This window comes from Diplotaxodon limnothrissa, linkage group LG20 (genome assembly GCF_057381915.1).
Source record: "Diplotaxodon limnothrissa isolate DT_005_m linkage group LG20, D_limnothrissa_male_GT1.1, whole genome shotgun sequence".
In the NCBI taxonomy this organism is placed as follows: domain Eukaryota; kingdom Metazoa; phylum Chordata; class Actinopteri; order Cichliformes; family Cichlidae; genus Diplotaxodon; species Diplotaxodon limnothrissa.
Window position 1 is genome coordinate 3,166,924 of NC_140615.1, and position 65,670 is coordinate 3,232,593.

The 65,670-nt window shown below is 41.9% G+C and overlaps 4 protein-coding genes across 4 annotated transcripts; 2 read left to right on the forward strand and 2 right to left on the reverse strand.

Moving 5' to 3' along the window:
- Positions 1-6,262: 6,262 nt before the first annotated feature.
- On the forward strand, positions 6,263-9,278 carry nfe2 (nuclear factor, erythroid 2). Its single transcript, XM_085344936.1, has 3 exons — positions 6,263-6,310; positions 6,430-6,567; positions 7,998-9,278. Exons 1-3 carry the CDS (start codon positions 6,263-6,265, stop codon positions 9,276-9,278), a joined length of 1,467 nt encoding a protein of 488 aa, XP_085201062.1.
- Positions 9,279-9,479: 201 nt separating this feature from the next.
- hnrnpa1b (heterogeneous nuclear ribonucleoprotein A1b) lies at positions 9,480-13,040 on the reverse strand. Its single transcript, XM_085343925.1, has 11 exons — positions 12,954-13,040; positions 12,312-12,428; positions 12,056-12,202; positions 11,767-11,977; positions 11,524-11,676; positions 11,396-11,449; positions 11,194-11,310; positions 10,976-11,110; positions 10,828-10,895; positions 9,632-10,654; positions 9,480-9,540 (listed from the first exon to the last, which is right to left on the reverse strand). Exons 1-9 carry the CDS (start codon positions 12,966-12,968, stop codon positions 10,840-10,842), a joined length of 1,005 nt encoding a protein of 334 aa, XP_085200051.1. The 5' UTR covers positions 12,969-13,040; the 3' UTR covers positions 9,480-9,540; positions 9,632-10,654; positions 10,828-10,839.
- Positions 13,041-13,678: 638 nt separating this feature from the next.
- cbx5 (chromobox homolog 5 (HP1 alpha homolog, Drosophila)) lies at positions 13,679-17,648 on the forward strand. Its single transcript, XM_085343926.1, has 5 exons — positions 13,679-13,783; positions 14,315-14,491; positions 14,844-15,069; positions 15,283-15,383; positions 15,971-17,648. Exons 2-5 carry the CDS (start codon positions 14,361-14,363, stop codon positions 16,110-16,112), a joined length of 600 nt encoding a protein of 199 aa, XP_085200052.1. The 5' UTR covers positions 13,679-13,783; positions 14,315-14,360; the 3' UTR covers positions 16,113-17,648.
- A 36,286-nt stretch (positions 17,649-53,934) lies between these two features.
- hoxc1a (homeobox C1a) lies at positions 53,935-58,421 on the reverse strand. Its single transcript, XM_085344938.1, has 2 exons — positions 57,905-58,421; positions 53,935-54,317 (listed from the first exon to the last, which is right to left on the reverse strand). Exons 1-2 carry the CDS (start codon positions 58,419-58,421, stop codon positions 53,947-53,949), a joined length of 888 nt encoding a protein of 295 aa, XP_085201064.1. The 3' UTR covers positions 53,935-53,946.
- Between the last annotated feature and the right edge of the window lie 7,249 nt (positions 58,422-65,670).

Sequence of the window (65,670 nt, forward strand, 5' to 3'; positions counted from 1 at the left end):
ATACTGCCTTGAACTAGCTCATACTAAAAGGTTAAATATCGCCTGATATTGTCATGCCATCTCATCTGCAAAGTTAAACTTATTTTTATTCTTTTGTGTTTGAAAAGCATCACAGTGGTGACGATGACTGGCAAAGCTGACTGATGTCTGAAAGTTGAATGATGAATCAACACATACAATGAATAAACAGAAACAAAATACCTACTGTATATAATGACTGTAAGTTTTCTGGATGGCATATGGTACTGATTCAGTTTACCTAAAAAAGAACTGGATTGATTATTACAAAAAGTAAGTGGTATTAAACATATACACCACTACTCTGTCATGAAAACATCCTAAATAATAAAGTCTGCACCGGAAAAGCATGATGTGAGGAAACTGATCGCTAATAATCTCTCTTCAGGAGCTTTTTTCGAGTTTCATCAAGTATTTACCTTATTTTTTTAAATTATCAGCAGTGTTTTTTTACGTAAAAGATTAAAACTAGAAAATAATAACATTGCATTATATAAAAGTGAAGTATTTTAATAGTATGGGCTGTTTCCCTCTCGCCACAACATGCCAGCAACCACAGCAGTTAGCAGTTCCCTTCCTATGAATCAAGTGCTCCTTTTATCGGTGTAAAACAGAGCTTCCGCCAACCAACATCCTCCTTTCCCTGCCCCCCCCCCAATATGTGTTCATTATCAACCAGACTTGACTTTCATTCTGAAGAGCACATTGACCGAAAGAATACACAACCTGTTTCCAGAGGAATGTGATGCACTGCCTAAATAAAAAGAAAATTGCAACCAATTTAAACATTATAATGAGTCGAATATTAGAAGTTAAAAATGAAAAATGCTCTTATGCTTATTTTTTAAAAACAGATGGAATATCTCACAACTCACACAGATTGGTAATAAGTAAGCAACATAGAAGATGCTCCCAGAGAGTCTGAGTGTTTAAGATGAAAACTGGAGATGGATTCAACACTCTGTGGAGGCTCAGTAGGCATTTGCTTCAACAGTTTGAGAATTTCTTTTGTTTAAGAATTTGTATATCTCATCTTCTACCATGGTAGAGATCATATAAAAGAATCAGAAAACTCAGAGAAAGGCCAATATTAAAAATGACATTCTGCAGTGGATATCACTGGATGTGCTTGGAGAGACTTTTGAAAAAACATTTCCAGTAAAGTCAGCTTGTTGTGCATCCAAAAAATGGAAGTTAACATACTACCATTCAAAAAAATAAATAAATTTAAAAAAAAATCCAGAAACAGCAATGTGCACCATTTTCTTTCTGCTTGTTATCAGCACACAGTTCAAATAGATATATGCAGGTTTTGGAGAAACATATACGGCCAGTGCAGCTCCGTTTTTCAGGTACATCTTGTTTATTTCAGCAAGACAATGCCAAATCACATTCAGCAACTATTACAAAAGCATGGCTCCATAGTAAAAGAGTACAGTTGCTAAACTGGCCTGCTTGTCCATACATGGCACATAAAATACTTACTGTATTATTAAACAAAGAATAACACAAAGGAGGCTCCAAGCAATTGAGCAAATGGAATCATATATGAAGTAAGAATAGAAAAGCAATTCATCCCCTCCGTTCCCAAGAGCTTGAAGAATCTCTTGAAGAGACCCGGTGATGCAACACCCCGTCGAGATATTTTTGGAAAAGCGTTGCTTTGTATTCTTCAGCAGTAACATTTCTCGGGTTTAGTACTTGAAACTATGTCGTTTTTGTAACGTTTTCAGTCAAATATAGATGTGTACAAAAACTGCAACACATTGCATTCGCTGTTAGTTCACACTGTACAGGGCATGTCAACTTTTTTTTTGAGAAACACGCACAAAAATAAAAGAGGCTCTCAATAAATAATCAGGCAACGCAATACTGCTGTTGCAAAACATTATCTTTATCTGAACATCTTGAGATAAGCACAGGCACTATTGAGACATTCAGAAGAATGATGCTGCATGTTCAGGTTCCTCATTTTCTCGTTCTTATGTCTGGTAATGTGTGACAATCGTGACAAACAGAGCTACTGATGCTGTGTGAACGACAGACCATTGCGCTTCCAGTTAATTTCCAAAACGATTATTAATCTTTCAACTTTCATGCACATTTTTTCATTCTGTCTGCCACATCGGTATCAGCGATACCTGTGTAACAACATCCTATAACATGGGTTGCATTTTCAGTCAGATACCGATCTGCATATTCCCACTAACGGCTGCACACATTACCTGATACATGTCACCCCTTTTGTAATTTTTAGCTTTTTAGTTTTTTCTCAATCAATATAAAAAAAGAAAAAACTTAAACTGCCCTCTCTATTTTTTTCCCTTCCCAGAAACTGCCTCCAAAAATATTCCCCTTTTGATACCACAACCCATTGCACACATCCATTTTTTTTTTTTTTTTTTTTTTGGTCATGAGGCGGTTTTTCCCACTCATGTTTGCTAAAGCTTTCTGAATACTACAAAAAAACCAGAGATACCACAAATCCTTAATTTTTAATGAACATTTTAACGACCACATAAAGAACAGCAGACAAATCATTTCAGATTAGCGTCAATACAAAACGTAACACACATGAAGCAAATCTAAGCCTGAGCGACTCAACTGTGGGCAGTTCCCAGCCAGCACCTCTGGCCTGTTTTTTAAGCACAGTTGTTTGGAGAACTGAGCTACACAATAAGTAAACTCTGACAGCCATGAAAGGTTCAGGCAAGCTGGAAAGCAGAGATGTCAAAGACTAATTGAAGCAAACAAACACAAACAGGGAATGTGGGCGTTGACCTGGGAACTGTGTCCAGATTCAAAACCACTGTGGTTGCAGTAATAACAGGGTGCTCTTTGGCATGCTGTGGCAGTGGTTGAGTCAGGGGCTGGGTGCTAGGAACTTGGGTTGGGAAGTCCCTTCTTTGATTCCTGGTAGACATTCACCTTTCTTGACTTAGTCAGCCACCTAGTTTTTCCATCTTAGAACAATGAGAAAACACTGTGATTTATGTCTCAGTGGGATGTGATATTATATTGGGCCATACAAAACCATCCATGTTCCCAAAGCTTGTGAATGTACAGCTGAATAAAATTTGTAACTGTAGCCCATCAGTGTATATTTAATGTTACATTAATTAACTCAAATGTAGTTATCATCACATTTACAACTTTTCTCTGGATGTTTGTGCAGATGTGTAAAATTTTCATTTTCATTTAAAATGTTTTGTACGATGATAGATAGACGTGCGTGTGCATGCGTGCATGCGTGTGTGTGTGTGTGTGTGTGTGTTTTCCCGCTTTCTGTTTAACAAGTTAATTCAGCGACTACAGTTCGAGGAAAGAAATGACTGTGACATCGGTTTTCAGATTCACATTTCTGAGAAATTCTGCGAGCAGTTCTCCAAGCATGTGTTTACTTCTGCTTGCTTTAACAAATACTTGAATCCTATACAAAGTATTAACATATGCGTCTGACACAGAAGCTGAAATAACAGCTTCAAGTGATTTGGTGCCATCGATGAACGAGTGAATCTAACCATTGTGTTGTACACAATGTACGCGGCAAGGGGTCTGCAACAGAGGAAGAAAGATGCCAAATATTTAATATGGCCCAGATTGGTTCCAAAATCATCATTGTCACTGTGAGGCTGCCAGTGCTGTACACACACTACAACACAATAAATATGAATTACTCTACAACACGATAAATATGCATCTCTATCATCGGGAATTGTGTGAAAAGTTTTGCACAATGGGGCAGTTTCTCTATAACACACAGCCTTTGTGAATTCACTGTTCACAGTGCTGCAGATCAGGGCAATGAGGGGATTTTTTGTTAAGGATTGTAATGGTCACTTGCTATGTAAGACACGCTCCCCTCCATTCTCCCCCGGCTCCTCTCTCTCCCTTGGCGGTTGCTCTGCCAGATAGAGGAACAATGTAGTCTTTCTTACCTGTTGGAGGGTGTGCATTCCATCTCTGCTAAACTAAGTCTCAATCCTGCCTTCAAGCCCACCCCTGCTTTAACAGGGCCCTCACTGCAATGCCGGCTCTGACTCCAGGTGCTCCACATCACACTCCTCATACCTTTCCTTTGGGAGGATTTGAAAGGACATTGTTCTTGTACGGTTTGGCCGGGACAGAGATAATCATACGGCTAGTTTTTCTCTCACATTTAGTTGTTTAATCGGATCCTTTTATGTGTATTGTCATTACACAATTAGAATCAGAATTGCTTACATTGTTTAGATATATATTTGTAAACATCTACCTACTCCACTGTGGACTGACAGAATGATTGCCGTGTTATGTGCCAGACTGTTGGTTTGTGGTTTGTCATGTGGGCAAAAGGGAAATTTGGAGGTTGGGGTGCAAGTGTGCTATTAAGGATACAAGAGTGCAAAAAATTGTGGTGTGGGTGCTTTACAGGAAGATTGCGTTTGTCTGCACTGAGCCATCCCATTTATGCCGGTGGCTGTATGTGTAGCTGAACAGAAAGAGAGACTCACAGTTGAATAAGAGATAGAGCGGGAGGCCTCATGTGTTTTACTTCTTGTGATCTGTTAAAAGTGAGTAACACCGCGACAGCAGCACTCAGTACTTTTCTTGCCTGTAATTCCAGGATTCTTCTTCACATCTGATTTTTTTAAACTCATCACCAGCTGAAGTCGCAGAGAATGTTGCTCAGGTAAGTTCATTCATATCTTCCTTTTGTTGATTTTTTAGACTTTGCTTTTTTAAAGCTTTTTCAAAGCGACGTTTGGAGGCTGTAATTTTCCTACTTATATTTTTTGCGATTTATAAAAAGCCTAACATAAAAAAGTGCTATGAGTGTATTGCATTAATGGTAAAACTAACATTCATTGAAGCAATAAAGAATACATTTACAGTAAAATAAAGGTTTTTCTTTATTAGATTTTATGTTTTTGACATTTTAGATAATATTTTTGCTTTTCATTTAGTTCTTAATCTTGAATTTAAACTCCTTCTGTACATGAAGGAGCCTTAAGCAACTCACCACCAACAGAGGACTGGATAAAGCAGAATACGATACTTATAATTCCATGTTGCAGGACATTTACGCAATTGCAAACAGACTTACTCAGACTCTCCAAACATTTTTTTTTTTTGCATGTTAAATGCATGTGGTTTGATTTTGAAGGTCAGAAACATTATATTAGATGTTTCATTCAAATAAAAAAAGGAAAATGAAGAAAAGTCCAGCAGATGAAGAAAACTATGAGATTATATCACATTTGGACTATCTAAGTAAAATTATTTAATGCAGGGAATTGCAGATCCTTTGAAGGCTATATCTAAAAGAAATAAACTGTGATCTGCGGAACCTCAGACACAGCCTAACTTTTTTCATTTTAAATTATTTAATTTTAATTAGTAGTATAATTTCCTGACCACTTTCTATAAGGATGTGAGGATGACAAATGGATCTCATGTCATTCTTTAATTGATGAAAAAACTGCTGCTTGCTCAAAAATACTTATTTTTATTCATAAAAATGACCTTTCAACCGCATGGATGAAATAAGATGATTATCATCATTTTCGCCCACAAAAAAAGCCTTAAGTCATCAACCACAATGTCAAGGAATATTCCCACTATAATTTCAGTATTTGTGTTTTAAACAGGGTCAGCACAGATACAGATTGTTATATAAAAAGTCTCAGTCAACAGATAGAGACTATAGTGGTCTAACAGAAGTGATGTCCCATTCAGAACCCTAACTGGGTTTTGAATGACTGAGCAAACAGCTATGAAACATAAAAAATGACCACAATGCTGTCTATCCTAATTAAAAGAGTTGAGAGAACCATTACTGGAAGCATGTTAGCCCTGCACCAACATTTCCAAAGCTGCCACTAGGCCCCCGTTACTCTTATAGAGCACGCTGTTTTCCCGCAGATTGTCTTATCAGCAGTAGGCATAGCTGCACCCTGAGACAGCTGATGGGAGGAGTCATCTCAACTGAACTGAACCTTTTATGTAGCCCAACAGAACCTTTACAACACCCCAACAGTCGTCTGTTTAGCACATATGTGTAATGTGCTAAAGACTCATCAGGAATTTGTGTTTGAAGGAGTGGTGTGACTAAACGGTTCGCCTGTACACACGAGTCAATGGAGTAAATGCGTTGTTTGTAATTTTTTCTGAATTTCCTTCTTTTTCAGTGTAATATTTCTTTCATGACATGCTCTTGTCTTTCTCTGCCAGGTTGAATTTTTGCAACAAAAGCGTCTCCTGAATGTGTTCCACAGCCAACTATGTTCTCCCTCTGAGGAGACCCTGTGAGGTAGGTCTGTCTACAAGGCATGAAAACACAAACCTCAACATGTAAAATAGATAGGTCCATATAAACATAATTTTTTTTAAATCCACAAAACAAATCAGAAATTCTTATTTTTCTAAAAGGTAGCAGCCACATCAGGCAAGTTGTGTGGGGGAGTGCCCATGCCAACTAATTTCCCTGGAGTGAGATCTCATGGAGCTCCTCAAGACACAGAGATGGATGTGGCTTGGCAGGAGCTGATGGCCATCACAGAGCTGCAGGTAACTATAGCACCAAATACACTGGGAGCACTGCAAAAAACAATGCTAAATTTTACTTTACCCATTGCGGATGTAGATTTCATCATCACAACTCTTTATGTTACATTATCATAGAGTTTCGGGTTTAATTTTAATAAATCAGTCACTGAATAAATAAATAAATGAGAACATGATATAACAGAAACTCTCACATTATTTTGCTTTGATTATCTTCTCTTATTAATTGGTTGTTTAAAGTGAAAAGAACCTGATGAGATATCTGAACTCAAGAAAAGACCAAAATAGCTGAACAGTCAGGTTCACTTATTTGTTAAGCTGTAGCTGATACAAGCTCAAGCTGTAACCTTTAACAGTATGGGCTATTAAGTGTCTACAAGCAGATAGCTACAAAGATGTCAGAGGAAGTCAAGCCCACAGCTGTGTTTAGGGATTTACAGTAGCTGTGAAAGGTAGAGCAATAAAAAAGAAAGTGAAAACTTTCCGCTAGAACGCCTCTTCTATTGAGTACAAAATTCCCGTATGACTCTGAAGAGAGTGCAAGCTTAGCTGTTGCAGGAGTGGTGGTGCAGCATTACACTTACAGTGTTTAAAAAAGGGCCTTGGCAGAGTCATCAGGAAGGAAGCATTACCTGCAACCTCATCACAATGTCTCAACTCAGTGTCTATAATGTACAGAGCAACATCTGGAAAAGCCAGAGTTGTTCTTAAAACAAGTGCTGTGGAAAGATGAATTCAAATTGAGCTCGTTGGCCACAGTCGCCAAAGGTATATTTGGAGAAAGTGCTGCTTCAATGAAAAAAATCCTCTGCCAGCTGTTTAGCTCTGAGGAAGGAAAATATATTTTGTTGAGGCTGTGTTGTAGTCAGTGGCATAGCAAGCAATATAAGGATCCCACTGCAACTCCGTGGGTTAAGAAAATAAATAATAACCCTCTCACTACAGGAACAAGTGTGCGTCTTTTCTCATTGTAACACACGGACGTTATTCTCTGTGTCTAGTTGAAAGTAGGACTAATGTGATTCATAGATGACAGAATATCTTTGTTTGAACAAATTTCATGTGACACTTGTTGAAAAACTAATATACATCCAGGTGAGATGGGCAACAATGGTCTATTTGAGTGATGGCAGGATAGGAGGATTGTGAAAGGGGGCATGCTGTGTATTGCTAGTGGCCGCCTGTACTGCACAATAGCCGTTCTGTTTCCAGGTGGAACCTGATCACATCTTTAAGAGCCCTTCATATTCTATGGGTGGTAGGTTGAAGTGGGGGCAAACTTTCTTGTATAGCAAACCAGATAAACTTTAAAAAAACAGACAATGATTGTCTCATGGGGTCTTATTTAAATTTAATTGGTTTTAGTCATTTCACTGTTGTGAGTGTGACATATCTTTGAACCTGTCAGTCATGAGTGGGTGTTTGTCTTACAGGAGTTCGAAGTCCCTACTGAAAACCCCTATGAGACAACACAGTACCAAACCATGGAGCCCATGGCTTCTGTGGGAGAGTATGGGATGGCTCAGCCCCACTCGGAGCCCCCTGCTGCTTGTGAGCTGAGAACCGCTGAGGCTTACAATGGATTTTATTCCGAAGAGGTGCCTACCTGTCATCGTCTAGGCACCTCCACAGAAACAATGTATGGAAACTCTGAACCTCAGCTCAATCAGAGAATACTCCCGATCTCCTCTCACCCACAGCAATCTTTTGTGCCCCTTAGGGAGCAAACAAATATGTCAGGTGTCAATCAAGGGCACAGGAGAACCAATGCGTGTCTCACTCAGGGACTACGTGGGCACATGCAGTGGACTGTACATGGACAAAATGCACACACTCGCTCCGGTGATGACCTGGAGTCCGACTCTGGTCTGTCACTGGGTTCCAGTCCACCTTTGGCCTCTCCAGATAATCCTGTTGGTGGCGCACCAGGTTACCAAAGCGTAGACACAGGAATGGCATATAGTGATGGCGAACCAGACAGCATGACTGAGCACACAAGAAGATCCCACCTCCATTACGCAGCGGATTACCAGAATCATACTCACTCATATTTACACTCAGGTGCACATCCATCTTATTTTTCAGCCCAACCCATTTTATCTCAGCCACAGCCAAGTACTCCAACTCCTCGATCAATGAAACACCAGGGTTCAGCTGCAGCCTTGAGTGACCTATACAATGATTCTGCAATGTCCAGCAGAGGAAGCTCACACCTTAACATGTACATAAAACCCCAAGGAAGCATCTCTACCCCTCCCCTGAGCAGAGATGAGCGGCGGGCCTTAGCTTTGAAGATCCCCTTCCCCATGGATAAGATTATCAATCTACCTGTCGATGACTTCAATGAGCTCCTGACACAGTATACTCTGACAGATGCTCAACTAGCACTGGTCAGGGACATTAGACGAAGGGGGAAGAACAAGGTCGCAGCTCAGAACTGCAGGAAGAGGAAGCTTGAAAGCATAATTCACCTTGAAAGAGAACTGAATCAGCTCCAGGCCCAAAGGGAACACCTGGCACAAGAAAGGCTCGAGTTCCAGCGCAGCTTGGCATTCGTTAAATGTCGTCTTACAGATCTTTACACCCAAGTATTTTCTCATTTGCGAGATGAAGATGGACAACCATACTCGATAGATGAATATTCTTTACAGCAGACACCAGATGGTAAAATTTATCTGGTACCTCACACAATGCAGAAGAGAGAGCCATGCTGAAGAATTGGGTAGTTTCCTTACTCTGGAGAACATTCGACCCGATTGTACAGACTTTGATCGAGTCACACAGGAAGTTGTCATAAGAATGACGTTAAGCTTCACATAAATGTATTAATGGACACTGTTCATGTTCTTTTAATGAATGAAACCAGAGATTTGTTTTTATACAAACACTTTATTAAAAAAAAAGGTTAAAAAAAATAAAATCTGCACAGCAGCCTTCTTAAAATATTTTGAGCACCAGCATGAATTTTCAGCCAACCTGTGGGGAGAAGAGAAAACTACATTAATTCAAATGTATTATTTAAAAAAAAAAAAAAAATAGATGTGTCTAGAAGTAGTAATGTTAGTACCTGGCAAAAACCATTGTCACAGAAATGAGGCCAGGTTTTGGGGTCCATGTCTCGTTACCTTACCTACCTACAAAATAGAAATACTGTAAGTAAAACAATACCCCAAAAATACAAAATATTTGCTCATTTCATAGCATGCAATATGTTTGGGCCTCAATGCACAATTGGAGGCCAAATTAAGTCAAATAGTAGAATGGTCATAAAACTTGATTAAATTATTACTGGGCTACATATCTCACTACCAGCTACATGACAAAATGCAAGATATACCATCAGTAGTTGAGAAGTCTGGTCTTACCTACAAACAGCACTTAAGCCTTTTGGTAGCTGCTGCCTGCTAGACTCAGGCCTCTGTTCTCACTCTCCCCTGCTTCAATGATCCTGGCGATGGTTTTGCTACTTCTCTCCCTCAGCTTGCTTCCATGGCTAGCCTCATAGACTTTGCATGTAAGCTAGCATTCTCCAGGTGATCTTTGCAGAAATCAGGGCAGAGCTTGTACCAAAGTGATGGGCTTTTTCTGATGATGGCATTTGCGCACCATTTCTTTGCCCGCCCTTTAACCAGTATTGCATATGCACTGACCTGAGCCAGCATGTAGGAGACACTGATATTGACTTTCCCCGGCCACCTTGTGATGTATATGGCTGAACCCATTTTCACCTAATAGTAAACCCTCCCTTTCCCAAAACCACTGAAAAGGCTAACGAGACTGTTAAAAAAACTGAAAGGTGTTTATTTCAGCTTGATTTGATGCAGTTACAAATAAAAACCAGACTTGAAGATCTACACAAAACCTCATTGGAATGCTTGCTTTCCATTAACACAATTGACGAAAAAAGAAAAACATAAGACAAAATGTTTAAATGAAGGCCCTCCATGATTTATCTACTGTACATCTCTTCTTGCAGCAGCTGTAACCTGCCACAACTCATAGGCTGAGCAGATTTAGGAGGTAAACCTGCAGTTGCCCTGTCACTTCGCTTGCTCTCCTCTCCTTGCTCTCCTCTCCTAAGTACTCAGTCCTGTTGAACAATACGGAACAACATTGTTAACTGTGCACTGACTTTGTGACCTGACATCCAGAGTGAATTTGTTTAAAGGTTATCTGCACTCAATGATTCCCTGCTCACCACAAGCTGTTGTTTTACATTAAAAAAAAAAGAGAGACTCTTAAGGCATGCTCTCAAGCTCTTACCACTTTGTCATTTTAAAATCGTCCTGGACGTCCACCATAGCCGCTGTTGTTTGAGCCTCCGTATCCACCTGGAAGCAAAAAAAACAAAGTCAAAACAAGAGGTCAGCATACATAAAAGCATCTACTTGTGAAGTCTGGGAACTCATACCAAAGTTCCTGCCGCCGCCGCCGCCACCACCAAAGTTGCCCTTCATGGGGCCAAAGTTAGAGGCCTGGGGGTCGTAGTGGCCCATGTTGTTGTAGTTATTGCCGCCACCGCCGCCTCCACCACCACCACAATTGCCTGTGATTACAGAGTTTGTAGGATTGGTCAACCTCAAGCAAGTTACAATTCTAGTAAAAGGCAGTGTAATGGCATTATCTTACCATAACCATTGCTGTCATAACCGTTTCCTCCATATCCACCACCCTGGTTGTAGCCCTGATTGTAACCACGGTTACCTCCATTATAGCCACCAGGACCACCAGGTCCACCTCCATAGCCTAAAAATATAAGACAGCCTTAAAATACACTGTGGAATTTAAGAAATGCAAAGAAAATAGGAAGACACGACAAAACCATGCTCACCACCATCACCCCCGTTGCAATTGTAAGGACCATCTCCATATCGCCCCCTGCCACCTAAATAAGATAATCATATGGTTTGCTATCGCACAGTATAACAATCACTCCACTATCAACAAAATAAGCCGTACCTTGATTGAAGCCCCGGTCGTAATCATAGGGCCTGCCACCAGTGTTGCGACCTCCTCTCATTCCCATACCCATTCCTGCACTCTGCATTTCCTGCTTTGTGAGGGCCTTCCTCACCTCACAGTTGTGAGAGTTGATAGTGTGGTATTTCTGGACTGTGGAGAGAATTTTTTGTAAACAAGCTAGCCAACAATCAAAAGTCTGACAAAACAGTCTGGGGGAAAAAAGTCAACTTCTGCACTTACTGACAATCCGATCAACTGAATCGTGGTCGTCAAACGTAACAAAGGCAAAGCCCCTCTTCTTCCCAGTGTTGCGGTCAGTCATGATATCAATGACCTCTATTTTGCCAAACTGCTGGAAATAATCCCTCAGGTGTGACTCCTCTGTGTCTTCTTTGATGCCTCCAACAAAGATCTTTTTCACAGTTATGTGGGCTCCTGGTCGGTTTGAGTCCTGGAATCAAAGACATTTGTTATTGTTATGCGCCTTTTGAATGCAAGAACAATTGCACCTCATCCAGTTGTTACACACCTCCCTGGAAACAGCTCGTTTCGGTTCTACCACTCTTCCATCGACCTTATGGGGACGGGCTGACATGGCAGCATCAACTTCCTGCACTGATGAATATGTTACAAAGCCAAAACCCCTGGATCTCTTGCTGTTGGGGTCCCTCATGACCTGAAAGACAAATGCTTTTGGATTAGCCAGTAACCAACGTGCTCTACATTATTGCAAAACCATGACCACTGAAACATCATGACTACATCTTTAATGAAACCCGACTTACCACGCAGTCTGTAAGAGTCCCCCATTGCTCAAAATGAGCACGCAGGCTTTCGTCTGTCGTCTCGAAGCTCAAGCCTCCGATGAACAGCTTGCGGAGCTGCTCTGGCTCACGTGGGACCTATACAATAGACAAAGCAATGCAATAACATCTGATTAGCTTCTCCAATGTCGGCTTTAATGTAATACAACCATAACTTTAATGTGATAGTAGTATTAATTAATGCTGTTCACCGTCTACATACATCCTTCCCTGCTCCCCTTATTTATATTCAGGGCGTGTGGAGGAGGGACACACCGCCGCCATTAACGTTAGCAAAGCCGCTGAAAGACCAGCGAATAGGGCAAATATTTTAAGTACTTATTTGTCAGAGTAAGCCGTGATTTAAATGAGTGTTGCATTTAAGCGTGATTTCCCATCGTAAATGTTGATTCAAAGTCCTAAATTTCCACTGCAGCTCACCCGCAGGAACAAAAGGCCACGAGGCCTGGCTGCTATAAAATGGCGGCGTTTCAATACAGCTACGACCCAAACCGGAGACTGTACTACGAATCAAAAGCATGCCGCAACTTCATATTTCCTACCTTCTCTAACATAAAACAACGCATGCAATAACAGAGCAGTAGTCCCGAGCCCAGTACTCACACTCTCTCTCGACATGTTGCAGATTTAGCCTTGAAGACGTGTTGTGTAACTTGCGAAGAGCCGAGATCTGCGTCAGACGAGCGTAGCCTGCTATTCAACAGTACAATAAATAGCAACGGTACCGCCCCTGTCGCACGGCAATTGGGCAGCTATTCCCGCTGCAGTTTGTCGTCCGCAGTGATTCAATTTTGATTGGGCCATATAGAATCAATCATTACCAACATCCAATCACCTGGTGTACAATGATGACAATGAAAAAATGGATTACGGTTGTTGTATGTGAAAAGGAAAATTTGAAGAAGGTATCGAGTCTGTCGTGTATAACGGCTTTAAGTCAGTAAGCATACAGTGGGCACAGCTCGCTAAGTTATGTTCCTGGAAAACACAAGGAAGATGGTCAGTTTTTTAGATTAAACATCATACGAACCGTAAATGATTCCTTTTTTTGATTTGTGGGCGGAAGCACAGCAGCCTTGTACAGCAATAGCCCTACCTCCCACATTAACATACACACCTTCTTATCAAAGAAAAATATTTTCTATACAGAGTGCACACGTATTAAGATAAAAAAAAAAATCCAAATTGTTACAGAATAAACTTAAAAACACGATAGAAGCACATTCAACCACTTTATATGAAGATCATCAGCTGACTGAGGGGCGGGTCAGTTATTGTGCGCTTTAACGCGCGCTTTTTTGCGCACAGCACCTTTGTGTGTATGTGTGTGTGTGTTGTGCTAGCTGCTAAAGTAGCTGAAAGGTTGGCCTCGCCGCTCCTCCACAAAGACAGGGTTTGACGGGTACAGATCGACGGTTGGGACCTCCAGAAGAGTAAGACACTATTTTTTGCAATTTCATGCCGCTGTAGATATGGGCGCATGGTTTGATAGCATAGTAGTTTAGCTCGATTTAGCGGTTGCTTGCAGGCTACCTGCTGTAGCAAGTTTTCATTTGCTTTGCTGCTAGCGCCATTCAGCTAGTAGCCGTCGTCCTTGCTATTTGTACGTTTTTGTAGTAACAGTGACCGACTTTTCACCGATTTAGCGAGTAGATTGCGATCTGGATATTTAGCTGCACTGTTTAGTTGGTCTTTTTAACGTTGCATGTTGCAATTAAACAAACTATAACGATATTAAGCCTCGTTGAAATATGATAACAATCTTGCTAGCTGTGGCTAATTAGCTAATGTTAAAGTGTTACCGATCTGTAATTTGTAGCTGCTTTGCGATTGGAGTGATGTGGCTGTGTAGCCATTATTCTTTTTAAAAATTGGTGCGTTTTTTTTTTATTAACTAGAGCTAGTGGGAGAGCGATCAAAACTCAAATATCTTTAACGCGAGCTTTTCCGTTCTTTCTAAACAGGGAAGTGTCACCTGCAACCGCGTTGTGTTAAGCACCAAACTTTACCATGGGCAAAAAGTCTCGCGGAGAAGAGTCTTCATCCTCTGATGAGGAAGAATATGTTGTGGAAAAAGTGCTGGACAGGAGGGTGGTGAAAGGAAGGGTTGAGTTCTTCCTAAAGTGGAAGGGATACTCGGAGTAAGTAATTAAATAAATGTACTAACAACGGTCATAGCTCCCATAGTCAAAAATCTTTTGAATCTCTATTAAAATTAAATGTTGTAAACAGTTGGTCACATTTTGGAGTAGGTAGGTTATTGGAGATTGCTATTCTAACACTCGGGTCCAAGATGCACCCAGTGCACAACAGAACAGCTCTCTTAGACACAGATGCTGTCATCTAAAGCACAGTAATGACCATGAAAGGAACATTAGATTATAGTGTTTTAAACATTGCAAGATATCAAATTTTTTAGCATATCTTGCAGTTTCCAATCCAAACTGGTGCATTAAGGCTGCACTGATTTTTCTGTTCTGTGCTCTTTCTCAGCAAGCACAACACATGGGAACCAGAGAAAAATTTGGATTGCCCTGAGCTTATTTCAGAATTCATGAAGACCTACAAGAAAAGCAGTGGCGGGACCTCCACACCCAGCAGTGGGGCCAGCAAATCAAACACGGCCGCCTCTGGACGCTCCAAAGATTCTAGCAGCTCAAAGAAGAGGAGCTCGGATGATGACGAGGAAGGTGGAAGTAAGCCCAAGAAGAAAAAAGAGGTAAGAACTATTTTTGGCTGCAGAAGCAGGATGTCTAGAACTTGAAATGTGCTGCATTTGGCTTCCTTTTTCACTTGACATTAAGTTAGCACAACACATTTATCTAAGGTGTGTGGAAACTGAGACTGTTTACATTTAAAGACAGCTGGTGTAAATTCAAGAGTTTAATACAAAATCCAGATTTCTAAAGTAATTTTGTTCGGGGTCTTTCAGGATGACATTCTAGTCGCACGCGGCTTTGAGAGAGGACTTGAGCCGGAGAAGATCATTGGAGCAACAGACTCGTGTGGAGACCTCATGTTTCTTATGAAGTGGTAGGTTCTGAAAGTCTTGATTTAATTTTGCCTTTAGTTTTTGTGTGAAATCGATCAATAAATGCACCTAGTGTTAGAAATCTTCTTATATGCACAACCATTCAGATGCAGGCAGTTCTTCTGCTGTATGCAGGCTGTACTGACATAATTCTTCTTACACTCTGATATTTCTATTTGTAAATTGCCTTTAGCAGCATTTATAGCTTAGCTGGCCTATGGTATGTAATTGCATATTATCTTGAGGGATAAGGGTAGTACACTGTTGTTCATCCTTGGTCAAGCCCCGTTTAAGGGTTAATGTCAGATAATAGTTGTAGTAGTTTAATAGTAGTTTAATTTATCACAGAAAGCTGTACAGTTCAAATTTCTTTTTCTTTTAATTTCTTGTAAGTTATTTTAAAAATCACTTGCAGCAGATGGAATTTAAATGCACTCCATGTAATTAATGTAATGTGTGAAATCTTATGCTACATTTTAACTAGTTGGACAAAATTTGCATGTTGCAAGTGTTTTGAAAACGGAGATATTATATCTTGGTTGTGCAAAGACACAAACCCAAGCGGTAATTTTAAACTTTCTCTTTCCAGGAAAGACTCTGATGAGGCTGATCTCGTGCTCGCAAAGGAGGCCAATCATAAGTGCCCACAGATTGTCATAGCCTTCTATGAGGAACGTCTCACCTGGCATGAAGACAGTGACAAGAAGGAGAAGGATGCAGTCAGTGCGTGAGTGTATCGCCTCAGGAGGAAACGGGACCTCTTCACTGCAGGGACAACCTTGAGTCGGACATTTTTCACATCCTAAACTCCCAACCTTCAATTTTTACCATGTCCAGCAATGACACACACAAATTTTGGACACTGTGTTATCTCCATCCAAGCCTCATTGGAGCACACGGGCCCAGACTACTAAAAAGGATCCATCATTCAGGAGGAGAAGCTGTAGTTGACATGGGTGATATGCTACTGGGGAGAGTTTATACTATTCTGTCTTTGTATTCTTTACTTTCTTCAAAAAAAAAAAAAAAAATTTAACACATTGTTTTAGTGCTTACAGGATACGATTATGTTAGTGTTGAAAATCAGAGTTGGTAAAGGCTGTGTTAACCCAGAGTGTGTTCCATTGTGGGTTCACAACTTTTAATTTGCTATAAACGGTGTACCTCTTCTTTTTAAGAACCCAGCTGACACCACAAAGATGGAAACATTTTTTATTTTTTAAAGTCAGGAAGCCGCCGCCGCACTTTCCTGACTGCATAATCGCTTCCTTTTAAAAGGAAAAACTTCGATATCATAGGTTTCTCATTTGTCTTGCTGTAAAGCCTGCCAGGATGGATTTACTCAGTTTTTTCATAATGTAATTCATAATGTAGTGGTGGGTTGTTTTTTGTCTTGTGTGTGGGTGGGTTTTTTTTTTTTTTTAAATAACAAAGTTTTATTTTCACGTTCAAATATACCGGTCTATACAAATATACATTACCACATCAACAGCTAACCCAAAGGACAGTAAAACCAATTATGCACATTTTTTTTTTTTCCCTTTTAAATAAGCGTTTTTGTTTTGTTTGTTTGTTTTGGGGTTTTTGTGTGTTCAAGTCTGACAATCTTCTATGTATCCAAGTGAAATGAAGCCAGGGTTGTGCCTGTCATTAGGGTCTGCCACCTTGTGGCCAAAAGATGTAAACCTTGAATGTGTGACCAATCCCTATGACAACCCTGTGGTTTTAATAGTTGTTGTTAGTCATCTTTTGATTTTTATGTTAAATGGTTATTGACATTGCCATAATTTCAAACATTAAAGCAAGCTTTGAACTGAATTGGTCACATCCTGGGTTCTCTTGTGTTGACTCTATTTGTTCTTAGCTTAAGATTTCTTTTATTTTACTTACATTTTTTTTCTCTTTCTTTTCTGGGACCTGAAAAGCACCTCCAAGCTTTTATACACTAGATGGATGTCAGCTTTGCAGTTTGATCTGTTGTGCTCCAGCGTGGACTCTTGGGACCAAATGTTTCGTGTCTACCGAATAAAATCTGTTTTATTTTTGATTTAATTTTTTTTTTTTATCAATGTTTTTAGCTTTAATTGGCATTGTGAATGAAGGCTGTGCACCTCTCCCCTTTTCATATGTACCATACACAAATTATGTCCCTTGATATTAACTTAGATGATCCTTCTGGTGTCGATTCCTTTAATAACAAGTATTCGGTTCCTGAATTATTATTTTTTATTTTCTTTTATTTTTTTGCCAGTGCAGAATTTTTAAAATGTAGACTATTTCTTGTGTGAATGAAATGTTGTGAGTATGTGTACAGTAGCACCCTTTAATAAACATTTTCAGTGTTAAAGTTGCTGTCGGTTTCATTTTAGACTGAATATTCCATTCACAAAGCATTTAAGTCAGAAAATAATACTAGAAATTTCTTGAATATAATTCGTAAGAACTGTTATGGAGGCAAACTGTAACTTAATATCTGGAAGTTTCCTACCTGAGGGAAAATCACCATCTTGGCCGGATAACATATGATGGGTATCATTACATGGGCTTGTTTCTTTTCAAAGTGAAACGACTTTTTATCCGTTAAAGGTTTAAAGCGCAATGGCTGCTCTTCCCCAGCAGATGGTGCTGTTAATCAATAGCAATCCAAAAGTAAAGGTATTTTTATGCAAGTCATTCACAGTTCAAACTCTTAAAGTTGCTCACATGAACAAGTCATAAATGGGTGTTTATGGATTTTTATGCAGCTTTTTGAGGTCCAGGGATTCACAGTGTGTTTACCATTTCTGCTGAAGCCATCCATATCTCCCCAACTCATAGAGCTGATTAAAACATCTGTTAAATTAAATTAAGATACTTTATCTATATCTAAAGTGGCTCACAACACATAAAACAAAAATCCAATACAATTAGTCATTTTTGTTTTGGTGCTCATATTAATGTTCAAGAAAGACAGATGAAGGAATAGCACACAATAAAGGTTAGATAGAAACTTCAGTTATTATGGCTCATTCATGGTTGGTGCCTTAAACCCTTAGGCCACTGAAGCAATCCACTTCAATTTCATGATGCAGCCATAAAAACAAATATGCATCGCTGCAATATGTGGGTTTTTTTTCTTCTACTTGAAACTCAAAGAAAAACACAAGCAGGGAGTTGAAGCTATGCTAAAACCAGACTCTAAGCATGTGAGAACAAATTATAATTCCCTTTATCTGGCAACCATAACAAATTATGAAATAACTAAGTGCATTACAATACGAGTTGTTAATTTTTATTAAAAAAAAAAAAAAGGTATATAATATAAGGTAAGAATAATGTCGCTCCTATACGGACCAGCTGCAAGATTAGTCATAAACCGCAGTGAAGGTGTAGTCTTGTTCTTCTCGCACCACCATCTTTTTCTTTCTTGCTGCCCTTTATAGCAACTCTTTTTTACATGCACACACACACACACACACACACACACACACACACACACACACACACACACACACACACACACACACACTGTGCTGCTTGGCTACGTCTAAAGTGATGGAATTTTCCTTGCAAAAAGGCTTTTACACTCCAAATGGAATGCAAAGGTCACTAGTAAATATCCAGCCCCTGGGACCATTAAGCTGGGCAAAGAGAGGGAGGCTGTTTTATGGAGCCTGGAGCTGTCTGCTCACAAACCCAGGCCAGTATGGGTTTGGTTGGGAAAGACACTGTGCATTAACAAGAGGCTCTGGTGACTATGTGTGGCAAATGCAGTACAAAGTAAAGGCGGCGTAGAGGGTATTTGATCAGAAGGATGTAAGTGTAAAGCTCCATCAAAGCTTGAAATGCTTAAAAAGTGTTGGCTTTTCAGGACACAGATTTTTGACGCTGCAAAGAAGTACAACTTGACATTTGTAATATATAAAATTTATAAAACCCTTAACGCTGTTTTTTGCCATGGGAATCATATTCTGGTGTAAATGTATTTATTTATTCGCAGCAGCCTCTCTGCACTTCAAACATACTTCCCCCCGCTAGTAACTTCTAGTGCAAATGAGTTCCACAGGGTACTGTCCACAGCAGAGGTGGGCCGTCTTGCTGCACACTGCACAAAATGAGCGTCGGGGGAGCTACTGTGCAGCTGTGGTGAGGAAAGGGACTGCAGCAGTGGGGCCTCATCAGAGTTACAGCTTGCTCAGGGATGCCACAAACAAATAAACATGCGCTCGTGGAGATAACGTGAGCACAAAAAGAGGAAAGATTCACCTTCCTCTGTCAGTCTCAGCAAAACTACGAAAAATTGTGGGAAAAAAGACAAAGCGTCGTGAGTCACAAGTATCACACAGGCCGGTGTAATTTGATGTGGCCTTTACTTGTGCTGTGATCATGTAGACACAGCTGCGCCTCCTTGATCCAATCAGATAAAAATGTCTGCGGCGACGACTGCATCGGCGTTGTCTCGAAGCGCACTGATCTGTGTGAAGGTGATTGCGGCGTGATGCTCTAATTTGGGTGCCCATCACACTTAATGCGCAGTAAAGCACCACAGACAAAGCTTCTTCCTTCTAAATGCCCCCCCACCCATGTGCTGCTCCACAGCTCTCACCACCAACCTACTGCTGGCTGTGTTTCCCCTTCACCGCCACCACCACCCCTTCACATCCCCTCCCCAACACTCCTCCCTTCATCTCCTCTCCCCACCAGGGGGAAAGAGTTATAGCTGCCATAAAAGGCAGGTAATGCATTGTTAACTAATTCTGTCTGCTCAGAGCTGATATATCCTCTGCTCTAAATCTCTGTTCCTCCAATAAAATGCAAATGCTAATGCTTGCCCTCCATGAGCTGATATCATTTTTAACAGGCCAGAGGTAAATGCTGGAGAAGGGTGGGGTAAGCCAGAGGTAGTCGGTGACATGGCAGGGCTTTGAGCTTTCAGGGTACACGGCTTGTTATAAAGGAGACCTGCTCCGCATACCTCCGACCAGCAAGTATGCTGCACATGTGGCCACAGGTACCACTGTAAGACCGCAGCGGTGTGGTGCAGTGCATCGAGAGGCCGCGTGCACGCGTCTAAGCAGCAGCAGCAGCTAAGCTTCTAATAGTTTAAAGCTAGTGTTGCATCTTTGTTATTTAGAAGCTTATCAGTCAGTACTCACTCACCGTCAAATAGAAAGAGGAGCCAATTTGCCTGTGGATGTAATGCATCATATTTCCATGTTAATAGTAGTGTCATACTTCGTGTAACCTTGGGCTTCTAAATATTGATCCACTTCTAGATTTTCAATTATCCTGTGCCGTTTTTCTGCCATCTGGTAAGGACCAGTGATTTGTGTTCCTTCATATCTGGAGGCTTGTCCTGTAATCAGACCATAAATTAATTTGCAGAGAAGAGAGAGAGAAAGAGAGAGCACAAAAGATTGAAGGCATTAAGTGAGGCCTGGGTTGTTGGAGACAGAAAATCATAGGAAACCACAGCACAGTGTTTTATCCACTATAGAATAAGATTTTTTTTTTTTTTTTTGGGGGGGGGGGGTTCAGGCATGTGTCACTTTTTTTTCTCAGCTTTTTAAAAACCATGCTGCTGCTAATGATTGCTTGTAAGTCACTCCTTCAGTAAACTGCTAGAGATCATCCACTGACATAATTATGCCTAATTGCTCGCAGTGCAATAGCAAAATAATAAGGAAAAATTGAGAGCATTACTGTCAAAATGGATGTGAAACTTTGAAGTGAAATCTGCTGTGAACCCATCAGTGGATTGAAAATGACCCCCTCTGAAGGCAGGCAACAGTTACGTGCTTCGAACTGAGTTCTTATTTACAGCACAGCTTAAGTGGAGCTCCTAAAAAAAAAGAAAAAACTGTGCATTTTTACTGATTTTAAATTGGTAGTATAGGCTCTCCTGCAAGATTATCTCATTGTCCCCTGCTGCTAAATTACACATAGAGATTGTGGCTGTCGCTGCAGAGTGTTTGAGCAGTGCAACAGCAGCTCTCTTTGCCGTGCAGAAATTCACATTAGACAAGCCTAAGTTACTCGCTTGAAGCAATTAAGAGAAAAATTGCGTAACACAATGGGCTTCACTAGGGGTGCAAAGTGCTGAATCAGCAGGGTCTGAGTTTAAAACACTGTATGAAGACATAATCTTAAGCGGTTAAGGGTAATGTGACAGTAGGCTGTAGAATACTGCATTGCTGTACCTGCTCTACATGATACCTTGGGTGCTTTAAAGCAAGGCCACAGCTGCCGGCATGCTCTGATCATATCTTGCGGGGCTCCAGAGGCAAGGTCAGCCAACACAGAGCCCACCTGCTCCCCCATTCTCCATCACGGAGTCCCTCAGCCCTGGCCTCCCGGAGGGAACATGCCTGACTGCCGTGGTCGTACAGACAGCATGTGTCCCTGAATTTATGATGGCGACTTATTGGCGGCCTTTCACGTAAAAAGTCATCTTGAGTTTCCCAGTCTGGCTGTATGTGTGGTGAGCGTTAATCCATTAACATTCAGGGCAAACACGTACTGAGCCTGGCTTTCTGCCAGCTCAGAGCCCTGACAGTCTTTGACCCACCGCTGACCACAACATTCTCCCAGCCTTAGCCAGTCTTGACATAATACAGAGCCATAAACTATCTAATGTTACCATGTATATGAATGTGAAGCATTATATGCCTGAGGTAATAGAATGCAAGGCTTATAACCAAGTGAAAAGGGCCCAGCTGCAATAGGCTCATTTTCTTAGAGTAAGGAAAAAAATCACATTTGTCTACCGTAGAAGTTTACACATATTACAGTGAGCCAAATGATCATGAAGTTTCAGTCCTTTCTATTTCCATCAAGGATTAGAGTTCAGAGAGGCCATGAAATCCCCACAGTTTCCACAGTAGTATTTATTTCAGCAGGAGATGTGGAGGTTCATATTAACTGATCCACAAGGAACAGTTCTGGCAGAACTTAAAATGCTGCGAGGCTCAGCCGGGCCTTAGAATTGAGAGCTTTCAACAACACGGGCTGCTCTGCTGCTGGAGGTGGCTCCTGAACTGATTGTAATTTTAGTGGCTTATAAAGGCTCGATAAATACTTTATAAAGCTGCGTTCCATAACAAATCTAACATATAAAAGAAGGCATAGATGTTACTCCACACAGGATAAAGGGGCTCTTGACAGGTTCTTGAATAGGTTTTATAATTCAATATTACAACCACCATCCTTGTAAGGACCCTGTCATCTCCCAAGGCTCACAGAATATATAAGTTAAACACACATTCAAGTGCTCACGGTCCAGTCCATTACACTGATTAGCAGTAAACACATTTGTAATAAAACTAAGTGAAATAGAGGTGGACGGACTGCACACTGATTCATTGCAGAATCTTAGTGAAATATAATGTGTCCCGGATGTCGTACTTCTGAGGGCGCAGTGATACAGGGCTTTACTTGAGGGATCTGTAACGCGCACGGGACAATTTATCCTAACAGCTCATGTCTAAACATTGAGTCCTTCATCTCAACTGCTGGCCAGAAATAAACCCAGGCAGAGCAGCGTGACGGGGGTCCAGTCGATGTGAGAGATTCTAGAGTGCAGAGCAGACCAAACAGATGTCTCTCCACAGCATAGGCTGTTTGTTCTGTCTCCCTACTTTGTACTGTCTGTCCACCACTTTACCCCCCCCCCCCCCCCCACACACACACACACACAAATTCATTGTGCTTGTGTTGCCTGGTTTGAAATCTGTTTGCCATACACTGAGCTACACATTACATAAGTGTTATTGGAAGGTTTAATGGTCTATTTTAGTGCAGATGGTTTTTCTTTCTTTCTTTCTTTCTTTCTTTCTTTCTTTCTTTCTTTCTTTCTTTCTTTCTTTCTTTCTTTCAACCAGGCAGCAATCATTAATGGAAGAAGAGCAGGAAAAAAGAAAGAAGAAAGAGTGGATCATGTGTTCCCACTTTTTGACCTCTCCACTGCAGCATGTGCACACCTGGTTCAGTTTAGATTGCTGTTTCTGTGGAATAGCTGCCGGCTAGTGGTTTCATCTGGGGAGCGGAGGTCTAAAAGTCTACAATATGCTTGCTCAGAGGTTATTTTGTGAAATGTTCAGTTGTCATGTCTGACACGACCTGAGGTGTAGGTGCAAAATCAAAGGTGTGTCAGTGCTAAGCCACGAAACCAGTGGTTAAGCGTCAAAGCTGAACTCTGAAAAGAATGGCTTCACCTTAGGTAATCTTCTTTTAAAAATGGTTTTGTTTGGATTTTAACATTCCATGAAAAATAACTTTTGATAATATTTGTTAATAAGGCTGCATTACTTAAAAACAGCATCTTTAACGGCATGTTTTAGCCCCAACTATGTGAAAATCTATGTCAGATGTGTTGCCTTGATTATGGGAAGGGCAAATCACGGCCACCTCAGACTCTGAGCAACTCATCTGTTTCCTATTGGAGGAAGTGATCCTGGCAGGAAGGTAGAGGCAGTAGATGAAGGCAGGCTGGGATAGAAAGACAGTAAAAAGAGAGCAAAGGGGTAGAGAAACAGGAAATGACAGTGTGACCCACAGGGCCCACTTACTACCTTGCCAGAACCCCCTGGCCACAGCTAGCCTACTGGGCCAGTGATTTCCATCACCTGCTGCTTTTGGTTCCTCCACATAAATCCAGGTGCTCCTAAATAAAGCTCTCTTTCTCCAGGAGCCACGGGGAGCCAGAGAGGAGGCTGAAGGCTGGAGGGGCTGTACCACTGAAACAATGAAGCCCTGCCTCCCTGTGAGAACATGGCATGGAAAATACTGCTCCAAATAAGGCCAGGCAGAGAGAAGTAGGGAGCTGGGAATTTTTTTTTATCGGTCTCCTGCAAGTTAAAAGCTCCATTTCATTAAAGCTGTCTTCTAATTAAAAGAAGGGGGACCATTCAATACAAAGTTGCTACATTTTGTAATTTTTTATTTATTTATTTAAATACCTGCCCGATTATTACAGTTTTTTCTGATTGCTTAAGCACATTTTTTGTAACTATTGGCTAATTTTGCAAAACTCTTCACACAAATAAGAAAACCTGTCACCCAATAATCAAAACATTGTAGTTCTCTTGCAAAAGCGAACACAGCTAGATTAACTCTTCACACCTTCGTAAAAATGGTGTTTCCGTATCAAACAGTACACACAAGCCATCATCTACTAAGCACACAATGCACCAACTGCACACTGATGGTATGAATACAAAACACATCTGGCTTTTGCTTTCTCTGTGCACAAGGTAGGCTATGTCAGTTTGAGCTCATACTTCTGTCATAGATCCATAAGCATAGAGGGATCCAAACTTCAAGTACTGGTGTTTATTCAAACACATCAAAACGAACACAAGTGTCTATTTCCAAGTATAGGATTATTTGCAATCGCCATAATGACTATATGGGTTACTTGGTCTGCAGTGAACATGCTTCCTCTGCCCCAGCATCTGGTCATCTAGCAATTCTGTAAAGTAACAATTTCAGTATTTTTACATCAATGGTATTGGTGTGTTTCTCATTGGCATATGGCAGTGCTACAAATCTTTGTGCGAAGTGACTGTACTCACCGATTCTCATTTCAAGATGTCCTTATGGTACTTGCTACAGTGTAGCGGCTCAAGTTAGGCTGGACCCGTTGGCCAGCTACCCTCAGGGTCATTCCACGGTTGATTACATGGTCCACTATTGTAGCTCTGATGTCATCAGCAATTCTATTTCTTACTCTTCCTACCCTTCCTCTCCCCCCTCCTCATCTTCCTCTTGCTCCTCCTTGTCCTTGTCGTCCTCTTCATCCTACTTCTTCACCTCCACGTCCTCTTCCTCGGCCTCCTCTACTTCTCACTCTTTCTGCTCCCTCCATTGTACTCCGCACACACAGCTTACCTGTATTATAGTGCTTAGGCTGATTGCAAAGTGAACTAATTATCTAAAAAAGTTTTCACATGTGAAAGTGTGCCAGACAGTTGGCAAATTAGTGTTAATGATAGCCATACATGTGTATACTTTTGCTAGGAGTGTGTTGGAAATTTGGTAATTGAGTGTTGTGCAGTGAATTGTGCCTACAGTTTTGCAAAGTGTGTGTTACAAAATTGCAAACTGAGTGCAAAGCAGTTTTTGTGCTTTTAGTTTTGCAAACTCAGTGAGTGGTTTTGCTATAAGTCTGAATAGTTTTAGAGATTGTGCTACAAGAATCACAGTTAGGGTTTAAGCATTCAGAAAAAACTGTAATATAAGCCTAGTCCAGTGGGAAGGAGAATCTCAGCACTTTCCAGCTCCTCACTGCCCCCTGGCAAGCTGAATGGACGCTGCAGCCACTGAACTGATAAACCTAGAAATCATTTCCGACTCCAGCCAGAGCTCTTTACAGTACCTTCAGCGCTCCCTGGTGATGGATTAATGCACTGTTGTTGTCATTTTATTGCCATTTTATTGCCCTGGTGCAATTTACCAGGCTTTATGCGCCTACGATGGCCGGAGAAGCAACGCGCAAGCGCAGGCGACCGACATTCCGAGACAAAAGGCCACCTCTCACCCGATATACGCGCATGCGCATTCTCCTCGCCATGGAACACACACACACGCGCGCGCGCACACACACACGCACAATAAAAATAATAAATAAATAAAACACAGTTCATTTGTACCTCACATGTGTGCATCACTATGTGAATCATTTGCAGCTTCACATTCACTGCTGCTGTGTCCTACTCTCACCAGCTGGGGGCAATGTCACTCAACAGCTTCGACGTGAAGTAACAGCACCCCTCCGTCAAACAATACTATGCATTAAAATATAATAAGAATAAATGTTTCTGTGATTCAGAGCGTCTCTGTGCTTTCCATTGGTGCAGATTTAAGCGTCACTGCAAAAAATGCAAACAAAGCCTCAGTTAAGCAGCTCAGTTTATATGAAGGAAATTTTGACGTTTCAAAACTCTGCAGTGATTTTTTTAAGCTGTTAACATTTTCATCGGCCACCATTGTGAAACACAACAAAACACTTTTCACGTGTTATTGCTTCCCAGCTTTTTAAAGTAAACACGCTCGCCCACAGACGCACCGCACAGCAGCTGCTGATCGTAGGTCCTTGTTCAAACATGTGGAGAGAGGCTTTGTGAAGTCTCCTGCCAAACTATTCAATTATCTCTCACGCCCTGGAAACCAGCCACAGCCAGGTCGCTTGGATGGGAGAGGCTCGTGATTTGCATTCTGTCTCGTCTGTTGTTATTATTGGTGTAATTACATTGTTGTTGTTCCACTTCTAGCAACGGTCTTAAATCAGCACTAGATAGATTTTAATAGCTACAAATTGTTACATTTGTCACCTGGTTTGTTGCTATTGTCACCTATTGTTTGATACAACAAACGGATCGAGTGTAAATCAAAATTTTTAAGAGCTACTTTTGAAAAAAAAAAACCCAGAGTTGCACGTTGTTTCAGAGTAAACATTATTATGCGACCATGGCAGGTAGCGGCCACCAGAGGGAGCACTGATGCTGTCAAATTTAGGGGGGGGGGGGGGGGCTACCTGACAAATAAGAGCATGAAACTGCAAGAAAAGTAAATGCATACTATTACTCCTTTAAATCACTGTCAGGTGTTATAAAAATATTTCAGACACTTCCATTTCCCCCCCTTCTGTGTCAATCTCTGCCGTGAAAATTTACTCATGTTGCATGTTTGGTGTAAGGTTGTGTCTATGCCTCTCACATTTACAGCGTGGAGCACAATCTACACAAGGACCTGTAACCTCAGAGTCTCGAACGCCTTGAGAGCTACTGATCCATCACCCTTAATGGAAGAGGATAAGTTTCAGCCAGTGAAAGAGAGATCAGACAAAGGCAGGACGATTTATGAGAGACGCAGAAGTGGAACTCCTGACTGTGGGCCTTGATCTGAGCTGGGGTGGCTAGGCTAGTTTAGGCTACGCCCTAGGCCAGGGTCACACACACACACACACACACACACACACACACACACACACACACACACACACACACACACACACACACACACACACACATTAGTAGAGATCAAGAGAGCTTTAGTCTCCATACCGCATCCCCAAATCCAAACCTTTCTCCTCGGCTTTTGAAGTTCTCTTGCCCCCTTCTTCTGGACTCACTTTTGCATGTCCGTCTTTCCCAGTGAATGTCGAGCTCTGGGTGGTGAAATATGGAGTGGAGACCTGTTACATGTTAGCTTAGGAGATAGCCAGGGTATAAATTATGTGGGAGTCTCTAGTCAGCTTTATTTATGAGAGGCCTGTCAGGTGTTTAGGTGTTGGAGTGAGATGTGCGGCTTAAATCGTTTACTCCACTGTAAATCAGGTCACACAGGCCACATCTTTTTGGACAGTGTATGTTTACGTGTGTGCGCCTGTGTTTGAGTCCTTGTTTTTAGCCAGAAGACCAGGCTGCGTGAGGCCCGGTTGTGATAATGTCAAGGCATAGGTGTTAATGTGTCGTTGTGAACGTGAGAGTGTGCGCATGTGTTTTTAAGTCTGTTTTGTCTGGAGGCCATCGGGGCTATGGTACAGATGGTATGAAGCACTTGCTATTGTTCAAGTTATTAGGCTGTCAGACTAACAAAGATACCTTTTATAGATCCCCTCAATACACACACCTGCTGTTGCCATTTTTAAATTGTGAGCAAATATGAAACCTATTCAACACGTTTCATGCTTCTTTTGTGATGTCCCCTGTTTGCTTTTATCCCAGACATATCATGTAGAGGTGGATAGACCATGTGAATGTAGCCCATCTGAGGACATCAGGTATCACTCAGCAGGTAGTTAGACCTGTCACCGGATGATGTATACAGGCTCTCAGACAGAAGAACTGCAGCAAACAGGTTGTATAGACAGTGTATTCATTACCATTATTCCCCCAAAAGGCGATGCATGGGCAATGCAAAGCGAGAGATTTGTGTACCCCTCTGGTTGAGCTATTGTCTGTCTCCTGAATCAGTCTCGTCTCAGCCCAACAATGGCGTTTGGGCTTGGCTGAAGGGTTTTGTTCATCCTAAGTGGGAAGAGATTCGCTTCTTAAAGTGAGACCAAAGGGGAAGGGAGTGTAGAAAGTACAGTGGAGGGGAGATGAACTGAGTTAAGGTTGAAAGGGGTTAAGAACATGAGACAGGGAACTCTGGAGAGAGATCGAGAGGATAAAAAGAAGGGGTGGAGAGGAGTAGAATGAAGGAGAGGAAGAGGGACAGAGGATGATGTGCTGGAGGCAGGTACATCTGCATTCTCTCCAAACACAGCATAGGCCTGTCTTAGGTGTCTCTATCCCAGCAGTGCTCACTGGCAGATTTATGGCATCCCCTTGTGTGTGTGTGTTGTGTGTGTGTGTGTGTGTCTAGCATGTGTGTGTGTTTGTGTGTAGGAGAAAGAGAGATAGGCTGTGTGAGCAGAGGCGAAGGGCGGCAAGCAAAATTTCAGCAATGTTGCATTCCATCGATATCGCAGTCCCGGTTTCTGCCGTATTTCATCCTTCCTCTCTCCCTTTATCCTTCCCTTCTTTCCCTCTCCCTCTCTGTTTCATCACCCTGGTCTCCACTCACTGCTCTTGGACCCTTCCATAGCTCTGCTGGGTCCCAGGCATTATAGCCTTCTCAGGGGGAAGGGTGTAAATCTGTCTCCCTGTCTCTGGAGATTTCCTGGGGCTCAGCAGACTCAACAAAGCCGAGCCAGTGTGGAGGACTAAATGTTACACAAACACACACACACATACGCACAAACGCTCGCACTTCCATCTTTTCTCGTTGACATAAATGCATTCTGTATCCCCTTACCCTAACCTTAACCTAAATGTAATTCTATCCTAAATCCTATCACCTCAGACAACACTTTGAAGGTGTGTCGCACAGGCAGGACCAGCCTAAAATATCCACACAAAGGCCTCACTCCCACTATTTCAAACTCAGATTGGTCCTCACTGAGACATGCACATACACAAACGGGCAGAAAATGTGATATTTGCTCGGACAGGCTTGGCCTTGTTTGGAGGCTCCCTTGATAACAAACAGGCATGGCTCTTTCTTGTCTAGCTGAGCGCCTGGGAAATCAATGTTTGTGTTTGTGTGCATCCACAGCAGGCCCAACCCCCCCCCCCCCCCCCCCCCCTTGCCCCCCGAAAAAAAAAACCCTTTTGTTTGCAGGCGCTGTCCAGACGAGCTTGTTGTCTCTGCATTTTGTTTTTCTCCCACCCCCCTTTAGTTCCCACTTCCCTCCCTGCTTTATTGCACTTGATTCTAAGCGCGTCCATTCCTGAGATGGCTCAGATAGCAGCTGAAGCTAAATTGCCCATCATAAAGCATCTGCAATAGCAATGGAGCTCTCGGGGAGGGACCACTGCAAAGGGGGTACGAGGCGGTTAGGGCTCACTATGAAAATACAAGGTCCTCTTTTTAATCTTTAAATGTGGAATATGAACTCTGTTTCAACATCCACAAATCATAAGGCCCTTCCTTAAACATTAAACGATTCTGTTGCATGATCGATTTCCTGAGTGCCTCCTAAATCAGTTTTATGCATATAATTTTCAGGAACATTTGGCCATTTGAGTGTGTGGGTTTTGGAGAAAAGTGACTGAAAATCAAAAGGAAAATGATCTAATGGTATTTCGGGACGCCAAAATGCTTCTGCATGATACTACTAATTACTCATACAAGACAAGCTAGTTAGAGTGAGATGCAGTGATTTATGGGGGAGCCATATATTTGGCTGTACTGTGTTCCTGTCAGATGGTTGACAGATAGATGACTGCTGAGCCGTAATTGGCCTTCCTGTTTGTATCTTTTCTCATGTAACAACAAAGGCACTTCCCGGCCTTGACTGTAGAGGGTGCACATGTGAAAGTGCAGCCCTGTGTCAGTGTGACAACAGCAGATTTTTTTTTCACAGGAAGAAGAAACAAAAGAGACAGGAAGGATGAGGAAATCGCGTTTAGGTGGGGAAGACACAAGGTTATTGGAGTTCTTTTTCTCCCTTGCCTTCCCTGCAAGCAGTGTGTGTGTACAAGCAAGTCAGATCAGCTATGTTCCTGCAGGCCTTTGTATTGAGTCATATCTGATACAGAGCATCTGTGTGTGGCATTTGTAGTGAGAAATGTCTCACCACCGAGCCAAAATTAATCTCTAGAGATGCCAGATTGATATTAACAAAGACTTTAATTTTGCAATCAACACAGCCCCGTGGCCAAAAGATGAAGCGATAAACACGGAGAGTTGCACTGTAGGCATATCGAAGTGGGAAAATCCCTTTCTTCCGCATAATGCCTTGTATTCTATCACAGCTGTACTATTATTGCTTCGTGAATGACAAGAATTCCGTGGGACCACACGAGCAAGACAGGGCCAGCAGCCTGCCTGGCATGAGCTCCGGTGTGATCATCATCTATGGGCGGAGTGCCGCCCCTCACTCCTGCCTCCCAGCTAGCCCTGCCCTGTGACAGATGAGCCCAATGACAGCAGGACGCAACAACCTGCAATTGAACATTCCCCTGCGATCTGTCAATGTCCATGGTGGTGTTTCACTCTCAGGAAAGCACACACGCACTTTCACACACGCCCTGGCATTAAGTCATGCCGCAAGTATTAGAAGAATCAGCGCCAGAAACGCCTCCTGAACGGTTGTGAAATGTTTGAGATACCTGTTGCAGGTGTCTTTTGAGGTCTGGGTAGTGGCGTGCACGCCTTATTTTGCTGATCTACATTAGATTCTTTTGCTCTGTCTGAATTTTCCGATCTGTTTCTGCAGGACGGAACTGCCCGGGCTGCACATTATATCAGCTGACCTTCGTTTAAAAAACAAATCTCAGTTGAACTGGTGTTGCAGTTTCCAAGTTTGACCACAAGGTGGCACATTGCTCACAAAGAGCACTGTAGCTTCAAGCCTGATGGAGGGTTTATTTTCCGCTTTGGTGGCAGTGCCGTGGTGTATCACGGCAAAATGAAATAGGAAAAATGAAAATAGGACATAAATGTGTTTGCCGCATACAGAGCTTAATGAAGTCAGCCGTGCCAGTACATTAGGAACAAAGGCAGCAAAGAGAAAGGCACTGAAGGACAACTCACAAACAGGTCCAAAATAAAAAGGGAGATAAAGTATGAATGGTGAGTCTCCTCAATGAATAGTAGCTTAGTGCTTGTCAGAAGTGGAGATTTATTTTCCAAGCAACTGGCTTTTTATGGTCAAGCTCCTCCATACTGGCGAACAGCAGTGCGTTGTAATATGGCATGTAAAGAATGGTATTCAATAGAGGCAGTCATACATTTGTCATATTTAAGGGCATAGAATAATGACCATTGGCTGCTTTGTGCTTGAATCGCTCAAGTTGGCTTATTTTGTGTGTAAAATGGCGGATGAAGACAGATGGACTTTATACATGACAGTCTGAGTTATCATATTATGTATAACTTAAACCAATAGCCGGTAGCTTATCATTATCCTAAGCCTGGAGCAGTAGCTGGTTCTTTGCAGTGTTTCTGTGGAAATTATGAAACACTCTAGCTGTCCTCACTTGCTTGTTGCAAACTAATGATCACTTGGCTTCTCAGCCATAAAAGCACTGTGCAAAATTAATTGTTTCAATCAATCAATTGGTCAATTTCATAGCCATCAAGCTTTGCCCAAGATCATGTGCATTCTCTACCCTTCTCCTTCAGGATGGGCCTGGAGAATGCCAGATAATTTATGGCCTCTGCGTGTGCTGCATACATATATGAGTACTATACACACACACACCGACAAACGTACACGCTCGAGAGGCAAACACACAGAAACGGATGCACCCACGCACACATGCCACATGTGCACATAAACATACATGTTAGCATGTACATACACACATTCCAAGAAGATGACTCACAGCAGGGGGTGGATCGTGTGAGGAAGCACAGAGGATGAACACAGAGGGAACTCTTCACTGTATGCTAAGTATGCTGCTGACACATACAGCTAAACATAGCACATGGAAGACAATCAGCAATATGAGAGAACGCTCTTCAACGTATCATTGCATGTGGCTCACATGTGTGAAGCAACAAGCTAACAAATATACTAAAGCGACACATCCCTCTGTCTTAAGGCAGACAACTATGCATGCCACCTGATGTTTCTGCATACATGCATGAAGTTTGCACATGTATGCAGATGGCTGCACGTGTACAAAAACACGCTCATGCATGCATGCACATATATGCATGCACAGAGCCGAGTGCAGAGGCTTGTTGTTAGCGTGTTGTTCCTGTGCTGTGGCTTGTGGGCCTGTCTGCAGGGCTGATCGATGGTCTTTTACTGCTTCCCCAGGATTATCGGTCGAGTTCACCGGGAGGGGAAGGCAATTCATCAGAACACAGCGGAGAGAGAGAGAGAGAGAGAGGAGAGCAAAAGAGAGAGGGGACAAAAAGAAAGGGAGAGAGGGACAGAGGTAGAGGTGCGGAGGGGGTGTCAGTATGAAAATGGAAAGAAAGATAAGGGAAGACAGAGGTAAAGGTGTGAGGAAAAACATAAGGAGGGGGAAAGAGAGAAAGAGGCTGAGAGAATAAGGAGAGCACGATGAAGACAGGAGAAAGGGAGGAGATGCACAGATGTGATACTGCATCATCTGGAAATGTATGAAAAAGATAGAGCGGCAGACATAGATGAATATCACAACACAGAACGATGGAGTCGCGGGGCAACCTCAGATTGAACCCTCCTTTTACTGTATATTCAACATCAAGCAAATATTTGACAGCACACTGTCTGCAGCTATAAGAACCAGTCGCACAAGTAAAAATGTGAGAGCTGTTGTGCTTTTATTGGAGTCGGATGCTGTGTTTTGCCTCTCGATTTATTTATTTCACAGTGGAAGAAAAATGGTCATTTGAAACCGCAGTAGCTTTTCGTAGAGTTATTGTTCTTCTGGTTCTTGAAAGATTGTGGAAATAATAATAGACTATGTAATAGTCTTACATCACGTGTATCAAACCCTAAATTAAACAATCAACCTATAGCTGGCACGACATGCTGTCATTTAAGTTCACATTTAAAGCACTACTGGAATCACCCTGTGGAAGAAATATCACACAGATCAGCCCTGTGCAGAATCTTGTTTTGCTTGATTAACAAGGTTTCTAAGAGGGAATAATCTTGCCACACTGGATGACCTGCAGGAAAAAAAATGTGTAGCCTTCTGATCCAGTTCACTTCATCACAGAACTGCATTACTACTAATCACATTACTAACCGATAACAACAGTAGGGAGCATGTATATACGCATCAGTAACACTGCATAGAGAGTACCATTTATTCCTATATGAACCTCAACATGTGCTTGAGCCGCCTACGTGCATGTGCTGTCTAAGACAGGTTTTTAATATTCTTCTCTTTGTGCCTGTCTAATGCCTCTTTCCCCTTTGGTTTAAGAGGTTCATGTTTGCAAGTGACGACCCATGCCAATTTTTCTCCTTCTCCTTGCGTCTCTATCTCATCTCTTCGCAGATAGACTGCCATTTCCCTCTCTCTCCCTCTCCCCATTGATGGATGGACAGATCATGTATATCCAATCTAGCAGTGCTCCTGATGCGGTTAGGGGCTGTGACAAGTCTCCGGGCGGGGGAACCGAGTAGAGCGGAGCAAAGGAACGGGGTGACGAAGAGGACACGACATCTGGAGAAAACGCAGAAGAAAAAGAATGCAGCAGAGAGGGGGACTGCATGAAGTGTCTGCATAGCGCTGTGAGTGTGCGGAAAAGCAAACATACCCTGCCTTCTAGGCAACAGTGTAAGTCTCTCATTGACAGTACTAAAAAGGCTCATGTGCTTCATGGTACCCAAAGATAATGATGGACAAAAAATGAAACAGGCCGCTTGCTCCTGATAGCATTGACATATTGCATCTATCCGATGGAATAGGCAGAGTGTTAGATCCTCTGCTCCATAGCTACTGTACGGACCACAAAGTGTTATGGATGGAGATTGATTGTGCTGGTGTCTGTTGACATTCACTCATGAGTTTCAAAGTGCAGTTGCAAACATTTGCCACTGGGGGGTAATGTTATCCTCACAGTATTCAAAGGAACCACTCAGCTCTCCAGTGAAACCATGGCACTTATCTGAGGCAGAAGTGATTTCCTGGTTCATATTGGCAGCAGTGTTGATGAAAATGTATTACCACAGGTGGCAATATTGCAGCATATGGTGATGTGCGCCTGGGCGGTGGTGGGTGGAGTGGTCATCTCCTCTGGTCCTCTGTTCAGTGTGCACTGTACTGTAACAGCATGCCAAATCTGAAAAGTTTCTTTAAAAAGAATTCCTCCACATTCAAACTTAGGTCAACATAAATAAGTGTAAGTCAAGGGAAGTTTTCCGGTTCAGTGTAAAATGGTTAAATGATGTCAGCAGATTTTTTCACACTGTTGAGCAATGTAAAACAACTGCCCCTAGGTATGAAAGGACACAACTCATCAAGGTGAGGAAGTGGTGCTCTGAGCTAACCTGTCTGACCTCTCAAAGGCAAAAAGGCCAGGGGTCAACTCACTTGACCTCCCCAAACCATATCAACCCCTTTGACTACATACTACACAGAGGACTCCTTTCCCGCATATCTTTACTCTCCCCACGCGGGTTGTGCACAGTCAAGGAGAGAAACACTTTCTCCTGTGACCCCAACACACCCACAGAATCAATAAACAAAAAAAAGTGGAAGCATGTCAGACTTTCACCTCCCTTCCCCTCCCTCGCCTCTCTCTGTGTCCCCCAGCCCCTGTAGCCCCATCACCTCAGAGCACACTAATAAGAAAAACCCACAATAAACAAATGCTGTATATTTCAGAGCAAGAAAAGTCAACGTCATTTGTATTCCAACTCCATTTCAAAGACACTGGGCAAAAACAGCAGTCATTTTCTAAAATGTGGAATCGCCACCCCACCCACCCCACCTCTTGATACTAATCAAATTTGGTCTCATCTTTTCATTTTCTCATCTCTCATCCCCATCTGTGTGGTGTAACTCCTCTCATTCTCATTCTCTCCCTCATCATCCCTCACTGTCACTCTGCAGCTCTGAGCCATTGACCTTCGACCCCTAGGCAGGTTCACCAGCGGGTCAGGAGCCAGGCGGGGGGAGACAGGGAGAGAGGAGGGGGCAGGAGGTCTGTTAGTGGGGGATGCCAGCTTCCTCCTTTGGCCATGGATACAGCCTTCACTGCTGCTGCCATAGCAACGGGACGAGACGGCAGAGAGAGCAGACTGCAGAGAGCCGCTGGGATGGAGCTCTCGCTTCTGTGATCTGGCTGTAACCTCCATGGGCACTTGCTCATGTTCACACACACACACACATAGACACTCTCATATTTTTCTAGACATTATGACAAACTGGCATGCGTACACAATCCCATACGTGCCTGCAAAATTTAATCAAATTTCTTATTTGGACTGCCAGGCTGTGCTGCTGGAAAAGACTTTTTCAAGTTGGAAGATTGATGGGTTTTCTATGTTGGCTGCAATTAATTGCTGCATAATTAGACTTACAAGTTATTTATTGAAGCAATTTGGAGAATACAAGAGCCTGGGGATATATAAAAACCATTTGATCACGAGCCGCATAAACTTTAAAGATGTCCTCTTACAAGCATTATTTGGATAGAAATTAGCGATTGGATCTCCCCAAAAATGTTTCCCATGTTAATAAAAAGATAAATGGTAATAAATCTGGAGCGAAGTGAATGGCACGCCCGAAGTCTCAGCAGGTCAAATAAAGGTGAAAGGCGAGCGATGCAGATAATAAAAGTAGTGCGATGGAAGAAGAAAACAGCATTTTTCTGCACATTTTTGGTATAGGCAGTTGTGTCAAGCTGTGAACCAACATGCTAAGCTTGGAGAGCCTCGGGGGCTACAGGGCCTCGGTCCAGGTGGTGTCCCACTACAAACAGAGGTGTTAAGAATCTCTGTTGCTGCTTGCTATTAATTTTCCCTCGTTTGGCACGACTACTTTTTACACATCCACACCCTCTCTTCTTCTCATCTGCCTGTCGCTTATATTTGTACACTCGTCTGTCTTTAATGTCTGTATTTCACTCTGTTTATTTTCTATATTTTCATTCCGTTAAAGATTAATTTACTTTGCCTAACTTTTTCTCACAGCCTCCTCTCTCTCTCTGGTGTCTTGCTTCTCTCTTTCCTTGCTCAAACAAATATGATAAATGAGGCTATCGGTGTCTCTTTCAAGAATGAGCTGTGATCAGAGAGCCTTTGATGTTTGACAGCTTAAATGATGTATCTTGATGAATCGATATACAGTAATTTTCACATCATGTGACACACTGTTTTGCTATTGAGCACATTCTTGTTCGGGGGCTGTGAGTGAATCTCATTTGCCTGTGAGTGTGCGTGTTTTTTCACCATTTTTCTTGACTTCCATTCCTGCGCCTTGCATGTTTGGTGACAATGTCAGCGCACTTAAGCCAGCAAGCTTATCTCAAGTGCTTCAAGAGGCTCTTATCAGTTTTCTTTGTAATAACTGGATGAATTACTTTCAGCGGCGCGCGCACACTCACTAACATACAAGCTGGCTGGGTACATACACACACTCACTTGCTCAACAGCATACCTCTAGCTTTATGCAAATCATTGTAAGTGAATGTTGGCATTTTCTCACACGTATCTAAATGCATGTTAAGACATAGCATGAGAAAAAAAAATTATGAGATACGTCCATTTAAATCTTTCCCGTTTGACACATGACAAAAATGAAAAGCATTTGGATAATTGTATCAGCAATTTCCATGAATACCGTGCTACCTTTCACCTGCACAGAAGAGCGTACGGCATTAATGGGAATTGGTGTGTGGTTCAACTGTGGTCTGCTTTGTTAAATGTTGTTTGATCTGGCCCTGAGGCTTGATCCCAAACAAAATGTGAGTCATGGAAGTTATGTTTGTTCTGCTCGCTTATGTGTTATGCGCTGACTTCCCCAATAGGTGGGGCTATATACAAGAAACAGATGAGGTTGCTCTGGTCAGAGGCCCTCAAGCAGCAGGAAGAGCTAATCAAATTGCCAGTGTGTCTGTGTCAATTACAGGAGGTCAACTTCATAAGAGGAACAGGCCAAAATCATATTTGCACCTGTATTCTCCGAGCAGTTCCCGAACCAGAAGCAGAATAGAGACAGAGAGGCCAGACAAGCCTCTTAGTATGGCAGTCAGATGCTCTGGTTGGTAATGATATGGAAATGCTGGGTTTCATAAGCACACATTCTTATGAGATATTAGCCATTTTTAAAATTCTTTAGATAAAGATTCTGTGCGGCTGCCTTGAGGGATGAGCTTTGCCATTTGTAGATCTTGGTGAGATGAATAGCGGAGTGAGGCTGATACTCTTACAGTGCCAAGCCACTATCTTATCACTTCCTTTTATCGGACTGATAAAGTAAATGACTTTGCTATAGGTGTGCAACTCTTCAAATTCATTATGAGCCTGCTCAGCCAGGCGACTATCGACATGGCTGGGACTGTGTGATGAATGCGCGACTGTGAAATGTGTGTGTAGGCCGCGGTAGTGACACACTCCAAAAAGAGAGACTGATAGGAGATAAAGATATTTCTAGGGGTGTGAAGTGGAATAGGCAGTGGTGGCTGGAGATTCCTTGAGCCCCCTCAAATTGAATGAAAATGCAAATTTTAAAGACTTGTTGAGGTTAATATAATGCTCAGGGAAGCTGGGATGTTAAACCAGTCATTTACATGTTTTTAATCAAGGAACTTGGAGGGAAACGTGCATAAATGAGCAACAGGATTTATTTGTGGAGCATCTCAGGAGGGAAAACATCACTTGCTTTTTAGTTAGAGGGAGAACAGTTTGGGGGGAGGGGCAGATTGGTTCCAGGCTTTCTAATTCAGTACCAATACTTAGTAGCACCCATGAGGGTGTTTTGCAGGTACCAAGGGAGTGAGAGCTGTAGTCACCGTTTGGCACAAAAACGCACATGAAAACACTGACGTTGCCCCTCTTTGAAAGCGCACGCACTCACCTCAGTGTTGTTTTCAAAGGTAGTTAGATCAGCAAAACAGCTTAGTCAAAGAACAAGGTTTGGAGATGTCCCAGGAGAAGCATCCATCTCCATGGTGAGTGGCAGGTCTGTCAATGATCAGCAGGGCAGTAATGCACTGGTATTTGGAGCCCGGGAATGTGTAAGTGTGTGCATCTTCACCATGCAGACATTTGGCTCTTTAAACTGAGGGATGCTGTTATGGAGGATGTTGTTAAGTATAGCTAAATGAGACTGTGTTGCACCCCAATTAGAGCTCTGTCTCCTGTATTAACATTATGTGGAGCCTGATTGCACTTGCCTTCCCTGCCTCTCCACTTTCCCTGCTCTGCAACTTGTAGAGAAGGTATCTCTGTCTCTGTCTCCACTCTGCTGATAATGGTCCATAATCCCTGCTGAGCCGACCTGGCGGTATTGCCGAATTTACAGTAATAATGAGGACTAATAGAAGCAATATCCATCCATTTGACCACTAAATCAGAAATGTAGCTGAAGCAGGTGATTAATGTTGTGTCCCCCCCAATTTTCTGAAGCATAGATGATGGAATAAGTCTCTCAGATCCAGATTAAGCTCCAGTATGAGCTTGAAATTCATGTCCACGTGGAATCCTTTTTGAAATACAGTCTTGAATCTTTCAGTTTGCCTCACATCTTTTGCATTTTGCTGACTCCTGCCATCACTAAGAGTAAAAAAAAAAGCAATAATGATTATAAAAACTGAATATTTGACAATTTATTTTTGCTTGGATTGTAGCAATCTCAGAGGTGGCAGGGATTCAGTGCTTTGCACAAGAACATACCAGAGGATGTTTATTAACACAAAACCTTAGGTTCAACGTGTCTTTGTGCATTTGGTAAAGTACAGTAAACGTGTTTTTTGGAACACTTCAATATTCACAAAACTATAAGCAGAAAAAATGATTAATTAAATACTTTTTAGGCATTTATATTTATACTAATACCCAGAGTAAAACTAGACATTTAAAACAGTAGACAGATGCTTGGTATTATTTAGTCAGTCATGAATTTTAATCTTCAAGTTTAGTGATAAAATATACAGTAACTTTGTTCAACTTCATAAAGCCTATGGAAGAAGGCCTCTTCAACAGAGCGCTTTGCTGTTGGTGCTGAAACATTTAGTTGAGTAGAAAATTCTGAAGTCAGGCCTTTTCTTATCTTCTTCTTCTTTTTCAGGCTCTACTTTAGAGATTATCACAGTGGATCATCTGTCTTCATCTAAGCCTATCCTCTCCATCCTCTTCTGTCACAACAACCATCTGAATGTCCTTTTTTATTACATCCATGAAGCTTCTCGGTGGTCCTGCCTGGCAGCTCCAGCTTTCTCCTATTCTTTGTCCACTATATCCACTATTATATTCAAACCATCTCAGCCTTGCTTCGGTAACCCATTTCTGTTTTTGCCCAGTCTGCTCTGCCATCTCCAAGTCCACTTTGTGTCCTGTTTCCCATCTCCGTCTCACCACCATCTTGTGACACAGATCTTTTGTTGCAATGAAGCATCTTTTACAAGGAAGAATTTGTAATTATAGATGAGTGAAGGAATGAACCCCTGCTAAGCTCTTGGCACTCATTATTACATCTTACTGCCCAAAATGAGGGTCAACAAGTCCTAATTCACATGAAAACTGCATTCCATAATGGATGCATGGTACACTTTTGTAAACCTCTGCAGGAAAGTCTCTCTTGCTGATTATTTTCTTGGCTAGCACTCAGACAGCAGAAGTGCCGTGCCTGCAGCAGAATGTGCCCTGCAGTGTAGAAATCCCAGCCAGCCTTCTGCATTAGTGGTGCCCCTCTGCCCTGTGGCTCCACTAAGGGTTAGGGAGGAGACAAACATGGCCATGGGTTTTGCACGGCTGTCTGCAGGCCGCAGCCACATGGTCGCACTGTAGACGCTGATACTTCCCAATGAGTGAGTGAATAGGAGACATTAGTGTAGAGGCAGACACATAAGTGGCACCAAGATGAAATCAATTAGACTGAGAGGAAGGTCATTAGGCTCCTATATGGCTAGTGGTCCAAGTGCGATGCTTGAATGCTGTGTTGTGTCAACTGTCAGTGTGCCAGTGTGTGCATTTGTCTTTACTGTGGCTCTAAGAGCAAATGCACATGTAAACCCCAATGATATACAGTCACTCAGCACATCCTGAAGTGAGTGTAAACTTGGCAGGGTCAAACCTGCTGTAATACCTTGTCGTGTTTGAGTCCCCGGCGCTGTGACGGTGGTGGTGAGTAATCACGCCGTGTCTGTGCATGCGTTGCCATTGATTTTGTCTCGGCTCCTAGCTCCCCCAATTACCTCCTACTCCAGGCTGCCAGTCCCTTTGCTGTCAGGGGGGAGGCTGGAGACTGGGGCCTCAGCGAGCTGTTTGTTTACACTGCTAATTGCTCCTGTTGTTTCCTTTCATTAGCCCAGGCTGAGCTATTGGGCTGCCTCACACAACCAAGTGCTCTTAGCCTTCTGGTCCCCATGTCTATAGTAAATATTGGTGATGTATACAGCGCCTCCTAACATATGGCTGTAAACTGGAAATGATAGGCTCTCCTGGTGCAGTAGAGTGTTTGAAACAAAACCCCCATGGAGCACTGTGCTGCTCCACTTGTGTCTGACTTACAGCGTGGTCTAACTGGAGAGCAGAGTTGTCTTTATTGATGTAAAAAGAGGCAGGGAAATCCTGCTTCACCATACTCTGGATGACCCTTAAAGAAATTCCACAGAGTATACCTGCAGGAAATTATGGGACACATTTGGTGTACATGCATTTATAATCACACTGTATGCGTGTTTGCATATGTGCTTGTGGGTCTGGTATAATGATGTGTCTTCCTATTTGCTTGGCCTCTGTGAATTATGAATCAAAGGGTTGCACGCAGGAGTCAGTCCCTGTGTCTGCAGTGCCCCCTCTCTACATCAACCCGCCCTTCTATCTGCACGCATTCACCCCCCGAGTGCACGCACACACACACACACACACACACACACACACACACACACACACACACACACACACACACACACACACACACACACACAAACAACCGTGCAGAAGCCCACAGCATCTTAGCACACACAGCCATGGCTCCTTAATGACTGCCATCCCTCTCTGTGCCACATTATTAATTAGCTCAATGATCCTTGCCGATGGGACCTGCACCGCAGATTAGAGCCCTCAGCATCCGCACCCCTGGCTGCTGCTGCTGCCTGTCCAGGAAAGGTGAAGAAGGGCTGGGGTGGGTTGGGAAATCTGTGCATACATGTATGTATGTGTTTCACAGTAAATCTAAAATTCTTTTGTTTGTCCCTTTGTAATATTTGCACATCTGTGTACACAGGAAGGATCAGGAAAAATAATAGGAATTGTGAGAGAGCGGGGATTAATCATGTGACCATGGAGCAGGAAGAAGGGTGGGTGCCACCTGGCCCAGCTCTGTGTGCAGCATGTTCAGCTCCCCAGTGCACCACAACTCCCAGCACCACCATACTCAGCAGCATCACAAGATTCATGGACTGGCGTAGGTTCCCAGTACCAGTGATCTTGGCTATATCCTGACTTGCTCTATGTAATCTATCTAAAAACAGTAGACTCCATTGCAGTCCTTATTCTTCTTGCCATGTGTAATTGCAGAGGAGTTTTTCCTCTGTGTGTTCCCAAAAATCCAACTGTTCATCAAGGGCTTAGTCACTGTGGCATGCAAATGTGTATTAATATTTTTGTCAGGACAGAAAAAAAGGAAAGAGGTGAGAGAGGAGGGGAAAAAAGGGATACAGCCTCTCCAGATGCTTCACAATTGCACAGAGCAAATGAACATAAATGTCACTGTCAAGCTGAAATGAAGAAAAAATGTGTCACGGCGGCAAACTGTGCTGGAGTTGGAGGACAGCAGGACATGTTTTGCATATGAAGAGGTGAATGCCCAAGGAGAGACAAGGAGGCTCTGCACCTGTAACAAATGACTGCCCACAATTACCCCCCGCCACCACACCCAAAAAGCCCATCCCCTTCAAAAAAAAAAAAAAAAAAAAGTGGAGGGAGCAAAGAGTAGATATGATCTTCTGTATGTCAGACTTTTACAGAGTAAGAATAAGAATACTTTTGGATTTGGGGATGGTCCAAACTCACTTATTACCCAACTCATTTAAACAGCAGGTTCTTTGGGTCCACACTCTTCACCAGTGGAGCAGAATCACCTCTTCCTCTACCTTGCATGTTTCTTACACTACTGCTTTACCTCTGGCCACAACTTCTACCTTAGCGACTGTGCACAGTGCTGGTTACGAGGCAGTAAAGTCAACGAGCAGTTTGGGCATACATGAGAATAGATATGCAGGGCATGTAGTCGCTCCAAGGTGACAGTGAGGTGTGTTGTGATTATTGACTGTGTGACCTCACACTGACCCTGGCTGTGAGCGAGTAAAGGGCAGGGAGTTAGTGTGTGCCGCACTGCCTGTCATGCCTGTCAATACGCTGATGAATGGAGCTGGCGGTTATTAAAGCAGAATTAGAACGGGGAGGGGGGAGCGGGATAAATGATGGCGCAAATGGTTGTGCAGTGGAGACTGTGGAGCCGGATGGCACAGCATCAGTGTCATCAGTCTTTATTACCCTCCAGGGAACAGAGGGGGAGAGAGACAGGGAGCGGTCAGCGCCACGCACCCCCAGCCTCCACAACACCTAGGCAGCACTTGCACATCACTGTGCTCACCAAACATCACTAGTCTTTAGCCTTATAACTGGATAAATACCTGCATGCTGACTCCAGGCCTGAACAGACTTAGTTAACCTTCATTCTTTCCAACAAGAACACATTTTACACACCTAATGAATATTTATATATATAGGCCCACATATGTACATACATGCGTACACAAATAGTGCTTCTGTTTCACTTTACCCATCACTGGCTCTCTCCAGGCTTCTTTGCTTTCTCCTGTTTTCGCTCCTCCATTTTCACTCTCACCAAGGGAGTGGAGGACCCCCACCACAATCAATCATGGTGAAGTCACAGAGCACAGCAGCACACTCAGGGCACTGTGCAGATAAGCTGGTTAAAGAGAAGAGAAGAGAAGAGAAGAGAAGAGAAGAGAAGAGAAGAGAAGAGAAGAGAAGAGAATGTGGAAACACTGGAGCACCTGGAGGAAGCCTTGGAAGGAGGGGAGGTTGCACACTGGGTTCACTGCACAGTCAAAGAGTGGGCACGCTCTACACCAGGGCAAGATGGGAATGGATGGGTGAGCCAGTGCCATTGGTGAAGCCCCTGTGAGGCCCAGCCCCTCGTCAGAGAGCTGTGCCTGCATACAGATGTGAACGTCCCATTGATATTCTCCCCCCGTGCTGCTGCTCCTGCTTCGCTCTGCTTCTTTTTTCCTAATTAGAGGTTTATTTATTGATACCCCAGTTAATGTCTCTCCTAATTTTGTGATAGTTTTGTCTCCATTACCCAGGAGATTCATTTGCCGCAGTGTTCAGAGCAGTGCCTTCCCTAGTTGTGGGCACCTCCAAGCTAACCTTTCTCCAAAATCTGGGCCGTGCCCCATGTCATCCTTTGGGCGACTACCTCCTACATTAGTGCAGCACATGGAAGGCAGCAAATCTGTGGCCCGAGGTTGTGTGGAAATTGTAAATACAAGGAGCTTAAGTCATTAGATGGCTGCCTCCTATGTAGTAACTTCAAATTAAATGGGAGTAAAGATATTTGAATGTGTAGTTTGAATTCTGCTTTGCCTTTTAGCACTAAAAGGTTTCTGTGGTTTTTGACTGCATGTGCATGAGTTTGCATGCCCCTGTGTGTCTTTGGTAAGCTTTAAAAGCTCAGAAGTACAAATTTTAGTCAAGCCATTGCCCATTTTCTTGCAGAATGCATGATGAGAACATAATAATACTGACAGCAGACTGAAGCTTTGCATGTCAGCTTCATTGTTTTGTTCAAGCTTTTCAGAGTACCCCAGCAATGCTCGCTGAAGCAAATATTGACAAATGAGGTCCAGTGTGAGCGGTAGATGACAGTGATGCTTTTCCAAACACGCTGGATGTAATGCATTTAAGTACATCCAACATTTTATCAAATGGGCTTATTGTATTACTTACCCAGAGTCAGACAAACTCATCTGTAATAATCCCATCTCTTTGGCTTCTGTAGAAAAATAGCTGTTGTGGTGCCGATAACTCCCTAGCATATTAAGAGGGGAGCTACACTGAGAGCAGCTTCATCCCTGTAGTGAGGAAATGGTCCTTCCAGCAACTTCAAGGTTGGATGGTCGGTCATTAATTTGCTTTACATAGCCTTACATGTTATGCATAAATTATGAGTTCATTATTTTCTCTTGAATAGTGATTCCTAGAGTGTAGGCTACCTTGTTGTTTTGCTGTTTTTGTTTCGTATGAGGTGTGGATGAAACACAGATCTCTGCTTGATTTTGTGCATTTTACAGCTTGTTTTGGGAAGCAATAAAAGTCCTACAGTTTGGGGATAAACAGGTTTTTCTTATGTGATGTTTACTCCTTTGGGTTTGGAGAATGACTCAGCTTGCTTAAGTTGCTGTGTGAGGCCCTAAAGTTCTAACTGAAATTTGACCTGCATTATCTGGCAAATCAATCATTGGCTCAAAGTGGCAGTCCTTTGAGTCTGCATTCTGAGGTGTTTATGTCCCACAAGGTTTAGTTTGAGGTAAACCTAACTATGGCTTGAGAAAAAGCTCCTTTGTTATCACTTGCCAGTGTCATGTTGTCTGAATAGTTTCTTTTTCTTCCTTTTATGTATTTTTATTCATAGCTATGATCCCGTACTACACTGTCAAAGAGCAGAAAATAAGGAGTGGAAGTCAAATGTCTCTTTTATTGTGGAAATAAGTTCCCAGTAAGCTGAATCCCGCTTTTCAGCCATCTTTATTTACACAAACACAGTGAGGCTGTAGACAGAGCTGCACACTGTGCCAGAAAGACACAAGACCTCTTTGTACTATTTATCTCAACTTCTTTCAATTCTGGAAAATTCCAGAAGAAGATGCCATTATTAGACTACACCATAACATCAATATTTCCCAGTGTCCTTAACTTGCACACACTTCTCAAACCATGAAAACACAGTCATACACATAATTCAATTATAAAACACACTGAAATAAATATAAATAAAGCAAGTGAGATCACAACACTTGTTTGTTTTCAGATTTGATTTATTCTCGACTTGTTTGCTTTCATGGAGTCTTGAAGCTTAACTGCATATGAATGTGTCTGAAAGGTATAGTTTATATGAATAAAGGTTTGGAAAGCTGCCTTTAATATTTAAAAGATAAGCTGTGAAAAAGAAATCTACATAACTATTCCTTCCATAAAATTCACATTCCTGGTTTGAAGGGTTACATTTGTATTTTCTAATGCTGGCTACAACCCTTGCTTGTAAAAAAGCTGTCTAAAAATTTAAACCACCAACTACACCTCACCAAGCATGTCAATATGAGCTGATGGTATCATCCCTCTCAGTTTGAACCCACCCTGTGTCTCTGTACGCTGCTACTCCAAGCCCAGGTGCTGCTACACTGACTAGCTCATGGATCACAATCAGCCCCCTCGTTCAACCTAGGAACATCCCTGTCAGTCTCTTCTGTCTCCCCAGGGCTCAGTCTGATCCCATTTTAGTCATAACACTGGCTACAGCTGCCTCTGGCGCCGCACTGGAATTGGATGGTCTGATGACTAGTGCGAATGGTCGATAAATGTCCGTGCAAAGTGCACACAAGACAATGAAACGTACAACCGTGGATGTAATTTTGTGGCAGGGGCATATGGTTGGTTTTCCAAATTTGCCAATAGATTAGGAAAAGATGCTAACAAGATACAAAAACACTTCACCAGGTCTCTTTATCATAATGGTCTAATGCCCTTCAAATAGGGAGGATGAGCTTTTTGTGCACCAGGCATCGACACCAATGGGTTAACTAATGATGGCATTAGAGTGTGTGTTGGTGTGTGAATGACTGTGCCGATGTGCACATGTGGCTTTGTGCATTAGTGTCTGCGTGCTGTCATTTGTGTGTATATGTGTGCATGTGCCTTTCACAGGTGATCAGTCAAGGCTATCCACTCAGCCTTTCTCTTGCAGCCCCCTCATTACAGCCCACTATCTCCTCTAAACACCTGCAGCCCCACAGCCCACCTTCAGCTCCCGGGCCCACACGTTGCCTCTTTTTTGTCCCAGTGCAGAAAGAGCCTACCCATCACATCAATCTACTGCACTGTTTATATTTATGTACAAGAGAGAGGCTAAAAAAGGCCCCTCTTACTGTGGGCTTTATTGACTAAGCATTAAGCGGACATTATCAGGCGATAGCCTCGTTATTTATGAGGCGGTGATAAAGGCTGCAGGACTGAGTTATGTGAGAACCAGGAGCAGGATGAAAGCTGCTCATACAGAAGCACAGATACCCGACACTTGCCTCTCTCAGTCTGGGTAGAGAGGCACTGCAAATGCGCCAAACAGAGCTGAAACTCTCAGGGATTTATGGGTGGTAAATTTATGCTCTCCATAGGTCAAACGAGGGGCTGTTTATCTGAGTTTCATTGTCACTGTCCTCGTGGCACTGCGCCGCAGGTACTGAAATTTTCATATTTGCTTTAGGCATGTAGCCAAACAAGAAATGGGAGGGAAAGGGAGGGCAGGGGGGGACCTCTAGGTGCAATATTCCACTGACCTTCTGAACTTAGCTTTAATTTTTCACCTTTGAGATGTTGTCATAAATTATGCATGACAGAACATACTCCTCGGTGACTGTGCATGCCAAACGTGTGTGTATTTTAGTGTTGCATGCGGTAACCTTGCACAGGAGGTCTGTGGCTGTCTTTGGAGTTCTGTGCAAAGGTTGTAGATCTGTTGTTGACATTTTGTGGCTAAATACCGTTCCACTTTTATTTTGTGTTAAGAAGTGCATTTGTGGTACAAAACCAGTCTAAAGTGACTTTGTATCCTGCCACATTTGTATCTCCTCCTGCTCACAACTTAGGTACACGTCCTCTCTCTCCTGGCTTACATAAATCTCTACCATGCAATGACACCAAAAAATTTTGACATACATATTATTGTCACCTCTGTATACTGTACATAGCACCATCTTACCCAGCCAAAGCCATCTTTTTCCTCAATAAACCAGGTCAACAAACAAAAAGCAATTACGTTGGGCAGCTGCCGCCTGGGAGTGGGTAATTACAGTGCGGTGTGGACAGCTTCATTCTAAACAGGTACTAAAAGCATCATTAATCATCCTCCCTCTGACGCCTCACACTGGTCATGTGACACAGGCTGCCGAAGAGCTGGGGAGGGGGATCCGCCTTAGGGGGGAAGGAGCAAGATCCGATTGGCTCCTTCCAGAAGTCCTTTTAGAGGTCAGCCAGTCAGCAGAGATGACCTGCCAATGACCTTGTATCACTTGACCCCTGAGGGCCCAAGGGTCACTCTCTCGTATCAGTTGGAGAGCAGGCAGCAGAGGGGCAGAATGGAAGACGAATGACACAGAGAGGGAAGAGGAAGAGAAGAATGGTGTGAGGGTAGAGGGAAGGCACACAGAAGGTTTGTGCAGAGAAGCACTGGGAGGGGTGAAGATGAAAAATAAAACAGTGGGCGTGAGGTTTGATTGAGCACCTGGTCTTTCCCTTTTGCATAAAATGTCTGATGAAAAAATATGTTTTTACAGCACCAAGGCCAGCCCTGATGGCCGCTGCAAACCTACACCCCTTTCCTTTCACTCTCTCTTTTTTAGTTCCCTTTCTTCTCCCTTTCCTTGTCCATTGTCAAGCTGTCCTCAGGTTAGCCGAAAACATCATCCAAATCTAATTAGTGAGATGCAAAAACATCTGTATGTTTGTCTCCCTAATGCTCATTCGTCATTAGCATAAGGAACAAAACGACAAGAGACTGCAATATGCGGACACAAATTTGCAAGTCAATTTAATAATGCACATTTTGCTGCCTCCACACGTAGCCTATCATGTTTTCTTTCTTTCTTCTTTTTTTTTGGGGGGGGTGAAAATGCTTGAAAATCAATCCCGCCCCCTGTGAAATACAGCCAAGATGGCGTCTGGCAGAGTAAAAGTTCATGAACTGCTCCCTCGCCGAGCACAAACTGCCACGGATGGCTGATTGACAGATGAAACACAAAGACACATCTGAAAGACAGAGCGCCAGCGTCCTCAAACTGGTACCCATCCCCTTCTCCTCTGTCTTCTCTCCACCTCACCCCTTCAGCCCCACCCCTTCAGCCAAGCTCCTCTTCTCCTCTCTCTCCATATGTCTATGAATCTGTCACTATGGCAACCTCACCCCAAGGGCAGAAGAGGAGGGTGTGGTGGGGGGTTACTTTCGCTCAGACAAATAAGCATGGCAGGGCTCATTTATGATGGTTTGTTTAGGGATTATAATACACTGATGAGAGGTCAAAATGTGTCTTCTCGCATGCACAAGTAAAAGTGTATGCTTGTGTGTGTGTGTTTGAGCTAATTGTGTGCAGCATATTGACGAGCATATGCGGTAAAGCTGCACTGTAAATATTTTGGAATGGATGAAAAGGGCACAAAATATTTATTTAAGTGCAAAATAATACTGTCATTTTCATGAGCGATCTCGAGAACTTACGTTTAGTGATCTTTTGAAATAAATATAAAATGCTACTTTTCTATAGAAGGCAAACAAAAGAGAGCACGGGTAGCATACTGCCACAGGACCAGCACCTTTAAATCAATGCATTATATCGGTGGCATCATTAGCAGAACTGGTCCCATGTTGTAGCTGATGTCTTAGATGCAATATCAGCAATATTTGCGGCGACTTACTACATTGTTTCCCCCCTTTTCCCCTCCATTTTATGCTTGTCTGCAACTTTTCAAAGGGCAATCCAAACTAGTGAGCAGACAGAGCTGCACTGGAGAGGTCATGTAGACACAATCAGATATGTAGCTTGATTTTCCTGATGATGTCACACAGGGGTACTAAGTATACCAGCCAGGATGCTGCCCTGCACTGCTTCGACACACAGCAGCACATGTCTCGGGAAATTGGGGGGACTTTCCTATGCAAGCCACTTGTAACCTTGACACAGTTTCACCTCTGCGTGTACCCTCCTTCTCACTCTTTTTGCCCCTCTCCACCCATCCTCATGATACCTTACAGTGACTCAAAGGCCACCCCTCCCCCCACTTCAAGAGCACATTGCAGCCAGAAGTGCTGAGTGCTGCTGTTTGCTTTGTACACAGAAATTCGCTGAGGCTGTAAGCTGTCCCCAAACATCTGCTCCCTGGAGTGGAGCACGAGAGGAGAGGCAAGGACTGGACTGGTGTGCATGTTGTTCAGCGCCGCTCTGTCAGAATGTATGGATTTGTATGTGCGCGTGTGTACGCATGCGAGTGAACAATTATTCAAATAGGTGCTTTGTATCTTTTTTGAGCGCATTATTAGCAGCACCTAGGAAACCAAACACATATTTGTGTAATTGTACACAGAACATCCAAACATGCATTGGCACGCACTCGTGCACACACAGGTGCGCTTCATTTCTACTTTTCTTGATGTACAAATTGTTTGGTAGTCAAATATGTGAATAACGCCGATCAAAAAGACTAATAGTGCATGAAAGTCTTTGCAAATAAAGAAAAACAGTAAAATCAGACAAGCAGAAAAAAAAAACTAAAGGGAGGAGAGCATTCAAATGGCCTATAATTAAAACAACAACCAAGCTATCTGTTCTGTAAGTGCTTCACATAAAGTTAGAAAAAGCTTAACGTGATCAATTGATTTTATTCCCTCGAGCTTGGTGAAAATATTACATGCATATTATGCATTAAGTTAATTTCAGGTTAACTTAGCATTAATTAGTGCAAGCTCAGAAAGAACCCACTTATATATGTTCATTTTAAAAAAGTAGTGTAAGGTATTCTGTAAGGCACACATTGCTCACGCCTCAGTGTTCCTCGGGAGGATTGTAACAGCTGCCCACACCAGCCAGCTTACAATAGAGAAGAGAAGAAACGAGAGACTGCCAATAGCCTCATTCATTATACACTAATACATCAGTGGATTTGCTTTATTCTCAGCTGTGTGTTTTCTGTTCAGGAATACTTTAGCAAAACAAGTGGAACTATTCATTAAACAAATGATTATACTTATTTTAAATATGAATAGCTTTCTTGCTGAATTAATGAGAAGAATAAAACTGATTTTAGATTGATTTTCATCATGAGAAATAACCACTGTATTTAAAGAGGAAAAAAATGAAGGTGAGGAAAGCTTGCTCCAAGATGATGATGATGATGCTGGTGCTACCTGTGGCAGCAATATATCTGGATTTGAGTAATTTTGGCTTTAACTTTCTTCCCACTTGCCACGTGTTTACGTGTGTCTAAGCACAGCACAGCTGTCAGTCTTCCGAACCAACCGTACATCTTCAGGAAGGAATTACAGGAGAGTACAAATTCATCAGAGCAGTCACGCTCAAATGCTTTCGAACTAAATGTCAGGTCTGAACAAACAATGCAGTTCTGCTTTCATCAATTGAGACGCAAACACTGAAGCTGCCACACAATGAAATGAAGGTGATGGTTCAAACAAAATAAAGCAGCTCTTTTTTCTACATTTACCTCTTCTTTCTAATTTACATTAGGTTTTTCCCTCTTTTCTTTCCCCTCTCCTTATTACTGAGCCCGCTGTGTGTTTTAGGTGTATCTATTATGCAGAAGAACATGTGATTAAGTAAGTTTGGATTTTAAAAAAAAAGTCAGAGTGCACACGTGCTGCAAGGGTCTGCTGTGCACATTACAACCTGCTACATGGAGCCCTGTCACTACATGATAAGATGATAAGAGTTCCTAAAAAGGTCAACATAAACAACACATTGCTGTAATAACAGTGGACATTTTTATAGTTGATGGCTTTAAACTGACATGATCCCAACATCGCTGTGCCCATCATTATCCCTGTGACCTTCACGTGCGCGCACTTTGCATTAACGAGACAAACACATTTGATGGTTTTGTTAAACATTCCAATTTGTGCTATTTTGTTTAGAGAAAGGCAGCCTTAATGGTGTGTGTTTTGTTTAAATGCAAATTCTAGATAAATTGGGCTCAACATATTTTGGCCCTGCTTGCATGTAAAATCATTCATATCAATTCCGAGAAAAGAAAAGAAAAAGAAAACTTTTAAATGTTTGTAAAGTTGGCCCCTCTTCTTTAACTTTAAACTTCTTTTCTTTTCTGGCTTTCACTAATGAGATGCACATTAAAAACATATTGTTTGGGGGTTGGAGAAAAATAGGTGTGTGTAGGGGTTTTTTGTAATTCTTCAAGCAAATATGCATAAAATATATAAACTGCAAACTTCTAATGAATAGTTGTTCCAAATATTGTTTATGCTGGCTCTGACATGGAATCATATTAACTGTTGAGCATGCTCAAGTAACTCTAGTATTTCAACTTTGCTATTAAAAATAGGTCTGTAGTTTATATCCAAAAACTTATTGGGTGAAAAGACTCTTTCATCCGGTTTATAAACTGAGCCAGTAGCATATTTTTTTGGCTTATTAAAATAAGAGACGGGGCAAAAATTAGGTTACCTCTAGGTGTAGGAGAAAAAAATCCATTATCTGGCCTGGTATGGAATTATAATATGAACAATTATCATATGGCCTACTCGCCCTTCTATTCAGCTCGATGAAATATTGTTGTGTGGACACACACACCCCACACCAGAACAAAAGCATTTGGAGTTGCTTGTTGAAAAAAAGAAGAAGAGAAAACGAAAGAAAGGAAGAGAAAAGCTCAGACTTCGAGGTCACCCAAATTAATGGTGCATCTTGCTCTCTCAGAGCCGCTGACCGGGTCATCGTTGTTCCGAGGCAAGGCAAAGGTCAGGAGGTGAGAGGTGAACTCTGGTGTAACTGCATATATTAGCTTGGCCTTGCAGCCTCCATGTCTACTCTTGTGCCCTACAAAGGCGCAATTGTATTACTTTAAATGAGTATTACCAGTAGCATTTTACTTACATGATACAAATACAAATTCAAACGAGAACGCTCGTCAGAGGTTTGAAACCGACCCAATTTCTTCCTCCTCCTCCTCCTCTTCTTCTTCATCTTTTTTTTTTTATCCTAGCACTTTATTTCTAATCTCCAACACTCAAGTTTAATTCCTTTGTTATGATTAATATCCGTTTTGGATCCAGTAACCTTCATATCCAGTGCAAACACGCTAATTGAAAGCTAAACAAAAATATTCCCTTACACAAAATTAATGTGCCTGATGGCCCATATCTTGATATTAAAGTAGACATTAACATGATAGAAACGCAGTGTGATACCGGAAACATAACAGTGTTTAAGGGCCGTGTTTACCATCATTTACTTTATATGAGATGAGATGTGAATCTGGAAGGAATATTTAGCTGCTCGAACTGCTGGGGCCACACAGTTTATTGGTTGATCTGCAAAACAGCACAGGCACCGTTTTATTGTCTCTTCTCCCGCATGAGTCTTTCAGCTAAATTATCATTTTCTGATGCATATATAGAAGCAATAAAAGACGCAACAGCTCCCGATCGCGACGTTTCTACATTCCATTAACATGCAGTTACACATGCATGCAAATGCTCACATATTTGTGCCTCAAATGGATGGATCACCACGGATCAATACTCCAATACGAGCCCGTCAATAAATCTCTCCATCAATCATGGCATTTTAATCGTTCCGTGGATAAAGGAAACAGTGGGAGTGGATAAAACACACGACACGAAGGCAGGATTCAAAGCGAAGCTAAATTAGCTTGATAAATATTTGGTAACATAACGCGTGGGCTCTGCCTACAACAGGTGTATCTCCTCCTGTCCTCAAATGTGAGCCGTCAGAAGCAAACAGCTTAAACAGAAACAATTCCACATAATTGTGGACTTTAATTTGTCTGAGACGGCAGCTATGGCATAATGTGAATAAATGCTGTAAAAATATCAGAATAAATAATAATCATAAATAGATCTTCAATAAATAGAAATAATACATTTTACATAGAAACTGGGAAGCACGAGTTAAAATGTGTTCAAGTTTGCCGAATAAATTGTCCAAAAAAAAAAGTAAAAAACAAAAACAAAAAAAAGAAACACAAAAAACACAAAAAGAAAATACGCAAATGGACTTCCACAGTTTCTATGGGCAATTAATATGAGTTTGTATCTTCGTTTACATTGTGTAGATAGGAGCGCAATGGGATGAGTTGAATTTTAATATTCAAATCAGAGCACCAGTCTGAAGCCGGAGAGAATGACAAATCGTCTGGGCCCGTTCTTGCATGAAGAAACTTGCCTTTGCGCTTCTTGCGTTAAGCATCCATCGTTGTAAGCAAATAAAGGTGAAGCCTGATTGAAAACGATGCAAACGCCAATCAAAACATGTGCAGACTTGCCGTGTAACGCACGATGCAGTTCAGGAGTTCAGGGGCAGGTGTTTGTTTGTTTGTTTTGATTTTTTTTTTTTTTTTTTTTTTTTTTTTTTTGGCTAGGTCGGTCCGTGGAAGGGGCAGGTGTCCAAAGTGTCGGCGTGTGAGTGCGGAGCCGCGGGCCTTGGGTCGGAGAGTAGCCCGTCTCTCTGTAATTTCTTCTCCTTCATGCGTCTGTTCTGAAACCAAACTTTCACCTGGGTCTCGCTAAGCTGCAGGGCGCCGGCGACCTCCACCCGCCTGGCCCGCGTCAGGTACTTGTTGAAGTGAAACTCCTTCTCCAGCTCGGTCAGCTGCTTGGTGCTGTAACTGATCCTCGGGGCTCCGTTCATCGTGGGATGGCCGTCCGCGCAGATGCTGCGATTTCCAGCCTCCACCACACCGAGGCCCGAGTCAACAATACTGAACCCACAGGTCATGCGCGTCCTGACTGGGGAGAGAGAGAGGACATGAAAACCTTCTTTAGCAAGATCAATGAGGCTACTAACAAAAGAAGCACAAAACCTTTCTGAATTAAATTATCCACGCCCATATCCTCGATTTAAGCTGAACCCCAAAGCTGAAAACGTGAAAGGTTCAGTTTGTTCGGCTATACGTGAAGTCATAACTTTCTGTTTCCAGAAAAAAATAAATTCAGTGTTTACTGAATAAATGATATGCAGTCCAATCTCAGTGATAATGGAGAATAAATAAATAATCGTTATTATATTTTTTTACTTAAAGAGTAGTTCAGTATTGAAGCATTCACCGGGGATAAAATGATATAAAACTCATTTACAGGAATTGGCTCTGTGCCAGTCTAATGATTTAAAGTGTCCCCTGTATAATGAAGATGTTTCATCAGAGGTATCAGCTTTACCAAAAAGCCTATAGGCAGGGTGCAAAATCCTGAACTGCTGTAAAGCAGAGAGGCTTGAAATGTTGTGCTATCTACATGGGACATAACAACAGAAAGACCTGTGCAGCACATTGCAGTCCACAAGCTCACAGCTTGGAAATCAGATTTAAAGTGAAACTTCTGAGTGTGAGTTTGGATGTTTTGCAGTATTACTGGGCAGTATTATATTTTAAAAGCGTGTTCATCAAAACATTCAGCGAGTTCATTAAAAACCGTATAGAAAATAATATATGCCGTATATTCTGATATAAAGCAGTCAGATGTTTGGCGATTCAACACAACTTTGTAGCATTTACAGTCCATTAACTGTATTCATCGGAATCATTAATTATTTGCCTTCGGGTCTTTCTGTGTCAATGACAGTTTAACAGTTTACAAATCCTTTCGAACGCTGCATTAATGACAAATGTCTCCATTTTTGTCCTCTGAGGTTTCTGGGTTACACATTAAAGTATCATCTGTGCTACTTATGTGCAATGAATGACAGGAAGTGCAGCTATATCTGGATTTTTCATTGCTTACATTGTGGGTAGTCGTCAGTGTGTCTTTGCCTCTGAGAAAATGGGCTGCTGCTTCTGCATAATGGAGTCAGTGTGCCAGGTGTAGAGCAATGCCTCCCACCACAATTCATAGAGAGGAAGGTTAACAGGCCTCCAGCCACTTGGAAAAGCATAGCAGATGGAAAGGTCAGTTATAGGATAAATGTCAACATCTGTGTTTTAAGAAAATGAATGCGAAGGTGACCAAGCCTGAGAATTTGAGGCCAGTGAATATGAAGAACCAATGCAGAGAAACTGTACGTAATTAAGAACTTGAGCTTTGTGGAGTGCAAATCACATGCACATTCTGATTAATGGCTCCAAAGATAATAGAATTGATGCCGGCCAGAGGGCATAAAAGAATCAAACTAAATATTTGAGGAATGACTTGCATGCTTAAAAATAGCCAGCCAGCAAAGGGAATGGAAGGGCCTTCCAAGCCAAGGAGAGGGAAGAAGAAAAGGGATAGATCAATACACACTGCCTCAGTCATCTGGGCATCCAGCCCACAGTAATTCAGGTGCTGTCAAAGCATAATTGAAGAATGACGCACTGGGAGTATATACACTGAGCCAGGAGATCAGGTTACAGCAGGTCTATGGAGGCCTTTCAACATGGAAGAATACGCAATACTTTTTTTTTTTTTTTTGGGGGGGGGGGGGGTTGCAAAACCAATACAACCTCCAGAGGAAAGCATACTTTCACTAATGACTCTTTTACAAGTTACACAGTAGTCCTAATGAGTTACTCCTACAGATGATCTCCTTCAGAGAGAAACAGAAAGAGGTTACAGAGATACAAACAATACTGGCAGGAAATGTCTTTTTGCGTGGGTGGGTGTGAGCAAATGGTTTTCCCAAGCACATGGATTTGGATCATGTGAGTGTGTCTCTAATGTGTTTGATGGATAAAATGACTTTGAGATCAATCAGCAGTGTGCCTGCCACCTTCTACCTTCCTCGCTTTGGCAATATATCCGGTCTAAAGAACATGAACTGTAGGTTTTTCTATTTGTTTGTTGGTTTGTTTGTTTCTTACACCATTTCATTTTTTATAATAAATCAGCTGTGTTTATGCCACATTTCTGTTTCTGTCACAGCGACATCTTTAAAAGAATCTGCAAATGCAGATCAGTAGCTAAGCCACTAATGTAACCAAGGATTTTTTTATTGTATTTTTTTAAAATGTAGTTGTTATTTCATTAGTTTAAGCTTGACCCATTGCCACACAGTTTTTTATTCTGCGACCGTCCGGTGGACTAATCTGAATATTGAGCAAACAGTTGGGTTCTACAGATTTTACGTTTGTTGAGTCACAAAATGATCAAAATTAAAATCAAATGTGATGTCTCTCCTTTTTTGAGAGCATACAAAGGTAGCAGAAAGATTATGACATCATTTTATGTTCAGATTGTTTGTTGCGTCCCTTAAAAGACAAGCTGGGCCCTTCTACCACAAATAGTTTTTTTGTTTGTTTCAGATTTGGTCACTGGATATTTGGGTCAGCAGCATTCTTACTGCAGACACAGACTATTAAAAAGAAAAGAAAGAAAAAACAATACTGGACCACCGCTGTTGTAAATCTTCCTCCATGTAAAATTTATGAAACCCAGCCCAAGTACAGTGGCCAGTCAATCAAGTGACATTATTGATCAAATGAAGGATCTACATAAGATACTATAACTCACATAAAATTGAGGATTGATGGGCATTTTTCACATTAGTATGCTCCTGATATATATTTTTTTAAAGTCTGGGATATGTATTCTTCTGTGGGCTCTCTGCCCAGAACTCATCAGTCAGTGAAATGGTGATCTGTGACAGCAATTATGTTAAAAAGGTGGACACATGTAAAGGTGCTGCAAACTGAAATCAATACACAAGGGCTTTCATTACAAACAGACAACTAATCAATACTCAGGGAGCACTTCAGCTTACAGGAGTAAGTTTTACTCAACTTCCTGTGAGCCTCGACAGGCAGTGGTCTGTTGCATTATTCAAAGTCTGCTGGTTAGTAAGGGCAAGGGTAAATAATTGATTGTTTTCTGGGTTGAATATACACTGAGGCTAAACAGGCTTCTCACTGTACTTCACCTTCTCCCTCTGTGCACAGTCTAAACCCGGCTTGCAACAGTAGGTGGAGCAAAAAATGTTAAATAACCTAACAGACATATTAACATGAAACCGTTAAGAAAATTGCACCCGACTCCTCATGAGCATATTCAAATGTGGCGTCGAGTAGGAACAGCTATAGCTGCCTTCGAAGCGTTTTGATTTGCTTTTTAAGGTGGGAGCATTTATCTTTGAAATTCATCTTTTGTTTGTTGGTGACGGAGGAAATCGTTCACTGTGACGCATCACACACGTCAGCCCCCCCCCCCCCCCCCCCCCCCCCTCCTTTTTTTTCTTTTCCTGCTCGAATAGAAAACTTCGATCAAACTTTCTCAACTATAAAGGGAAGTTATTTAAAAGCTAAAAACCGAACAAAACAAATTTACAAATTATCCCAAATTAAATTCGCGGTCATTTCACCCCTCCCTCTCTCGCTCAGTGTCCCTGAACACACACATAAAAAACTTACCCGCCCGGTGCTGACTCCTCTTTACTCTCATCCACTCAAAAGTTTTACTCCTTTCATCCGTATCAGCTCCTTTACAGTCCGGGCTCGTGGAGCTTCCCACGGTGATGTGAATCTCGGGGATATTGTGAGGGTAAATTTGAATTTCCTCCGTAAGTGACCCAAAGCGCTGTGGCTTCTCTTTATTTGACGCGCAGTATCCACGTCCTGGAGAGCCCTGCCCCTGCACCCTGCACCGCCAGGGGACACGGGACGAGTGGGGGCAGGCCAGTGTCGAGAATCCCTCCAGAGCCTCAAACCCTGGAGGAGGAGGGCTGTCCGAAGAGGTGCACAAAGTCAGACGCGGAGAATAAAATCCCGAGGCAACTTCCACCTCCACTTTCCCCTCCTCATCACGACCACCGAGTTCAGGATGAGACCTGCTGCCCAGGTCCTGGTTTATAACCTCTTTTGCTCGGCAGCAGCCCGTTAACAGAGGGCTATTCTCCCCTTCGGCCGTTAACTCTTGATAGGAAGTCATTATCACCTTTCCCCTGCATAATCATTGGACGGGCTTGCACTTCATGCCCGGCCTCTCATGCATGGTCAGGCGGCTGGACGACCGTGGGGACATTCCTCAGAGGAGAAACAGCAGTCCCTGATTGATGGAGATGACGTGCCCTCCCCTTCTCGGCCAATAGCTGGACATCTCTGTCATCAGGCTGGACAAAACTGATTAAGCCGAGCAAGCAAGTTGCGAGACTCGCTTAAGGTCAACATTTTTAATGGTGTCCGAGCACAACAAGCAGGCCCACAGAACAAAACTACAAACATCCTTAGAAAGCAGCAGGAAAGTCAATCATCATCACACTGAGGACCTCTGTGGGCCTCTCACCTTCAGACAGGTAGGACACGACGCCAAAAAACACAGTTTTTGTCCATTTAGACAAAGTCATATTCTTCCTCACTGGTTATTTTTCAAGATAACAATAAAAAAACTTTTTGTCCAAAGTCGAATTAGCATAATATAAGTCTACACTGATGTAGTTAATGGATTATGTAAATTTTTCAAGGCTTCTTGAAAAACCCAGGGCCCTCTTTAGCAAAGGGCTTAGGTCATGTGAAAGACACACTTGACGGGTTCAGAGGTCGTGACAGCTGGTATTTAGAAGTTCAGTGGCAGCAGATTTGTAATTAGTCTCGAACAAATACAAAAAATGGCTCCGCGTGAAGATCAAGAAGCTGTAAGTGGGAGAGAGGACGTGTCCAGCTCAAGTTTGACGTGCTCCTCAGCTGGGTTAGCAGCTGCTTTTACGACTGTACTTTTCTCGTGTTTAACCGGAAATGAACTGCTGTGGGACAATTTTCGCGCATGTGTAAACAGGGTTACATGGCTGAAAGTTGAAAGAGTGACAGAAAATATATTTAGATATTAAGAAGCGCAAAAAGCTGCTGGGTCTGCACCGCCCTAAAAGGCATTTGGTGCAAAAGCAGATCTACAGGCGCACAGCTACAGCAGCTCACAGATCAAGGAGCTCCACAGTGCAGCTGTTTGGGGGTTTTTTGTTTTCATTTATATATTTATTTATGCATTTATTTCTGGTGACCTACTTTCAAATTCACGCATCACTGTGACACTCAGCTTGGCCGCATACATTTAAAACCATGGGAATTAATAGAGCTGATAATGCCCTGATGCGCCAGTGCTAACGTCTAATATTCATTTGAAAACCACATTTATTTTCGCTTTCACTTTGATCCCACTTCACAGCTTCTATATATCCAATATTTTGCGAGGGTTGAAAAAAAGAATGACAAACATTAAATAGCTAGCTTGTTATTTTTAAGTTTCAACGATCATGTGATCGTTTTATTTTTTATCTCTGTAAAAAAAAATGCTGTGATCCTGCAAATAAGTTGAAGACGTGTAAAGAAATGTAATAATTTTAACTTATTTACACCTGTATTTTTGTTTCCCACGGACTCTTAGTTTAATTAGTTAAAAAACCAACCTATTAATTAGTAAATTAAATTTTTATATATGCATTTTATTACTACTTAAATATAGTAACTACACGGTTATATTACCTTTTTATTATTATCATCGCTAGTGGTAGTAGTAGCAGCAGCATAACTGTCATTAACATTATTAATATTAGTATTATGTGCTATCTAACAGGTAACATTTAATTAAAACCCTAACCTATAAAATATCTGCCTCCGTTCTTATCGCGTTATTTTAACTATATTTTCTATGTCTTTTAAGTCTGCAGTAATTACAAAATAATTCAGCGTAATGAACAACTTCTAACTGCATTCTTACAACACAGAATTATGGTCCCAGCTGTGGGAGTTAATGGGATTCTACAGGCAGCGATGTGCTGAATGACTGAGTGCAATATATCCCTTCTCTCCATGCATTTGCATGGTGCACTGATCCATCTTCATGTCAGCTCGGAGGTTACTCAGGGTTCACGCGCTAGCTTGTTTCTCTCCTCCACACTCTAAATAAATCTCTGCAGCTTTCTGTTTACCGCCTGAATATAAATTTGTTTGCAGTCGATCGAAGACCTGTGCGGAGGTATTAGAAATTGTATTTCTGTAATGGCTTTCAGCAGAGGGAGGCGGGGGACGGGAAAGGGTTGCAGAGAGGGGAAAAGAAGAGGAAGAGGGGAAAAAAACAGGTGCGGGCAATCTCGGTTTTTACATTTGCAAATGATTTTTTTCCTTCCCCTTGTTTTTGCTGCAGCCACAGACTATTGCAGCCTTTGGATGCATTCAAATTGCATTCAAAATCAAGTAACCTTTTTTTTAATCTCATAGAACAACAACAACAACAACAACAACCCATGTTTTATTCCTAGAAGTGCCATATGCTTGATTAGCATATATGAGGTGTTGTTCCACATCACTGCCCGGTGGAACAGAAGTTGCATGATTTTGTTTAGCTCAGACTCCTTCCTCTGGACAGCTTGTGTCCCCTTAACCACAAATTTTGCACAAGATTTAGAAAGAGTATAATCTCTCTGTTTAAATGAAATGGATCCTGCAAATACAATTCTGAATTTGAATCCCCCTCAAACCAAACTCTGCAGTCTTACACACATACCAGGAATGGGAATATTCTGCCCATAAACACCTGAAATACCCTCTTAAACCTGAGTGCAGACATTTTCTTCCTTTCCATCATTATCCCCGTAGTCTCTATTGTTTTGACTGGAGGTGAGGTAAACATGGCAACACTTAGGTGGCTATGTCAGGAGCCAGGAGGAGGTGGGGGGAGAATATTGACCGATGTTAATTTGTTTTGCGTCCATGTTCTGATGTGTGTCAATAGGCAGTCAAGGCCCTGGGATCAGTGCGGCCGTGCTCGGATTACCTCCTTGGTTTTGAAGTGAACTCTCATCCTGCTGCTGCTGACATAATGCTGCAACCGCAGTTGACACCAGACCCTTGTGTAGCCCTGCAACACTGTCAAGTCTCATTATGTGTCAGCTCTTGAACCTCACAAGGCTGAGAATGTTAATGCAGTTCCAAGACGGGAAGATGGCAGCTATCTATGCCATGTTCATGGTGGGAAGGTTCATCAGACATCACGATAGAGCTGTAATATGGCAGAGGGACAAAGAGAAATAATTCAAGGTACAGAGAAAGGACTGAAGAAGAAGCACACACAGAAAGCGTGGCACACTGACCAGTTGAAAGATGGCTATCTGAGTGATTGATGGTGCCTGTCGGCTTTCCCCCCCCCCAAATATTGACAATTTTGAAAAATCCTTAGGTCAGAAGTAAGGTTTATCTTAGCGTATACCCAGACCACACACACAATCCAGGGAATACCAGCTGAAAACAAAATAACCCATCCGCTCAGTGTGAAATTCTAATAATTGTTCTTGCTTCATTGTTGAATAGCAGAAATCAGTCACTGCACATGAGCCATAATCATAAATCCAGTGCAACTACTTTGCAAATGGCCAGGGACATTACAGATAACTGCATTCTGCACAGGCTCAACAGTGTGACAATGAAGCAATACCTTACTAATACCAGGACTTTTCAACTATAGCCTGTAGTATGTGCTGCAGCGCTTCACAGCTTCAGTGAGCCAGGAGGCTTCGAGTCGGCAGAATCCCAAACATCATGACAACAAGCCATCAGTCATCTTCCCCCCAAGCTGCTGTGCACACTTGTGTGTTTCCGGAGTTCTTACTGTGGGAAATGAGCAGGGTTAAACATGAAACAGGAGGAAATGTTCATCATTGCAGCACACTCTGTAATATTCTCCCTCATACAGCATTGTTTTAGCTGCAGGGAAAGAGGAGTTGCTTTTATTTATTTATTTATTTTTTACTTAAACATCCCCTGCTTGTTCACAGCACAAATCAGTAGTCTACTGTGCATGCTAAGCATGGTTAATAGCAAAATGTTGATAGAACAGCGATGCCATATTAATAAAACACTAATCCTCTGTTTAAGTTAAAGATAGATTATTCTTTTAGTCTTAAGTAGGAAAATGTCAGCAATGGAAAAAACGTAAAGCTTTGAAAGAATGCTGGGTTTTTAGAATATTCATATATTCGTTATATGTCTTTTGTGTCTTATTAAGTAGTTTTAAAGTAGTGAAAACAATTTGTGTCGCCATGTCTGCCAGTCTGTCAGCTTATTCGTGCATTTAAGAAGATTTAGGTATTCAGACCTAAATCATATTTTCGTGGCTCCAGTTTTGGATTTTCATGGATCATGTTAAACAAATTTCCTTAACAGTAACCATGAAATATGTGAAAAGTTTAATTTAAAGTTCTGTTATGAAAATTACATCAGCAACATTATTACACTGCAAAATTAATACTGCAGTGAAAATGAATGTCTGTCTTTTTGAAGTATCGAATGTTTCATTAAAATTACTTTCTGATGGTTTCATTGTCCCACAGTGCTGACGTAAAAATAATATGTTTGCAAAACTAAACAAGCTACATGTCTACTCAATTTTCCTTATCACAAGTCAGGAAATAGCCATTAAATTGGGACACCTGAAAGCCACTTTATTAGGTATTCCAAGTGAAACCCAGTTGAAATAATACAAGATAAATGAAGCTGAAAAAACCTTTGGCTCAAACTGTTTTAGAAACCTGCTGTTTGTGCTGCAGTTAATAATATTTTACTGTTTACAGGACTGTGTTATTACACTATTTTAATGTATTTGCTAATGAGAGTCCAGTGAAATGGAGCTGTAAAACGTCTGGAATATCTGTTGCTATCCAGGTACTTCAGCTGAACAACCTAAAAATGAACTTTACCTTAACTTGTGTATGTCCGTATTAGGCATTATGTAATTGGGATATAGCAGCATAAAATCCCACTGTGGACACCACCTACAGATGTAGCTGATATCTGAGAATCCGAGCCGAGTCTCTCCAATCTGAAACTCCTTTCTGTGTGTGTCAAAGGTCTAAAACATTACGTCAGTTTGCAAACTGTGTGTGCAGGCTGATAGGTAACACTATAAAGTATTAAGGAAAATCAATTAAGTTTATTTTCTTGTGCTGTTACAGATGGTCTCCTGTCTCCAGGGGAGACTAGACACAAAGCAGTGGGATTTGAAGCTTACATACAGTTCACATTTCCAGCAGCCTGATATCACTATTCTGATAACACTGCAAATCCTTTTATGCTGTGAATATTAAAATGCTTTTTTATGTGTGAACAAAAAAAAAAAGTCAATTGATTAGACCCTGATGAAGTCATTGGGTATTGAATAAGTCTTGGATGATCAATAATGGTCAACATGTGACATTTAGCAGGGTGACTGTTGTGATTACAAGTTCATTCAGTTAGGCAGATCTCGTCTGGGGCTGCAGTAGGTGACTCCCTCACTGCGCTGAGTGCAGCTCACCACAGCAGAGACAGTTTCATCACCAACTTACCTTTTTATTGTCACCGATCATCCTTAACTGGGAAGCATTTAAAATGCCATTGATCTTGATAATGCTGTGCCATAATATGACAGTAACAGTTGTATGAGATTCAGGAAGTCAAATTTCCAAGATTGATGAGTCGTAGCAGTTGAGTTATAATCCATCTACCTGAGTGATGCTCAGGCACTGTTCCACAAGAAGGAGCAGACAAATAAATAAAACCCATAAAGGTGACACAGGAAATTGATACTTAACAATCATCTTGAGCAACAAGCACCTGGAGAGACTGGTGGGCAGCACTTACTACTGTGGAGGGAGAAAGCTAAGAAGGTTAGCGGGTCATAAAAAGAACAAAACCTCCTAAAGGCCAATCATAAAAGTTCCACGTTATACACCAGAACTGAGCAAAGTTGTGTTTGTGACATTCACAAGTTTTTATTTTACTGATTTACTTTAAAAATTAAAAGGAAGATTTCCCAGTTTGGTCATAAACCCTACCATTATGCTTATACAAATTATTTTATAAAAGTAGATATTAGAGTCTGACCATAAGGCTGTGAGAAAACTAGGAGAACATGCAATGCGTGCCAGAAATTTTAAAGATTTTATTTAATGAAGCAGTAATTCACAGAAACCAGTCTGTAGAACATATCCCCACCAAAGCGGAAATGACTTCTAGGCCTCTGTTGGCTTTTCTCCTGCATGCAGCAGTTTTTACGTCTCTGCTTTTTTCACCAAAACCTTTCCAATAACATCTTTGTTGCTGAGTGGCATTTTCTTACACTTAACTGTTATTCTTGAGTCTTTTATATGTTGTTAAATATGTGTCAGTTATAACACACTTCCACATTATCGACACCGAAATCTACGAAAGACATAAATGACAAAAATAAGCCTTTTGGTGATATTTCATGTCTTTAAATAGTACAGCCATCCATCTGAACTCATTTATGTAAGGAGCAAAAGCAAATTCACACAAATTCCAAAGGCGTTGTTTTGTTGTCCAATGAAAAGTGTTTTAACATGAATTTTATTTCTGCAGGATGGACATCGATGCATACACGCTTTTGCACAAACTTGGTTTCATGTTTATATTGTAAAGTTTTCTGTCAGAATAAACAGCATCAAGAACAGGACTTTGGCACATGTATTCATGTTGTTTAAGAGGCACACATACTTGTGTTGTTGTTTTCTTTTCTTTTTTCATTCTTTATTCCTTGCTCGAGCTCGCCTTATGATCTGAACTCATCGGTGATTGAATAAGGCCATAAATTCAGTACATATTGAGGGTATATGCCTACTTAGAAACTGTGCCTACAGAAATATTTTCCTAAGATACTGTGTGATAATTTCAAAAGGGGATTTGAACATTTTTGTTTAATGACTTTTAAATGTAAATAATGTCCATTGTTACTACCCCTGGAGATGTTTTTTTAATCGCTATATAATGAGGAGGTTACCTTTCTTTGTGTTCTCTGATAAAGCATTGTTTGCCAAAGCAAAAAACTCATAAATAAATCAGTGCTAAATAAATGGAGGTCATTGTACTGAAAAGACATCGTGCTTTTCGGTGGACACCAAGCCCAGCTTATGAAATTTTAAAGCAGGTTAGTCATTGGCATTAATTACTGATGTAAATAACCGCATGCATGGATCGTGGCCAAGGATGGGAAAACAAATTAGCAAATGAAGAATAAACTGAGGGGAAAACCTCCTAAATGGAGCTTAGAGGATTTTTAGTTACTTTCAGGCTTTAGGAATCTCTCTTAGGCTGCAGGCCAATCAGAAAATAAACTGTTTATGGAAATATATACTAATAAACGAAAGGGTTGACTCATAAGCATTAATTATTATCATCATCATTTATTTGCTTTG

Bases quoted from the DNA above. Each gene is read 5' to 3' on its own strand.
- hnrnpa1b (XM_085343925.1), bottom strand. The intron at 12,203-12,311 runs GTAAGTCGGGTT...TTTGTCTTTCAG, and splicing joins GGACTCTTACAGACTGCGTG to GTCATGAGGGACCCCAACAG. The intron at 11,978-12,055 runs GTGTGTAACAAC...CTTTGATTCCAG, and splicing joins AACGAGCTGTTTCCAGGGAG to GACTCAAACCGACCAGGAGC.
- cbx5 (XM_085343926.1), top strand. From the start codon at position 14,361: ATGGGCAAAAAGTCTCGCGGAGAAGAGTCTTCATCCTCTGATGAGGAA. The intron at 15,070-15,282 runs GTAAGAACTATT...GGGGTCTTTCAG, and splicing joins AGCCCAAGAAGAAAAAAGAG to GATGACATTCTAGTCGCACG. The intron at 15,384-15,970 runs GTAGGTTCTGAA...TTCTCTTTCCAG, and splicing joins CTCATGTTTCTTATGAAGTG to GAAAGACTCTGATGAGGCTG.
- nfe2 (XM_085344936.1), top strand. From the start codon at position 6,263: ATGTGTTCCACAGCCAACTATGTTCTCCCTCTGAGGAGACCCTGTGAG. The intron at 6,311-6,429 runs GTAGGTCTGTCT...TTTTTCTAAAAG, and splicing joins CTCTGAGGAGACCCTGTGAG to GTAGCAGCCACATCAGGCAA. The intron at 6,568-7,997 runs GTAACTATAGCA...TTTGTCTTACAG, and splicing joins TGGCCATCACAGAGCTGCAG to GAGTTCGAAGTCCCTACTGA.
- hoxc1a (XM_085344938.1), bottom strand. From the start codon at position 58,421: ATGACTTCCTATCAAGAGTTAACGGCCGAAGGGGAGAATAGCCCTCTG. The intron at 54,318-57,904 runs GTAAGTTTTTTA...CTCTCTCCCCAG, and splicing joins GAGGAGTCAGCACCGGGCGG to TCAGGACGCGCATGACCTGT.